Source organism: Lycium barbarum, chromosome 5 (assembly GCF_019175385.1).
Source record: "Lycium barbarum isolate Lr01 chromosome 5, ASM1917538v2, whole genome shotgun sequence".
NCBI classification, from domain to species: domain Eukaryota; kingdom Viridiplantae; phylum Streptophyta; class Magnoliopsida; order Solanales; family Solanaceae; genus Lycium; species Lycium barbarum.
In genome coordinates, this window is record NC_083341.1 from 17,399,669 (window position 1) to 17,471,757 (window position 72,089).

General features: G+C 36.5%; 4 protein-coding genes and 1 long non-coding RNA gene across 8 annotated transcripts; 3 read left to right on the plus strand and 2 right to left on the minus strand.

Annotated features, from left to right (window-relative positions):
- The first annotated feature begins 9,511 nt into the window (after positions 1 to 9,511).
- On the plus strand, positions 9,512 to 16,253 carry LOC132640584 (formin-like protein 3). Of its 4 annotated transcripts, XM_060357223.1 has the most exons (7): positions 9,512 to 10,197; positions 11,257 to 12,049; positions 12,330 to 12,795; positions 12,882 to 13,084; positions 13,748 to 13,983; positions 14,621 to 15,505; positions 15,774 to 16,253. In XM_060357223.1, the coding sequence occupies exons 1-6, from the start codon at positions 10,048 to 10,050 to the stop codon at positions 15,491 to 15,493; spliced, it is 2,721 nt and encodes a 906-aa protein (XP_060213206.1). In that variant the 5' UTR covers positions 9,512 to 10,047; the 3' UTR covers positions 15,494 to 15,505; positions 15,774 to 16,253. The 4 variants fall into 4 exon arrangements, with proteins under 4 accessions (XP_060213206.1, XP_060213205.1, XP_060213207.1 ...); XM_060357222.1 differs by lacking the exon at positions 15,774 to 16,253 and having other exon boundaries at positions 14,621 to 15,691; XM_060357224.1 differs by lacking the exon at positions 15,774 to 16,253 and having other exon boundaries at positions 9,513 to 10,197; positions 11,257 to 12,034; positions 14,621 to 15,691.
- Positions 16,254 to 18,475: 2,222 nt separating this feature from the next.
- On the plus strand, positions 18,476 to 20,493 carry LOC132640587 (STOREKEEPER protein-like). Its single transcript, XM_060357230.1, has one exon. It carries the CDS (start codon positions 18,760 to 18,762, stop codon positions 20,197 to 20,199), a length of 1,440 nt encoding a protein of 479 aa, XP_060213213.1. The 5' UTR covers positions 18,476 to 18,759; the 3' UTR covers positions 20,200 to 20,493.
- A 999-nt stretch (positions 20,494 to 21,492) lies between these two features.
- Positions 21,493 to 24,749, minus strand: LOC132640590 (protein VASCULATURE COMPLEXITY AND CONNECTIVITY-like). Its single transcript, XM_060357232.1, has 3 exons — positions 24,477 to 24,749; positions 23,307 to 23,512; positions 21,493 to 21,947 (listed from the first exon to the last, which is right to left on the minus strand). Exons 1-3 carry the CDS (start codon positions 24,573 to 24,575, stop codon positions 21,770 to 21,772), a joined length of 483 nt encoding a protein of 160 aa, XP_060213215.1. The 5' UTR covers positions 24,576 to 24,749; the 3' UTR covers positions 21,493 to 21,769.
- Positions 24,750 to 38,764: 14,015 nt separating this feature from the next.
- LOC132640591 (uncharacterized) lies at positions 38,765 to 42,897 on the plus strand. Its single transcript, XR_009582294.1, has 2 exons — positions 38,765 to 39,169; positions 40,511 to 42,897. It is a non-coding gene; the product is annotated as an uncharacterized LOC132640591 (long non-coding RNA).
- A 10,339-nt stretch (positions 42,898 to 53,236) lies between these two features.
- Positions 53,237 to 53,782, minus strand: LOC132639257 (pectinesterase inhibitor-like). Its single transcript, XM_060355719.1, has one exon. It carries the CDS (start codon positions 53,780 to 53,782, stop codon positions 53,237 to 53,239), a length of 546 nt encoding a protein of 181 aa, XP_060211702.1.
- Positions 53,783 to 72,089: the final 18,307 nt, after the last annotated feature.

Sequence of the window (72,089 nt, forward strand, 5' to 3'; positions counted from 1 at the left end):
AAGTAGCATTTGTGAGCATCATAATATGTTCAATAATATAATGTCATGCATTGAAGCTTCATTGTTAGCCATAACATTCTTGAGTTGTGTATATTGTTTTGAAAAAAAGAAGAAGAGAAATTGGGGTGGTCTTTGGAAGAGCAACGTGCATGCCGAGAGTTCAGAGTTAAAACCAATACAGACATTATACCTCTGTGATATCTAGGTGTTAGATTGAGTCATTATGTTGTACGACTTGCTTGAGAACAAGCAAAGACTTTAAGTTGGGGGTGTTGATGTGCCGGGGATTTATGGCACATTCGACGCTTTTGGCTATAAGTTTTACTTATTTTTGAGCAAGTCTTGGTCAATTTAATGTATTTTTGTTGTGTTTTAGGTATTTGGCGTTGTAGGAGTCCAAAGATAGAGAATTAAGCAAATTGGATAAAGACGCGAAAAAGGATGGGACGTACATCAAAGTATACCCCGTATTGTTCCCCGCACTTTGAAGGAAAGTTACTGAAGTCTCTGTAAGATTTGAGGGAAGTACGTCTTGGAAAGTACGTCCCGTACTTATAAGGACGGGTCGTACTTATTGCCCGTTCTTTGGCTTGAAGTAGCAGAGAGGCAATGCACCTTTGAGGGAAGGAACGTCCTAAGAATACGTCATGTACTCCAAAAGACGGGACATACATTTGCCCGTACTTCTTCCGCACCTTGCAGTTATTCAGAGGCCGTGCTTTGCAAGAACGGGACGTACTTCAATGTACGTCCCATACTCCTTCCGCGCGGGTGACGTGATTGTTGTCCATATTGAAGAGGGATTTGACTCTTATAAATAGCCAATAGAGTTTTGAATATTTTTGATCACTTTTTATATTTTGAATTCTGAAATTCTGAGATTGGTGTTGAGACAATTTGTTCTTAGTAGCTTACAACAGTATTCGAGACTATTACAATTGTTTTATTTCCAGTTTTATTCGTAAGTTTTTACACCAATTCAATTATGCAATCTTCATCTTTTTATTGTTTTCTTGTTGCCATGAGTAGCTAAACACCTTTACTAAGGTTGTGGACCCAAGGATGGGTGTGCTGTGATTGGGGATCGTGAAAGATATGCGCATAATAGATTGTTAGGGTTTATTTGTTCTTCATTTTCATCACATAGTTCGTGGTTGCAAACATTAGCTAATGCCATAAACTTTAGTTTATTTGGAAAAATAGCTAGGGTTAGGTAAGAACAAATAACAAGAACTCAGGGCTTTAAACCTTGTTTAATAAATTCACTTAGGAATAAGAGGAATTTACTTGGCATAATTAACCGTTCTTCATGCATACTTTATTATCTTTGGAAAAATCATAGAAAGAAATAATCTTTTCTTATTGGAAAATAGTTCAGATTCACATAGAGGTTAAGTGCATCCATACAAATAGTCCATTAGAAGTATATCAAGATCGATACCCATGATCATACACTTTATCTGCCGGGGACACAACCTTAGTTATTTTTACCCATCTATTTATAACTTTAAATTTTCAGTCACTTTAAATTTCCAGTCACATTAAAATAGTCCACAAACCAAATCAACTATAAAACCCTTTTCTAGAATACACCAGGACCGCAGGATTAGTACAATACTTATTTAGTAAACTTTTCACACCATATTCTCTGTGGGATTCGACCCCAACCTCGTTAGCTTACTATATTTGACAACATCCGCGTTATACCATTAATATGTATAATTTGAGCGTATCATACCAAAAAAAGACTTTTTAGCATTGTATCTTTTCTCTTAACATAGTCAATCATTGAGAAAATTTGTAGAGAGGCAAACTAGTTGAGCTTGATCAACCCCAACTCCAAGCGATCTCTTTCAAAGTGCTCCTTGCTTAATGGCTTGATGATGATGTCTGCTACCTGGTCTTCTATTTTGTAGAGTTTCATACAAATCAACCCTTTTTCAACATTATCCCTAAGGAAATGGTGCCTAACATCAATATGCTTGGTCTTTTGTGTTGCACTGAATTTTTTGCCATGTTGAGTGCACTTGTATTGTCACATAACAAGGGTACACAATTAGTTAGCACACCAAAATCCTTAAGCTGTTGCTTGATCCATAACAATTGATCATAGCAAGAGGCAGCAACCATATATTCAGCTTTTGCAATACAAAAGAGCCACAAAATTTTGTTTCTTTGTTCCCCATGAGATCAAGCATGACCCCAGAAATGTGCCATTCCAGATGTGCTCTTTCTATCCACCAAGTATCTAGCATAATCAGCATCAGCATATCCAACCAAGTCAAAATTATCTCCTGAAGGATAGAAGAGGACCAGGTCCGAAGTTCCTTTGAGATGCCTCAGAATTCTTTTTGCAGGCTTCAAATGAGATTCTTTTAGACTTGATTGAAACCTTGCACACACCTCAACACTAAAAACAATGTCAAGTCTGCTAGCAGTCAGGTACAGCAGAGACCCAATGATACCTCTATACATAGTTTCATTAACATGAGAACCAAGTTCATCCATGTCCAGTCGAGTACCAATGGCTATAGGTGTATCAATGGGCTTAGTGTTTTCCATCTCAAATCTCTTCAGCAGCTCCTTGATGTACTTTTGTTGACTGATCATGATGCTTCTTGGGGTTTGCTTTACTTGTAGCCCAAGGAAAAAATTTAACTCACCCATCATGCTCATCTCAAATTCACTGCCCATGAGCTTTGCAAATTCTTCACATAAGTAGTCATTTGTAGCACCAAAAATGATATCATCAACATAGACTTGCACAATTAGCAAATTTCTTCCCCTTTTCTTCAGAAATAAGGTGTTGTCAATTTTCTCTCTTGTAAAGCCATTTTCAAGAAGGAATTTTGACAATCTCTCATACCATGCCCGAGAAGCTTGCTTTAAATCATAGAGAGTCTTGTCAAGCTTGTAAACATGCTCAGGATGCTCATGACTTTCAAAATTAGGAGGTTGCTTGACAAAGACTTCCTCCTTCAGATATCCATTTAGAAAGGGACTTTTAATATCCATTTGGAACAATTTGAATTACGTATGAGATGCAAAAGCAATAAGAATCTTGATTGCTTCCATTCTAGCAACAGGGGCAAAGATCTCATCATAGTTTATCCCTTATTCTTGATTGTATCCTTGAACCACTAGCCTTGTCTTGTTGCTTATTGTGTTTTCAAATTCGTCAATCTTATTGCAAAACACTCACCTGGTTCCAATCATTTTTCTGTCTGAAGGTCTAGGGACTAGGTGCCACGCTTTGTTTCTCTCAAATTGATGAAGCTCTTCTTATATAGCAGTTATCCAGTCAGCATCTTTCAATACTTCACTGATACTTTTGGGTTCAATTTGAGACAAAAAGGATGAGTAGGCAAACATGTTTCTCGCCCTAGATCTGGTTTGAATACCAAAATCTGAGGGAGTAATCACATTTTGAAGTGGATGAGATCCCTTGTGCTTCTAGTTAGATACTTGTACTTTAGGATTCGAGGGACCAGGCTCTTCCGTGTTTGATCCTTCATTAACATCATCAAAGGCCTGACTTCCACTTCTCTGTCCAACCTCAGGAGTGCCTGATACAACATCAGCTACCTGATGTTTAGCTTCAAGTGGGGTAATGAAGGGACCAGGTTTGTGTGTTTCTTTTGGAGATTCTGTTGCATCTTCTCCATTGTTATGCTTGACTTAACTCATCAATTCAGTCTTTCCATTTGAGATTTCTATCTCTTCATCACCCAATTCATTTGATTCATCAAAGATTATATGCACACATTCTTCTATACACTGAGTTCTCCTGTTGTAGACCTTGTATGCCTTGCTATGAGAAGAGTAACCAAGAAAGATTCCTTCATCACTTTTTGCATCGAATTTTTCCAAGGCCTTCTTACCATTGTTGAGAACAAAGCATTTGCATTCGAAAGCTCTCAGGTAAGTCAGCTTAGGTTTTCTCCGGTTAAGTAGTTCATAAGGAGTCTTCTCAAGCAGGGACCCGATCATGCACCTATTAATTAAGTGATGGGCAGTACTGACAGCTTCATCCCAAAAGCTCTTAGGCACATCACTAGATATCAGCATTGTTCTGACCATATCTTTAAATGTTCTGTTTTCCTCTCCACAACCCTATTTTGCTGTAGTGTTTTTTAAGCAGAAAAGTTGTGACTTATACCATTTTCAGCACAAAATTAATCAAATTTGGCATTGTCAAATTCAGTACCATGATCATATTTGATACTCACAATGTGATTTCTTAGTTTCACTTGCATTTTTTTCACAAAAGCAACAAACACATGAAATGTTTCATCCTTGGTTTTTAGAAACAGTGTCCAAGTGAATCTTGAGTAGTCATCAACAATCACAAAAATATGTTTCTTTCCTCCTCTGCTTGGAATTATTATTGGCCCACAACGTTCCATATGAAGAAGATCAAGTAGCCTTGAGGTACTCACTTCTTTCTTTGGTTTGAAAGAGGAGCTGACCTGCTTCCCTCTTATGCAAGCATCACATGCCTTGTGATCTTTGAACTTGGTCTTTGGCAGCCCACGAACCAGTTCCTTTGTAACAAGCTTATTCAGTAGAGAAACTTGCATGTCCTAGTTGTCTGTGCCATAGTTCAACATCATCATCCATGGCACCGAGACATGTTAAATCACCACCATTTAATGAGTCAAAATTTGCCACATAGATATTATTGAACCTTTTTGCTATAAGTACTACTTCACCAAATTTGATATTGGTGACAGTGCAGGAGCAGGACAAGAACTATACTTCATTTCCTTTATCACAGATTTGAGACACACTCAACAAGCTATACTTCAATCCATCTACATATTACACAGTTTCAATTGTATGGGAGAGTGTCTTGACAATTTTACTAACACCAAGAATGTATCATTTCTTGCCATTTCCAAAAGACACACTCCTCCCTCCTTGGAAGGCTTTGACTGAGAGAAAATCCTCCATTCTTCCAGTTATATGTTTCGAGCAACCATTATTCATGTACTATTTTTTGACTGCCTCCTCTCACTCCAGCCTACAAATAGAGTCACTGATTAGATTTAGGAACCCAAACAAGTTTGGGTCCCATAAAATAATAGAACGGGTGAATTAAGCTTCTTTTAGTCCATGCAGGCAAAACAATTTTCTTTTTTAGGGGACCAGGTCCCTCAGCTTTGAATTTCTTTTCAATGAAATTCTTATTTTTCTACAGAGACTGGAACTTGGCTTTGCATGTTTCTTTAAAATGACGAGTCTACCTAGAATGAGTGCACAACTAATTTTCAGTCATAGTGACATAATTGCTATGGGAATTATAGGGGGTTTAGGCTTTTGGAACTCGATGCCTTGCCTACCTCCCCCATCACTTTTGTACATAGAGGCAATTACGTCAGAGGACTATGTCCACTAAAGTGACTTATCAAGCTTAATTTTTACCATTTTTAAATTTTCTTGAAGTTGCTCATTCTTTTCTAACTCAGAGGTGAGACTCAATTTGGTTCTCTTAAGCTCACTTTCAAGCTTAAGCTGAATCTTACTAGCCTCTCCTTTTTTCCTTTAGAAGGTGTGTCCATCCATTTTTTCATTTGATTTTTTAGCAAAGAATTTTCTCTAGTTACTTCCTCAACCTATTCCCTCAAATCTATGATGGACATTACCATGTCATCCCTCTCTTGTTCTAATTCACAAATTCTTCAGTTAGAGCTCTCTTTTCTTCAATGAGACTATGACACACATCAATTAATACATTTGGTAATGACATCAATTTTTTCTGAGAGTAATTTTTCAAGTTTTTTTGAACATCTAGAAAATTTACCTCCTTCTCTTCATTGTCATCATCAACATCAAATTTAGCCATGAGTGCAAAGACTGATTCATATCTCAAAGGTCCATCATCAATAGCCATCAAGAAGTCATCTTCATGCCTCCTTGATCATCTTCATCTTCAGATTCACTTGAGGAATCTCTCTAGGTAGCCAAAGCCCGTTTCATCAAGTTATCGGCAACCTCTCTCCTTTTGAATTTCATGTCGAGGACCTGGTTCCTCTTTGCTGTCTTTTCAGTGTTTATAGTAGTCTTGCTTGTGAAGTGGACATTCTCTGATGAAATTTCTAGGTTTTCCACACTTGTGACAACAGTTATTTTCCTCTAGGATTTTTTACTGTGTTTCCCTTTCTTTGGAAACCACCATTTTTTTTAATCATCTTTTGAAACCTTTTAGTGAGATAAGCCATGTCTGACTCATCGCCGCTAGAGTCACTTTTAGCAGTCGCCTTGACGACTAGGTTCCTCTCTTTCCTTGGCTCCCTTCTTTCTTGATCTTGTTGTTTTTTCAGCTCATAAGTTTTGAGATTTCCAAAGAGCTCATCAATGGTCAGTGTTTGCACATCCTTAGCTTCAGTAATAGCATTGACTTTGCTTTCCCAAAAACTAGGCAAAATACTAAGCAACTTTCGAACACGTTTGTTGGTAGAAATCATTTCACCAAGAGAATGGAGTTCATTGATTATGGAGGTGAATCTAGTATGCATGTCATGAATAGACTCACCATCCTTCATCTTAAAAAGTTCATACTCAGTGGTAAGCATGTCTATTTTGGACTGTTTTACCTAACTTGTTCCCTCATGAGCAGTTTGAACCGCATCTTATATCTCCTTTGCATATTAGCATGACAAGATACGATTGTACTCATCAACTCCAATACCGCACACAAGGATTTTCTTGGCTCTGTAGTTCTTTTCAATAGCTTTTCGGTCAGTCTCATTATACTCCTTACTTGTCTTTGGAATTGTTGTAGCTCCAACCTTATCTTTCTTCATAGGAACAAAAGAACCATCATAGATAATGTCCCACAACTCAGAGTCTTTAGCCATGAGGTAGTCATGTATCTTTGTCTTCCACCATCCATAATATTTTTCATTGAACCTTAGTGGTCTTGTGCTAGATTGTCCTTCCTTTAGGTTTGGTGGAGCAGCCATTAGACAGATCTTTTCTAGGTATTAACCTTTTCGAAAGAATCCGCTCTGATACTAATTGATAGAAACTAAGAGTCCACCAAACAGTATAGAGAACCAGGTTCTCTATCTGTTCCCTTAAGTAAAGACAAAAAGTAAATAACACAAGATATTTACGTGAAAAACTACTTGCTCAAAGGATTAAAAACCACGATCTACCGGAGTAGGATTTCCCAACTTCACTATAACTTCACTATAACTGAGCAACTTCAGATTATAACATATTGCAACCTAGGTATTAAACTCTTAATCTCTCACCCCTTACAATAAATCTATTGTAAGACCTTTACAATAACTCTATTGCAAAGAACAAACCTTGACTAACTCTAGCCAAGGAACCAAATGACAAAGGTTGAGATCTCTCCTACTATGACACTTCTTGAAAGTAATGTAGGATTACAAGTAAATGACAAAAGACAAAGACTCAAAAAACATAAGGAATTAGCAAATATTCAGTATCGGGATCTAGTCCTGGAGTTTGTAGCAACTTTTTTCTTGAGAGAATCTTGAGAGCAGCGGCGGTTAGCATTTGAGAAAATTATAATTTCAGATTTGAAGTGTTAGGTTAAACCTTGTAACATGTTGTTTATATATGAGAGAGCATGTGAGATTTGAGAGGGACATTTCATTGTTTGTTTTGGCCTCTAGCAAGCTACAGCTATGCTGCTGCACTGCTGCCAGTCGGTATAGTGTGCAGCTTTACAGCTGTTAAGTTGACTGTACGACGGGTAGGGGAACAGAGTACATCTGGTTCCTTAAATATGTTTGGCAAATCATCAAAACGCAAAATAGCATAACTTATCACCAACTTATCTATTTCATCTTTGTTTACCCTCAAATCATCTTTGTTTACCCTCAAAAGGTACAGATGGAATTTCTTTAGTGATTTAAAGAATACGCAATGATAACAATCAGAGGCGGATCCAAGATTTGAATTTTATGGGTTCCCACCTATCTCAAATTAAAAAAATAAAAAAAGACAAAATAAAAGCCTACACAATGACTAAGGGGACTTGAACCCTTGAGCAAGAGGAACAAAGTTTAAAGGATTCCTTTTCTGCCACTAGACCAACAACGCACTTTGTTAAAAGGTTCCCTAGTCGTATTTCTTATATATTTACTGCATTTTTCAATACAAATATAGGATCCGCGCAAGTGCGGGAACCCCCATATACTACTTTAAATCCACCCCTGATAACAACTGAAATCAAGTGAATGGAAATCAATAAGATAATTAAATTAGCCAGGATAGCCTGAGCTCGGAGAAATCTCTCAATGAGAATGTTTTCGAAATGACTTCGAGCCTCAAAGACTAACAAGATAACCGATGCTAAAATAAGAAAGAAACTTGTATTTTGCTGATTGCGTAAAGTATGAATTATTAAGCAAAAGGTTAGATGCCTACCAACACTAAGGTTAGGATCTTTTTATAGGTATGAATTTAGGAGCCAAAGGTCGTGAATCCCTCTTATCTCTAATAATGTACATTAAATGGTTAATAGATGGTATTTAATAGAAAAAAGTGTAACGTTTGACTGCATTATCCGGACCGGATAGTAACGTCTGATACTCAAAACTGCTCTTATCTTCGCCGTAGCAATTTATCGAGGCTCTTTGCTTCGGTCGTGCGCAGGATAACTTACTTCGGGTCTTCGTCTTGTCTGAATACATAGCCGATCTAATCTGCCACATATCAACATCTAATCCTGCCATATGTAATATTGATTTTTACCCTATGCACTATTGTTTGTGCCGATGGTCCACAGGAAATAACCTTTTCATCTTTCATGGTAGTAGTAAAATTTACTTAGTAAAATTTACGTACACTTTACCCTTTTCAGATCTCAGTTTGTGAGATTTCACTAGTATGTTGTGGTCGTTGTATCTATTTCATCTTCTTTGTAATTTGTATGGAGAACTATCTGGGGAAGGCAGTTACTACCAAGGCAAAAGAAAGTTGAGGGGAGGGTCAAATTATAAAAATCTAATGGGATACTCTATAAGATACAAAAAAATTCTACCATCGGAGTTATAACTCCTCATCGACCAACCCATAATGAAATTCATAACAAATTAATCATCAATACAACATTATACTTCATTATATCGGTTTTATACTGCAAAAAATAGATAATCTAATATAGGAAAACAAACTAAGCTGGTGACAATCCCTTATAAGTTATGCTCATTGCTCAAATACTTCTCACTTACTTGTTTTGTTTAATAAACTTTAAAATCAGGATATAAAATTATATTGTGACAATAGTTGTTTATTTAAGGGTTTTTTTTCATTTTTGACCCGCCGATTTCTGCTAGCTAAAATATACAAAACCTATACAATGATTATGTATATTTTGTGTATACATTATGTATATTATAAGCATATTTATACTTAATATACACACTATATGCAGGCTATTATTCTTTTGAGCGGTCCAAAAATATAATTATCCCTTTATTTAATATCCAGAAGAATTAGTATTAGTAAATAGGCTTATTGTCTCTCTCTCAAAATTAATGTAGTTCTGTGCACGTTTCATTTGTGTGTCTCCGAAAAACATGAAAACACTCCAATGAACAAAAAATTCCATGCGAAAATCTGACCCAAGAAAAAAAAAAGAAATCAAAAAAAGCACCAAGCTTTTCCAAATATTTCTTGGGAAAACTCCCCTTCTTGAAACCTTTGCAAATTTTCTTGAATTTTTTTCCCTGTAATATTTGTTGCAAAGGCACCAAAAGGGTGGTGGGGTTCCATTTTTATTTATAAACAAACATAATATCCAATTTTATGTGTAAAGATAGAATCTTTATGTAAGTTACTATCAAGAATAGAGGTCAAATTATACATTTTTGTGTATACATTTCAATTCTGGTCGTTTTAGCTTTGAAATATTGAAGAAAAAGCCAAAGGGCTTTGTGGGGTTGTTTATTTTGTGGCATATTATTGTATACATTTGAATTCTTGAATGATTTTGAGAGGCACATGATCAGATGAAATGAAAAAGGCCAAAATATGGGATTTGAAAAAGATTGATTTTTACAATCAATGGGTGTGGGAAGGGTCAGGTCTGTATTTGTTTTTGTTGTTTTTGTTTGTGTTTGGTCAGCTAATAGTTCACAAGGGAATCGAAAGCTTCCCGAAAACTGTTTAGATAATGAAGGTTCTTGGGGTGTTCAACACATAGATGAAGATAAGGTATGAAAAAATAACTTCTCATTTCTCATGTTATACATCGTTTTATAATGTATCGTATTGTATTGTATTGTATTGTGCTATGTTGTTTTGATGAATACAACATTTAATGGATCGTGTCGTTTCCTGTTGTTACATAATGCAGAGCCAAATGCGTTAATATATACATAAGGCTAAAATATATGCATGTACAAAATATGTATGCGTGTAGATGAGTTTTTATGTGAGTTGCTTAATGGTAATTTTTATGTGATCCTTTGTAAACGATTGGTAATTCTTTCTAACAACTCTATCTTTTCATTTGAGAACAATGTCCTAGGCAAGGGCAAAGCTAGGTATGGAATCCCCTTTGTTGGAAAATTATGCAGTGCAACAGAGCAAAAATCAATTTACTGGTAATATATAAGCTGATGAATTCCCTTGATATAAGATGAATTTCTAGTAAAGTGGCAAAAGGGGTTAAAAATTTGCTACTTTTGAATCCCCTTATATAAATTCCTGATTCTGCTACTGGTCCTAGGATAAAGCTATGCAATTTAGAAGAAATCAATGAAAGTACAATTGTGCTAGGAGTCATATGCCATGGTTTTGGAAGTCTGTCTTTGTGCGAAAGCCTAGAGATGTAACTACATAAGTTGGTTGTATCATTTTTTGTAATGCAAGCGAAATAAACAAGATATAGAGTTGTATTTAATAAGAATATCAAAAAGAACAATATCTAAGCTTTGCACCTTGGAACTTAGTGGCAATGCTTCTCATGGTATGAGGAAACTGAACCGATTACTTTAAATGCATTGTATCAAAGCAAGTGTTTTGTTACTCACATTAATATTTTGAAGATTTTCGTGTCACAGAAATTGTAACTAGGCTCAGAAGATCTATTGCTATAACTTTATGTTTACTCAAAACTAGCTGATCATGCAAGTCTATGTTTCGAAGCTAGTGATTCTAATCTTTTATAATTGCAGAGATTTTTGTTTTTAGTAATCAAAGCTCATAGTAAATTCTTGTGCTGCCAAAGTATATTTCTGGCTATATGTTGATGAAGTATTCTGTATGCAGGCTGAGAAAATATGGATTCATTGCGTAGAAGGATCACATAAGAATACAGAAACAGCAAGCGTTCTAGATTTGTCTCTTTATCAGGCAGCAACAGGAACTTATATTTACTTAAAATCAGATATAGCTTTGTTGAGAAAAAGAATCTTACAAAAGGCTATTAGTGATCTGCCTCCTGAAGAGAAGCAAATCCTTCTGGAATGCTTAAGAAGGAAAAGCCTTCCTCTTTCTTGGTTCATCAAGTACCAAAAGCTTTTCTCGCAATGGTTGTCCAGTGTTCCAAGAAGGCACCTAAGAGAAAGAAAGCTTCAAGATAAGCTAATAGATGATGTTGCAGCTCCAATCCTCGCTCCATCTCCAGGCCCCACAGCCGTATCACCAATTTATGCTCCAACGCCTTCTTTTGAAGCGCCCACGGAACCTCCTGCAAAGTCTCCAACACCTCGGGCCCACGTCAAACCTCCTGCAAAGGCACCAACACCTCGGACTCATGTCCCCCCTCATGCAAAGGCTCCAACGCCTCCGACTCGTGCCAACTCTTCTAAACCTTTGCCTGTAATTCCTCCTCCTGCTAAACCAAAAAATACAGGAACTAATGCTTCAGAAGATAACGATAAGAACAGAACATATATTATTGCTGCTGTTTCTGGAGGTGCCGTGGTACTAGGAATCGCACTTTTAGCTCTGTTATTAATACTCTGTCTTAGAAAAAGTAAAAAGAAAGAGACAGTCCCACAGTATGGGAAAAGAGATGAGAAACCTCTTCTTAACCTTTGTTCAGGTAGTCTATCTGCAGGTATTTAATTATGAAGGTCAATTTTTCTAAGGGATTTTTCATTTTTGGCCCGTCAGTCGGCAGAAATTAATTACGGGCGCTAGCCAAAATATACAAAACCTATATACTGATTATGTATATTATTTGTACATTCATGTAATTATATGTATATTTTATGTATATTTATACTCAGTATACAAAACCTGTACATTTGCTGGCTATTATTCTTTTGAGCGGTCCAAAAATGTATTATCCCTATTTATTTCTAATGCTGAATAATTTCTACAATGTATGTGGTCAGATTCTTCTCAGAAGTCTTCAAGCATAGGAAGTTCAACCAAGAAAGATTTCAAGAGTTCTTCTACTGTAAATAGTCTTTCGGGGCCAGCTGATGCTCATAATTCTTCTGAAGCAGAAGCTAGAACAGATGCACCTGTAAATGCATTACCACTTCCTCCAGGAAAATCCACACCTCCGCCACCTGGACCACCTCCTCCTCCTCCTAAACCACCTGCTCCAAAGCCGCCTCCACCTCCAATGGCTGCTCGCCCTCCACCCCCCGGACCACCAAAGCCTGGTAATCCAGCAAAGCCTTTACCGCCCCTTGGAGCACATAAGAGACGAAGTTCTTCTGGTGGTGAGGGAACTGAACCATCTGATGACTCTGATGCTCCAAAGGCAAAATTAAAGCCATTTTTCTGGGACAAGGTTCTTGCTAATCCTGATCACTCGATGGTTTGGCACGACATCAAAGCTGGCTCATTCCAGTAAGCTTTACATCAATCTTTCCTATGCACTTGACAAGATCGATGTCTAACTTCCTCACTTTTTATAATGATGTTACTTACTACAGGTTTAATGAGGAGATGATGGAATCGTTATTCGGATATAACGCAGCAAATCCAGGCAAAACTGAGGGCACGAAAGCTGCATCGTCTTTTGAAGCTACCCCACAGTATATTCAGATAATTGATGCTAAGAAATCACAAAATCTAGCAATTATTCTTAAAGCCTTAAATGTGACGACAGAAGAAGTTTGTGATGCTCTCAAGGAGGGTAAATCTTTCTTTCTCCGCGTCTTCCCCATGAGATCCGTGAGAAAGTTAATCTTGACTCTTTTGAAATAGCTAATGGGAAATGAAAATAGTAAATTTATCACCATGAGGAAGAGAGCGTCTAATCCTACGAGGGCTTTTACTTAAGTGTTAACTCTGTTCATAGCTTTTGCAGTCTTTCAGCTTTTGCATTAAAGTTATTAACTGCCTTTAAAAAGAGATAAAAGAAGAACAAACAACATAGTCTGCACATAGAACTTCTTGTCAGTCCATTAGGAAACTGTATGTTATTTACTTGAGTAATAAAGAAGTTTCATTCTACCAATTTACTTCATGCATGGTCTTGTGAAATGACTACAAGCACATTGAGAGTAATCAAAAAGAATTTTGAAGAACCAAAATCCCAGGGTGAATTTTCAGAAGATCTTTTGTGAATGTCGGCATGTGCTAATTAAATACTCCTAGAAATTAGATGAAGTTGAAAACAAGGTCCCATTTCTAAGTGGAAAATAAAACTTTCTGGTGATTTTATAGAACAAAGATTGATGACTGCTGCGGGATACTAAAACTTCTAGCTAATGTTTGTTCATTTTCATTGTTTTTATGTTAATTTTATCAAGTATGTTTCAGCCACTTAATTGCAAAAGCCTGCTTATCTTATCAGGTAATAAACTGTCTCCTGAACTTATTCAAGCTATATCAAAGATGGCACCAACAACAGATGAAGAACTCAAACTTCGATTATATTGTGGAGAAATTTCTCAGCTCGGTCCTGCTGAAAGGTTTCTAAAATCGCTTGTTGAAATTCCCTTTGCCTTCAAACGGATGGAAGCATTGTTGCTCATGAGTTCTCTTGAGGAAGATGTTTCTTCCATTAAAGAGTCCTTTGAAACTTTAGAGGTGAATCGTGGAATTCCCTGTTATTTTGCTGCAACCATAATTTCTATCGGTTTTCTGCATCTTAATTGGTCCAACTATACCATGCACCATCCCATAAATTCTGGGAGTTAATAAAGAAAAAAAATCAAATAAGCATGATTTGTAGGCTACATATCATGAGACTGATCTCGTATATTCATCAGTAAAAGTTTGTTTCTGCTTTTCCAAGATCATAGTTATAAAAATAAAAAGGAACTGAGTTTTTCTTAGTTAATTAGTGCTGAAAAATATATAAGAGCTTAGGATTTTTCTGATCGAGAGGTGTCGTCTTTTTGTATAATCATGATGAACTAAAATCAAGTCCAGTTAGTTGGACTTGCCAGATTTTTCTTTCTTATATATTTTGAGTGTCTCATAATCTTTAATACAGGCGAAGTTTTTCTTATTGAAAGGGGTCATTTTAATTAGGTGTGAAATTTAGTAGCTTAAAATAAAACAATTGTAGTAACAATTGAAACCAGTATATACAGTGTCAAAGAAATTTGGCTATCATACTCCCTGTCATGGTTAATATAAAAGAGCTTTCAGTAGATTGGTTTCTAGTAGCTGTTTCTTATCACGTGGTAGATGGCTTTTATTCATTGCAACTGACTTGCAGGTGGCATGCAAGGAGCTGAGAAACAGTAGACTCTTCCTGAAACTTCTAGAAGCTGTTCTTAAAACTGGGAATCGCATGAACGATGGCACCTATCGTGGTGGCGCATCAGCATTCAAGCTTGATACGCTGTTGAAACTCTCAGATGTTAAAGGAACTGATGGCAAGACCACACTTCTCCACTTTGTCGTTCAAGAAATTATCCGATCAGAAGGATTAAGAGCAGCACGCAAGTTAAGGGAGAGTGAAAGCTTGTCGGCTCTGACAACAGAAGATCTTGTCGAGGATGCTGCTTCTCAAGACTCGGTGAATTACCATCGTAACCTTGGTCTCCAGGTGGTTTCTGGTCTAAGCAATGAACTTGAGGATGTAAAAAAAGCAGCAGTTATAGACGGTGAGAACTTAAGTGCATCTGTCTCGAAACTCGGTAAGTCACTAGTGAAAACGAAAGCGTTTCTAGACACTGACATGAAAAGTTTGGAGGAAGAGAGGAAGTTCCGTGATACCCTCACGAATTTTATGCAACACGCGGAAGAGGAGATCAAGTGGATATTAGAAGAAGAGAAAAGGATAATGGCTTTGGTGAAGAGTACAGGAGACTACTTCCATGGAACTGCAGGAAAGGACGAAGGCTTGCGTCTCTTCGTCACTGTTCGTGATTTCTTAATTATGTTGGACAAGGAATGTATATTGGTGAGAAAATCAACCAAGTTGCCAGCAAATACCCCTAGAAAAGGAGCACTAACGGCATCACCTTCCCAGGAATCCCATCCGGATTCTTTGCCAGATCATGTTCATCAACGACTATTTCCTGCAATCCAGCAGCGACGGATGGATGATGATTTTAGTTCAGATGACGAAAGCACATCCCAATAGCTAGTGGTTCAGGTATGAGTGTGCAACAGTACTTGTAAACCCCTATCTCATAGTACACAAGCAGAGGTGGAGTCAATATTTGAAGTTTATGGGTTCTGGATTCTCACTTTTTAAGTTACTAAAAAGTTACTGAGCTCTAAATTGATAATCTGTACTTATTCATTAGATTTTAAGACAAATACAGAGTTTGAACCAAAATTACTGGGTTCACTAGCTCCTCCCCCGTGCAAAAGTGACTTCGCGCCATGGCTTCTAACTTTTGCTTTCATACATTAATTAGGGGCAGAACAGGCAGAAGGGTCTACCTCTTACATTCTATAGCTAAAGACTTGCTTTTGAAGAAAACGGATCTGGCATTCGGTCTGGTGCTTGCTTAGATATCGCTAGAAGAAGGAAGAATGGATGAACTAAGATGCCGATTTTTTTTTTGGATGCTCTTCAAGAAACGTCCAGAGTGAAATATATATGACTCTCCGTCTTGTAGTCACCATATTTTTCATAAAGATCCAACCATATTTTGGAACTGTGAGATGGCAAAAGTTACTAAAGTCTTTTCTATATATCAATCAATGAACTAACTATATATGGTCAACCCCAAATGCTAAAGTCTCTTCTATGTTATTATAAAATTTTTCTAGTATAAAGTTGAGAGACTTAAGGAAAATGGACCAGTTTTGTACAGCTTTTGGTTTTTTAGCTTTTATTATTCCAGTTCCTACTTCTTTTTCCTGGCTGATACATGTTCGTGATCGTTGAGTTATCGCTTCTATAATATGGTTTGCAGTCGATGAGTTCTCTTCAGATAATGCAATGGTGTATTCTATGTATATTCCAAGCTACAACCTCCACGGTTGTAAAATGCATGCTTTCATGGGATTTAGCTGTGAATTGTTTGGTCATTTTTTCCCAATATTTGCCAATTCAGTCTTAACGTATGACCTTTTTTTTAAAAAAAAAAAAACTACGCAAAAGATTGAGAGATTGGGGCCTTCAAAATATCTGCATGTGATAACAATTTGGGAAACAACACAAAATTCCCATAAAAGGAAAAATATTTACCCGACCATGGCCCTCATAAATTAATTTCGCTTCTACCCAGTTCGGCCGAAAATATTTATCCGAGCGGATTGAAGCAGTCCTCCATGATACCATCTCAATATATTATATATACCATGATGGTATTATGAAGGACTGAAGAGTGTCTCATCGAAGAACTGAAGCAGTTCTCTATGATATATACCCTGTCGGCCTGTCCCCCTTTTTGCTCCTTTGGTGATTCGGACCCACAACCCTTTTGTAGTTTGGGGGCATCCGAGTAAATAATTTTGGGGACATGAAAGTAAGAGGGTATTTTCGGGTAATTATTTACATGCAGTGGGCATTTGTGTTCTTTTCCTAACAATTTTGTGTTCTCTCTTCAATTTAAAAAGTTCCAAACGGTAGAAAATGTCCTTAACTAGCATATTGCATGGTGCATTCGGACAACCGGGATATGGATGCTATGACATATATGTTATACAAATCCAATTGTTTTTCAAAATAAACTGCCAAAAGATGGTTTTCACAACGAAAAGAAAACCAAAATAATAGGAGACGACATATAATATCACGTCTTGTTTAACCACTTAGAGCAATTTTTCTTTTCCTTTTTTCTTAATCTAAAGATTGCAACTTTATTATCCTCCTGTTATAGAAGTTAAATACAATGCAGTTGAAGAAATTGCAAGGATGAAGAAGCTAATTTGAGCTAAAGAGAAAAGATTTGATTAGCGAGAACTATGTGAGTGGTTGAGGCAATGGGAGGTAAGTATGGACTCCTTCCGTCTCAATATGTTTGAAGGTTGACCAGTCTGGGGAGTCAAACAGTTTTTTCTTGATTTAATTTTAAATCTAAATTCTTCGAGTGTTTTATAATAAAATTTACATATTTGAAAACTACATAAAAAGTAGTATAAGTCTGCATAATTAAAAATTCACAATATATAAAAAGAGTTGGAGAAAATCGTGATAAAAAAAAGAACTGATTGACTCTCCAAACTGGTCAACCTTCAAACAAATTGGGATGGAGGGAGTGGTTGAGGGCTTATGCTTTTTTTTTTTTCTTTTTTCTTTCCGGAGCTTTTAGATTTTGTTTCTTATATTTAAGATATTGGGATCAGTTCAACCTGTTGACTATATGTTAATTGAACACTACCAGTGATTTTAAAATTGACATTTGGCTTAATTATGCAAAATTTAACGGCGAACACATAAAGAGAATATAGAACTCAATCTTATTTTTATATTTTAAGATATTGAGATCAGTTAAACCCGTTTACTATATGCTAATCGAACACTGTCAGTAATTTTAAAATTGACATTTGGTTTAATCATGCAAAATTTAACGGCGAACACATAAAGAGAACATAGAATTCAATCTGCCCGATTTGGGGATTTTGAAAGAATAAATTAAACAAATAAAAAAAAGAAAAAGAAAAAGGCATTTAATTAAAATGTAGGAGGGGACACATGACACGCCCATTTCCCATAAGTGGATCCAATTCTAGAAAGAAAAACAAGAAGGCTGACTTGTGTTTTGTACCTGGAGGCTCAATTTCAGAAAAAAGAGAGGAAAAAACGATAAGATACACATGAAATTTGAAACCCCGACTTAATTTGTAAAAGAGCACCCAATAATTATTGCATCATAGGACTCTTTAAGCTTGGGTGAACACACACATATATATATATATTTGAGTAATTTTGAAGAAATAGAACATAATTATACATGGTCCAGTGAGAGGAGCATGGGTCCACGTGAATTCATACCCCTCTCTGTAAATACGCCCCTATACATGAGAAGCATAGGTTACAAACCGACGAGTTTAAGTTATATATATCGTTAGTTTAAAAAAATTTATCACTCAAAATGAATTTACCTATCATAACAGATAATCTAACCTATTTTCAAGATTACAGATATTATTATTTTAAAGAGGCCACTTACAAGTATTTTATTCAAATAACTTGGTGATATAAAAAGTTTCTAACACTAACCATATATAAAGGAGAGAAAAAAAAAGAAGGAAAGATTAGTGCATGAAGCAAAGTCGGCTACTGAAACTTGACGAAGAAGAAACATATTAGGAGTAGCATAGTATTACTACTAAAACAAGGATTTCCTGGTTCTAAATTCAATAAAACCTCTCCACAAAAGCCTATATATCTCCACGAGAAAGAAGAGAAAAAGAAGAAGAAGAAGGCGAAACAAAAAACAAACCACAAAGATGCCAGTCCGACAAGCCCCCGTCGAGAAGAAACTCACCATTCATCCGAAGCCTCCTCCAAAGCCTCTACTCTCTTCTGACTCTGACTCTGACTCTGACTCTGACTCTGACTCTTCTGATTCCGATTCCGACTTAGACCAACCCTTACCCCCACCTCAACCTTTACTCCAGCCTCAACCTTTACCTCGGGCTCGGGCTCGGGCTCAGGCCTTACCCCAGGCTCAGGCTCAGGCTTTAACTCGGGCTCAATTCTCTTCGGATTCTGATACTTCTGATACTTCTGATTCTGACTCCGACTCTGATCCTGACTTAGACCAACCCTTATCCCGGGCTCAATCCTTAACCCCGGCTCAACCCTTACCCGGGGCTCAATCCATAACCCGAGCCCAACCCTTAACCCGGGCTCAACTCTCTTCTGATTCTGACTCTGACTCCGATTCTGACTTAAACCAACCCTTACCCCGGGCTCAACCCTTACCCGGGGCTCAATCCATACCTCGGACCCAACCCTTAGCCCGGGCTCAACTCTCTTCTAATTCTGACTCTGACTCCGATTCTGACTTAGACCAACCCTTACCCCGGGCTCAACCCTTACCCGGGGCTCAATCCATACCCCGGACCCAACCCTTAGCCCCGGCTCAACTCTCTTCTGATTCTGACTCTGACTCTGATTCCGACTCCGACTCCGACCAAGCCCAACTCACAATCAAGCCCAGTGTCCCATTAAAGAGACCCCAAGAGACACAAACCGAGCCGAGTAATAAGAGGATCAAGATTTGGGAATTACTAAAGAAAAAAAAGCCTCCACACAAGTGGATTGAAGAAGACCAGATAACTTTACTTAATGGTTTGATTGACTTCAAGTCCACGCATGGAAAAGGCCCTTATAATGCTTATGTAGATATGTGGAGTTTCCATCACTACATCCAGAAAAAATTGAAAGCTGATCAACTTAATAAGTGGCAGGTCACTGATAAGGTTAGGAGAGTGAAAAAGAAGTTTTTTGCTAATTTGGACAAGAAAGGTGATCATCAAGATCCTGTTTTCTCTAATCCTCATGATTATTTAGTCTTTGAGCTTTCAAAGAAACTGTGGTCTAATGACTATTTAGTTAATGAATTTACAAAGAAAACATATGGTGAGACTAGTGGAGTTAAAAATACTACTGATAAAGTTGACATCTTTACTAAGAAAGAGGAAGGTGAATTGGATATTCAGTCAAAGTATCCCCTTTTGGCTGCAAATTTTGATATTGGTTATTTGTGTTCAATAAATAAGGATGTTGTGGATATTATGAAGAGGAATATGAGTTTGATTGGTGGTGAAAAGATGAGGGATTTGGAAGAAAAATTGAAGAAACTAAAGGATGAAGAAGATGAATTGAAGCTAAAGAGAGAAGATTTGATTAGAGAGAATTATGAATTGTTTGAGGCAATGTGAGGTTATTAGTAGATGTTGAGGGCTTGTGCTTTTTTCTCTTTTTTGGTGCAAAAATTAAAGGCCCTTATGGCTGTTTTTTTTATTTTATCGAGCTTTTAGATTTTGTTTTCTATTTTAAGAAGATTTGACTAGGATGATTACTAGTTGGTGTTTGAGGCAATGAAATTGATGCTTGTGTTGTCCTCTGCAAAAAGTTAAGAGGCATTTTGGCAGTAATTTTATGAAGCTTTCAGATTTTGTTTCTTAAATTTTAAGATTTGACTAGGAGGATTAAAATTGGTGTTTTGACGCGATGAAGTTGATACTTGTGGTGTCCTATGCAAAAACTTTTAGAGGCACTTTGGAAGTAATTCTAAGCTTTTGGATTTTGTTTCATATACTTTTAGCTACTCAAGATACTTCTTTTCTGTTAATTTAATGTCTATAAAAATTTAATTAAATGAGGAGTCGTTTACTTAAATAAGTTGAGTGCAAGAAAATAAAAGTGGGTGTGGGTCCATCTATGAAAAATATATAGATCAACTTCCAATTATCACATCATGATGAAGAACTATATTTTCAATGGAAATAGAGTGGACAAACACTTGAACACTCAACTCTCTCTACTTTTTCTATGCAAATTCTCGCATTGTTATGACAGTGAAACACCAAACTATACAACAACGTCAAACACTAGGGTGTGCAATGAAATGCCTAACATAACTCCTATGTGCATATGCCTTTCAAACCAAGAATGTAAAACTTATATTGTCCAGTCTCCAGTGTGATGCAGAGCATAACAACTATGGATCAGACCAGAACAAAGAATTAGGGGTGAAATTTCAGACAGCAGCATTCTTCAGTTGGTCTGGTTTATAACAAATTATCCAAATAAAAAAGGAGCTTTGAAATATGTTGCTCGCATTTAGACTTCTGTTGCTCGTTATGTCAGTAGTAAGGTATGCTATGTGTTGGCCATGTTCTTGTTTTTTTTCCTCTTTGCTCTGCGATTTCAGTGTGCCTCCTTGACGCAAATCACGGGTGACAATTGAACATAAATATGAAAATGCTGGTAGGGGTAAGGTCTGCGTCGACTCTACCCTCCCCAAGCCCCACTTGTGGGATTACACTGGGTATGTTGTCATCGTCGTTGTTGTTGCTGCTATTGGTTTAAAACATTTCAAAAACTTTCGTCAGTGTTAATTTTGATTTTATTTTTGGGGGGTCGTAAGTTATGCCAGATTTTTACTAGCTGAAACATAATATCCAAGACGAAGAAGTAAATATACAAAAAAGTCAAGACGATTCAACATCTACGATATATGCCTGAAAGATAATTTTAACCTTATATATGAACCTCTTCCGATACTCTATCTCAGCCCATGGTTCTCAAACATGTTGCTCCCATTTGGACTTCTGTGTTCAGCATGAGAGACCTGCTGTGTGTTACAATTAGCTGTTCAACATAAATGTGCAAATGCCATTGGTCTAAAACATCTCAAAAACATTCATCAGCCCAAAATTGTTTATCTTTATGACTAATTTATACAATTATGATTCTTTCAAAAAAAAAAAAAAAAAAAAACGTAAGTTAAGCCAGGTTTTGACTGGCTGTGACATAATATCCAACAGAAAAGAGGGCATGTACAAAACTCAGAACTCCACCAATGGAGAGGTAATTATGATGTAAGTAAACACACGAAGTTGTTGACTTGTGGTTTGCATTTGTCCCAATCACCAGCGTCCCCAATCCTACTGCAAATATTATCCTGAAAAATAAAAAAACATATTAGCAAATGATTTTTTTTTCAATTTTTTATAGACTCACCCAACGGGTTTGGAACTCTTGAAAATTGCATAACACTCACCCCCATTTTGTGAGACAAAAAAACAAAGGAAATCTTAAAAAAAAAAAAAAATCAAAAGAAAAAATGGTGAATTCAGAATTTAAGTGATTGGTAGTATATAGTTGAACCAACCCCAACAAGAGTTGGGATAGCGCGATAACTATTCATTCATTCTTAACTAGAGCTCTCGAGTTCGAGTTCGAGGCCTGTTGAGCAAGGAGTTACATTTGTTAAGAAAAACAAACCAAAAAAATAATAATGAAAAGTGACACCAACTATACAATGCTTTCATACTTGGTATAAAATATATATTCTTACAAAATTCAGCTATAACAGTCAAAGGTATTGCTCGAGGCGGATTCAGGATTTAAATTCTATGAGTTCAATTCTAAGATTCTTAGCATTAAATCCATTATATTTTTAAAGTTGGGGGTTCATATATACTATTTATTATAATTTTAGTAATTTTTTACACATAAATTTATGCTCCGCGTCGCAAGTTAGTGGTTCAATTGAACCCCCGTCTAACATGCTAGATACGCCTCTAGGTATTGCGTGCACTCACTATCTTCGACATGGATTCACTGTTGGAAGAGTGCCCCTTTTTTTTTTTTTAATTACATAGGGATAGGGGAAGGTGAAATGGGGAGGAGATTACAATGTGAAGATTCGAACCCTCACCAACAAGTTAAAAATTAAGTTAACCAACCAACTGAGCTACTAGATCCTTACGGAAGAGTGCCTAACATTCCCGTTGGCCGTAAATAATATTTCAGTTTTTGCGATTTGAAAAATATATATTTTTCAAAAAGAAGCTATTGAAACATATTTGAAAATCGAAAAATATTTTAACTGAAATAATGGTTTACTCACAATTCGCTTTTTTCTAAGTTGAATCCATTTCTAACACAGCTTGATATCCAAGAACTCCTTTTCAATTTCGACTCTAAATATTTTTTTCTCACTTCAACCAAATATTGTTCTGATCCTTATTTTAAATACTTGTCGTCGCAATTTATGCGGTATCGTTCGAATTTCAAGAATCAAACTAAGTTTTTTACCTCTATTTTTCATATGCTTTTTAAATATTTTTAATTTTCAATCATTGTGTAGTTTCGAATTATGAATTTTATTTTGAAAAGCATAAAGATCCCATATCCGAACTCATAGTCAAAATTAAAGAGTTTAACTTTTGGAATTCGAACGTTGCCGCATGAATTGAAATAGAGGGAGTATGTTTTTTCCTGATGGACTAAATGAAGAAGTAGAGAGAATATATACCATGTGAAAACAAGACAAGCAATTGATAATTGCTTGATAGGTGTAGCTTTGCGAATATCGTCAGTACTACAAACACTGCAGCCTCCAAGAAGATTGGCAAGAACATGGGCTACTCCAAGCAGAGTTGCTGCAGCTAAGCCAAAAACAAATGCCTCATGGCTTGGCTTGCTACATGACTCCAACATCCATAGAGTTAAGTGCTTTTCCTGTTCCAATTCGCAAAACCAAACAATCAAGTAACATATAAATTGAGACAGAAGGAGTATGAAAAAGAATAGTTACTGTATATGCATTAACAATATAACCTTTTTTTTACTATATCGATGAATTTTTAATCGTTACTTTTATCAGATTAATGAAAGAGAGTTTTGGATAACTTGTAAAGTTGTTGTCATGTGATCAGGAGGCTACGGGTTCGAGCTGTGGAAACAACCTCTTGCCGAAATGCAGGATAAGACTGTGTACAATAGACTCTTGTGGTCTGACACTTCCTCGGATCCCACGCATAACGAAAGCTTAATGCACTGAGCTGCCCTTTATATTTTTATCAGATTAACAATTAATATTTATTAGAAAATTTAAATAAGCTACCTACTTGGTTGATATTGTTTACATTGTCAATACATAAAAGTAACTCATAAAGATAACACTTCACATTATATAATCTGTGTGTAATCAGTGTATTCATATATACTTATTATGCTTTTAATATAGGCTTATTAAATATTATATACTCCCTCCATCTTAATTTACTTGAAAGTGTTATTATTTGAGGAGTCAAACTTTTTTCTTTGACTATAATCTTCTCAAACTTTTTTTAAAATATTTTGAATCACTAGCTACATTGGCTTATACTGTAGTATTTTTCGTGTAATTTTTAAACGTATAGATGCTATTTTAAGATATTTGAAGGTACTTCGAACCTTTTCACATAAATTGGGACAGAAGGAGTCATATACACTTGTGGCTAAAGCTCTAAACCTCCCAAAATATTATTACGCTACTATATTCCATTACCTCTAATATCTTTTGAGGGAAAAAAAAGAAGAAGCGAAGATCCTTATAATCGATCTTGACCAAATACCATTAGAAGTTGTTTGAAGCTAGACTTGAAATAGAACAAAAGATTCATATAGGCTTTGTTAATAATTTGATCATAAGTAGATGTACCTGATCTTGAGCTGCTTCTGCTTTATATCCAAGAATTCCAGCCACGATATCCAAGGCCACAATTAGCAAACCACCCAAAATTTTAACTAATTTGCCCATATTTTCATGAGGAAGAAAGAATTATTGACACTTATATATACCCCTCTCTCTCTCTCTAGTCTCCTCAATATAATATAAGTATATGCGTGTTTACAGGTAATACACTAAACCACAAATATTATGCTTAAATGAGATGGCATTTGAATAATGGCATAAAAAGATCTATGCCCGAATATTTAAGCATTTGCAACTTTAAAGGAGATAGAGATGGATGAAATAAAGGATATAGGCTTCTTTTTTCAGTACAAAAGTTTAGCTTTATTTTGGTTTTCTTTTTGCCTTACTTTTTATCATTTTTTTGGATTCTCTTTAATAGGGAAGCAAAAGAGCATAAAACCAAGTGAAGAAAATATAGCTTAGGCGTCTATAACTGAGGATAAAAAGGTCAATTACTCCTCTTATATATAAATTTTAGTGTTAGATTTAAGTAATATGTACCTTAAGTATAAATAATATTTATACCATCGGATTATTTTTAATTGCTGTAACACGTAACTTTCTTATTTTAATTGGACTTACTTGTAAATATCTTTTGAAATCTAATAGCGTTAGAAATTGTTTGCACTGATCATGTATAAAATTTAAACAAATTTAAACTCTATTTTATTTTATGTGATATTTTTTCCTTTATAGTCTTAGTTTAAAAAAGAAGGCACATGTCTATATCAATATTTAAAAGTAAATTAACTTTAGAAGTAGGTAGTGATTGTTTTTATCCGACACCTTGATTGGTGTTTGCAATTAATAAGATCAAATATTCTGTGTTACTTAATCTCGTACAATATTTTTACAGCATTATCCGCTACCAAGATTTTCGTGCACCTTTTACTGTGCTCATGAATATATAGTTTATCCTCGTTTTTTTTTTTTTTTTTTTTTGGATAAAAGTCTTTCTTTCAAATATATTAAGTACTACTCGCTCCGTTTCAAAATAAGTGTCATTCAGCAAAAATTACGCTCATTAAGAAATCAATAAACATAATGTGTTAAGTTGAATTATATGTTGAAATTCATATATTAGCCTTCAATTTTCTGTGAGAGAGAAAAAAATATAATATGAAATTTTTAAAAATATCTATATTTGTTAGATATATTTTGAGAATTGAACAATATTAAAGAGGACTGCAAGGACATTGGTAGAAACAGTTATTTTGTGACGGAGGGAGTGTATAGTAAGCATTGCTCATGCTAGTTATTTGCTTGCCTTCTCTAGGAATTAATTTCAAGATTCACTTCATTCTTGACTTTGTTTCTAGAATCTGATTGAATATTATTTCAACAAGATGACAATCTTAATCATTTTTTTTTTTTTAAAGTTAAAGCCAAATTCACCGCTGGCTATATTGGATTGTGGTGCTAGGGGGTTTGGTAATGAGCATGGGGGTTTGGTAATGAGTACTGACCTTTCCCTATTTTTTATTTCAAAATCCAAAAGGTGATACACTTAAAGGAAGGGGATTATATGTAACCTTGCCTCCTCAAATTCTAATTGGGTGATGAACAATTCCATCACTACGCATCGACCTATGAAGCTCACAAAAGGCAATACTATATGTCATACCATTTACATATGACCCTAGTGCAAAATTAATAACTATACACAAAAATTCATTGTATATTTATGAATTATTAATCTAAAATCCAGTAACTGAATAGAATTCAGAACTCGTAAGCTTCAAATACTGACTCTACCTCTACCATGTTTTCCATAAAAAAATAGCTAGCATATACTAATTAGTGTACATCATGAGGAAAGTTTAGATATGTATTTTGTCCAGTTCTAGTTCCACCAAACTTGTTCAAATATGCTGGTATAGATGATTGGGGATTTTGCTTCTACTACTGTCCCTATGGATATTAACATCTCCTTGAACTAGTCTATTTAGAAAGTAGCCTTATGGTTCATGTCCATCTTATATAGTCCTATAACCATATTTTGTAATGATTAGAAATCACAATACATTTTAGCTATTGGACAATCTGACAGTGTACTCTATCCCTAGCCAAATCATCTGCTACAGAATTTCCTTCCCAACACTAATGTTGAACTTTATAGTGATGGGTAAGGATAACTCTCCTATCCTTTTTTATTATTAAAAGGAGCCACTATCTAATAACCGAAAGGTGAATACATGAATGACAGGAATATAAACTCTATCAGCCTGGTATCTTAAAGGTGAATTGATGACTAATTCTATACAATTGAGCTCAGCAAAAACAGAACTAAAGGGAAGTCTGCACTTGATCCTACACCTAGATCAGTGATGGGGTTAGGAGTCCATTTTACACATATAGACAAAAAAGATAGAATCATGAATCTACGACTCAACATTAAGGAACTGCCTCCTCTTAACTTAACAACAATTACTTGCACTATACTTTTTTTAGAAAAAATATAATCCATCCACCCGAGCTTTCACCCCCGAGGTGGTGGGAGGTTTCGCATGACCTCTACCATGTATATTATTAAGCATAACCTTACACTAGGGGGGGGGGGGGGGGGTGCAGCATAAAAATTGACCTCGTTAGTAAAATACATAGGAAAAAAGGATCATCCAAACACTGAAAGCACACAAGAAAGGTCCGCTGACCACTAAAGGATTCTAACACTAGAATCCTGAAATGTCAAGTAACCTTAGCCAATCTTAGGGGATCTTAATCTGAAGTTGGCTATACCAGCTTTATCCATTCTATAAACTCCTCTCACTGTTCGAGGGACTCCTTAGATAACCATCACTTCATGAGGTTCTGTCTGAGATTGAAGCCAATAGGGACTCCATATATTTGATGAAGTGGCCCTTTGAGAATCAAAAAAAGAAAGGGCAAATTACACATTTGCCCGGTCCCCCAAAAATAATTACATTCGCTGGCCAGATATACAAAATATATATATATATATATATATATATATATATATATATATATATATATATATATTATAAAAAATGTATATTATGCTAATATTACAAAAAAAATATACATTTACTGGCTATTATTTTGGTGGTCTACTATGTATGTCAATTCTCAAATAAATGCTCAATAGTTTTCATATATATAAGTGGATAAACAACAAGAGCATCTGGATGGACTGATAACCCCAAATCTTCTGATAACCTTGTATGTAGGGATCCTTCTATTCAACATTTTATGCATTAAGAAGGATATCCTAAAAGGCATCATCTTTTGCCAAATCCCTCGTGATAGAAGAACTACCCTGCACTGTTCCAAGCAGTCTAACAAGAAAAAAAAAAATTCATTATTTTAGGGAGTATAGAAAGCTTCATCAGTATTATTCTCATTTCCAAATGGTACCTCTTTTGTATAAGAAATAAGGTTCATTGGAACGCTATAAATAAGCTTGTGAGTGTCAGATTCATTATCAAAGATAAAGTTCTTAACAGGAATTTTACAATTTCTATCTATATTCAATTTAACCCAATTCTTATCAGGCTTTGCCCATATGACAGAATACTTCTTAACCGACCATGAATTTTTGCCACAGGTGTTAAAATTAGTGATACAAACATAAATTTAAAGTTTCTCTTTCTCATATTCCTAATTTCATCTTAAAAGTTTAACAACCGTCAATTAAATAGATCAAAATTGTGTGTCAGCCAATACATTTCGCCGTAAAAGAGTTCATTTACCCTCCCTGCAATTTCATAAATTACAAAATTGTTCGACAGGGTAATGAAGCTAATTGCTATTGAAAAAGAAATTTCCCCATAGGAAGAACCACGAGCTATAAAATGGAGGAAGCATTGTAACGTTGAGATCAAGGAAATTAAAAGGCATGTTGTTTCTGCTTTTGCAAAATTACCAAGGAAGTGAACAAAAAGTGAAGAAGAAAAGTACAAAAAGAAAGGATTAATTATTTACAAAATTACAAGACAATAGACTCAAGACTAAAATGGTGCCCCTGATAAAACAGGCATGACAATCGCGTATGACATTTTCCTGCATAAAGAAAAAAAGATCTTAGCTGAATAAAACAAAAATTGTTGTAAAACAAGCTCAAAGTAGCAATATAAAATATTAAAACATGAGAATAATATAGAATAAAATAATGTAAAGATGACTTTCTTCTTTTCTTTCAAGTGTCTAGTACATCACATATCATACCTCTATTTATACTACTCCATAGAGAGGGGGTTACAAGATTGTCTTGAATATGACATTAACCCCCTGAGAAGGTGGGAAGAATATGTGGTTGTGGGAGATGAATTAGGGAGTAGTGGAGGTGTGGTATAACTACACATAATGGTGCACATATGTCACGACCCAGCCCCGTAGGCCGTGACTAGTGCCCGAGGTGGACATTCATACATATTTTCTAGCCAAAATCTACTTACGCTTAGCATGTTAGGGACTTCAACACGTACCAGACAATATATCATTTAAATCTTTACTTATAGAATCGCATATATAAACCGACTGGGTTATAATAGAATAGGGAAATGCCAGACGTAAACCATATTAGCATATCCGGACAAAACGACCCATGACCCACATACATGTCTACAAGCCTCTAACAAAGACAACAGAATCATATGACGGGACAGGGCCCCGCCGTACCCCTGAATAGTCACACATACATAAGTATATACAAGAGACGGAACTGTACCAAAAGTATGGCTCCGGATCAAGGGAGCACTTCAAACAGCAGAACGGATATCCTAGGCTGACGGACCACCGTAACGAACGTCTGTACCTGCGGGCATGAAACGCAGCCCCCGAAGAAAGGGGGTCAGTACGGAATATGTACTGAGTATGTAAGGCATGAAATACAGAAAACAGAAACATAACTGGAACAATGGTACAAAAAGTAAGTACATTAGCCAGAATACCAAGGTACTTATTTCCCGAACGTAGATCACACTTACCGATGTCATATGTCAGAAAAGTACAGAAAATGAGTAAATCATCCAGAGTATCAAAATACTTACTTTCCAAACACAGATCATGTGTGCCGACATCTTTTGTCATCGTATACATATACATATAACAGATCCCGGCCCTCTAGTAAGGGATGCGGTGAATGAAGTCATCATATATGCCGACATCGTAAATCATATATGCATATAACAGATCCTGGCCCTTTAGTGAGGGACGCGGTGAACAGAATCATCAATGCAAGTCAAAATCATATATCATATATGCACATAACAGATCTCGGCCCTCTATTGCGGGACGCGGTGGACAGAATCATCATATGTCATCCTGGCCGCCATCCCCATATCGTCATATCATCATATACAAATGTACATATAACAGAACCCGGCCCGCAAGGGAGAGGGACGCGGTGAACAATGCAGAGGGAGACGCACGATAACAGAACCTGGCCCGGGGCGCAGTGAAATACATACTGAGGCTTGCACGAGCAGAGTAGTGCGAACCATATGCACACAAATCCAGACTCGATAGATACATACACTTACCGACATCTGAAGGCTCAGAAACAAATTTCGGGTCAATCTGATTTAGTATAAGAAAGTTATGAGCGTTTGAAGTATAGAACCTTCTACGAACATTTCGGAAGCCATTTTTGGAAAATCAAAGCAACAATCACGTTAGGTACCTTCCGAATATCGTTATGGATCAACTCAGATAGAGCTTTTGGAACCATATGTACGTATCAAAATGTATTAAAGACTCGATGGAATAATCAAACGTGCTATCATTTGAAAATCAAAACTTTAGTCATATTAATTATCTTTCGAATGCCATTCGGAAACATACAGAACTCTTACGAACGTTTCAAAGAAAATCCGAGATCTTTTTCGAAAGTTAGGGACATTAAAACTTACCGAACTCTTTTAGGAACAAAACTCTTTATGCTCATCTCGTTATTCAACCATACAATAGGTTCAACTATATCGAACGTACTCATGTCAGAAGTGAATAAGAATCATAGAAAGACTCAGAAACATATCAAGTAGATTTTCGGACAACATAAATACGCATCAAGATCATATGAAACAGCTTATGGAAATCAAGGATATTAGTCATCCTAGTGGCTCTAAGAATAGGAATTTCTTTGCAATCATACATATATGTCATTTGTTCGTTCCATAAAGATCATGCCAAAAGAAAGAAAGGGTAAGCCTTACATACCTTGCCCGCTTCCTACGCTAATCCGAACTTAAGTCTTTGGCTTCGCAAGATCTACAACAATATTAACATATACCAAACATTAGCCATAAACACTTAGGAGTCCAATTCTAAGCCGACACTTAATCTACCGAAATTTCGGCAGCATTTTCCCTGTAAATACAACAACCCCGAGAATTCAACTCGGCCAAACATACAACAATAAATCCGAGAATTCAACTCGGCCAATTTATCAACAACAATACCAACAGTCATTCTAACAATATCAACAATCAATTCAAAACGCATTCCGACGTTAGCAACATTCTTTCTACAACTTCAACGACGTTTCATTTATGTTCAATTCATAATTGCTCACACACTTAAGTACTAATTCAAAACCTTTCAAACCATATTCAAGGACACTTTAAACAATCCGCACAACATTCTAACAATCCAACCAAACTCTATTCCACCCGAAACTCTACAAATGCAACAAAAGCTACAACAACACATTTCCTTCTTTCAAATTCATAAGCTACAACAACAATTCATACTTTAGTAACTTCATTCTCATAACTACATAAAATCATATTAAAATCACATTAATTCCTACAACAACCCACAACCAATTTCAATGCCGACTTGAACCATTAAACCTTCATTTGCATCATAAAGTCCACAACAACACAACTAACATACTAAGTAAAATTAATCTATCTCTTCTCCGCCATACAACAACCACACGGCCACACACAACACACATTATTTCCATGATTTTCATTCATTTATATATACTACAACATACATAAACCTTCCATAACATATAAAAGAGAATTAATTCTTACCTTTTTCCTTAATTTCCCACTTGACTAGAATTTTAGACTTGCAACAAAGAGTAGTTTTCTTGCTCCAACAATTATACCACGTTAAAGAGGACCTTTGAATTAGTAGGAATACTAGGAGAATATATTTTTTTGGATCAAAGTTGAAGGCTTCAAAAAAAAATTCTCTTCTTTTTCTCTTGGCCGAATGGCCTTTGTTTCTCTCTCTCAAGTTCTTTTCTTGAATGTTCTTGAAGGGAAATGACAAATAAATGGTGGATTATCCCTTTTTATTTGGCTTGGATTAAATTCCCAAGTGGGTCTTGGCCCATCCCTTGGCCGGCCACACTTGGGCTTATTTTCCCTTTTTTTTTTTTCAAGCCCAATTATTTCATGACTAATTTTTGTAATTCATGAAACTATTTTCCAAATTTCCAATTTTGCCCTTAGCCTTCCTCAATATTTCCGCATCAATATTTTCATGAACAACTTATGTATTAAACAAGATCAAAATATAGCCTTGTCTTTAACTTGTCGCAATTATCTCAAAATATCCGAAGGTGCAAAATACGGGATATAACAACATAATAGTGAATTAACTCCTAGAAGTTATGGACATCCACATTATCATATTTACAACACTCCCCTTGGATGTCCGATAATGTGCCTCGTTACGCATTATTTGCTGTCTCGTTAAAAACCTTGTCAGGAAAACCCAATGGGACAAGACCTTGACCAAGGAAAAAAGAGTGCAGCGCGTATTTTCTCCCCCTGATGAAAAGATCACTTTAGTTCTCGGAGACGACGCATTCCAATCTTGTATATCAGCTTCTCAAATGTCGAGGTTGGTAATGCTTTAGTGAACAGATCCGCCAAATTATCAATCGAGTGAATTTGTTGAACATTTATCTCACCTTTCTTTTCAAGATCATGAGTAAAAAAGAACTTTGGTGAAATGAGTTTTGTTCTGTCTCCTTTAATGTATCCTCCCTTCAGTTGAACAATACATGCAGCATTATCTTCGTACAATATAGTTGGAATATCCCTTTTCAAAAGAAAACCATACATTTCTTGAATATGTTGAGTTATTGATCTCAACCAAACACACTCCCGACTAGCTTCATGAATGGCTATTATCTCCGCATGATTTGAAGAAGTGGCAGCTATTGTTTGTTTCATTGAACGCCATGATATAGTTGTACCTCCATATGTAAATAAATAGCCTGTTTGAGATCGGGCTTTATGTGGGTCAGACAAATATCCTGCATCTGCATAACCGATCATATCTGACTTAGATTCATAAGAATAAAATAATCGCAGATCAATTGTTCCCTGAAGATATCTGAATATATGCTTAACACCATTCCAATATCTTTTTGTTGGGGAGGAGCTGAATCTTGCCAATAAACTCACTGCAAAACATATATCTGGTCGGGTATTATTGGCTAGATACATCAATGCCCCAATTGCACTTAGATATGGAGTTTCATCACCAATAAGCTCTTCATCATTTTCCTTAGGGCGAAATGGATACAACCATCGAGGTACTTAACGGGTGTGATTTATCCATGTAAAAACGCTTTCAAACCTTTTCAGTGTATGTTGATTGATGGACAAATATTCCATTTGTCAAATGCTCAATTTGTAGGCCAAGACAAAATTTTGTCTTACCTAGATCTTTCATTTCAAATTCTTTCTTCAAACACTCTATAGCTTTTGAAAGCTCTTTAGGAGTGCCAATGATATTCAAGTCATCAACATACACAGCTATTATGACAAATTCAGACCCACACCTTCTTATAAAAACACAAGGACAAATAGGATCATTTTTATATCCTTCCTTTAGCAAATATTCACTGAGACGATTGTACCACATCCGCCCTGATTGTTTCAATCCATATAAAGATTTTTGAAGTTTTATTGAACAGGTTTCATGCGAACTTTTGTATGCTTCAGGCACTTTGAATCCTTCAGGGATTTTCATAAAAATATCGTGGTCCAATGAGCCATATAAATAGGTTGTGACAACATCCATCAGTCGTATATTAAGCTTTTCACGAACTGCCAGATTTATTAGATACTTGAAGGTAATTGCATCCACCACAGGAGAATATGTCTCCACATAATCAATGCAAGGCCTGTACGAAAATCCTTGTGTCACAAGTCGTGCTTTATATCGTACGACTTCACCTTTCTGATTTCGTTTTCGCACAAACACCCATTTGTACCCCACTGGCTTGACATCTTCAGGTGTTCGGACTATTGGTCCGAAAACTTCATGTTTTTCAAGTGAAGTCAATTTTGCTTGAATTGTGTCCTTCCATTTTGGCCAATCATTTCTGTCTACATTCATCAACAGATTTTGGCCCAAGATCCTCATCTTGTTGCATTATCTCAACAGCAACATTATATGCAAAAGTATTGTCGACCACAATATCATTTCGGTTCCACCTTTTCCCCGTCGAGACATAACGTATCGATATCTCTTCACTCTCTTTATTTTGAAGTATCTGGACCTCCTCTGTGAGCTTATCATTTATTATGTCTCAGGGCCCTTCTTGAGAAATTTCCCTCACATGATGATCATCTTGATCATTTATTTCTTTTCTTTTTCGAGGATTTTTATCCTTAGAATCGATTGGTCTACCACGTTTCAGACGTGACCTGGACTCATTTGCATTAACCGTTTGTCCTACCGAGACATCAACTCGAACTGGAGTATTTGCAGCTAGAATATGAGATTTAGTAACTCTTAGAAGATTAGTAAATGCATCTGGCAGTTGATTTGCGACATTTTGCAAATAAATCATCTTTTGAACCTCTTGCTCACATTGATTTGTTCGAGGATCTAAATGAGATAGTGATAATGCATTCCAATCTATCTCCTTTTCCAACTGCTTATGTTCTCCCCCTAATGTTGGGTATATTGATTCATCAAAATGACAATAACCAAATCTTGGTGTAAATAAATATCCAGTCATCGGTTCTAAATATTTTAAAATTGAAGGAGATTCATACCCAATATATATCCCCAACCTTCTTTGGGGACCCGTCTTTGTGCGTTGTGGTGGAGCAATTGGAACATATACCGCACATCCAAAAATTCGAAGATGGGAAATATTTGGCTCCTGACCAAAAGCCAATTGTAATGGGGAGAATTCATGATAACTGGTTGGCCTTATGCGCACAAGTGCTGTTGCATGCAAAATAGCATGTCCCCATACCGAAATAGAAAGTTTTGTCCTCATTAGCAATGGTCTAGCTATCAATTGTAGGCGTTTAATCATTGATTCTGCTAGACCATTTTGAGTATGAACATAAGCAACCGAATGTTCAACTGTTATTCCCGTGGCCGTACAATAATCATTAAAGGCCTGAGATGTAAACTCACCAGCATTATCAAGACGAATTTTCTTTATTGCATTATCTGGAAATTGTGCTCTTAACCTTATTATTTGAGCCAACAATCTTGCAAAAGCCATATTGCGAGTTGATAATAAGCACACATGTGACCATCTTGTAGATGCATCAATCAAGACCATATAATATTTAAATGGTCCACATGGAGGGTGAATTGGCCCACATATGTCACCCTGTATACGTTCCAGAAATGCAGGGGATTCAATCCCAACCTTAGTTGTTGATGGTTTAATAATCAATTTTCCTTGAGAACAAGCAGCACAAGAGAATTCCTTAAATTGAAGAATCTTTTGGTTCTTCAAAGTATGCCCATGTGAATTCTTAATTATTTTGCGCATCATATTAGAACCGGGATGGCCCAACCGGTCATGCCAAATGATAAAATCATTAGAACCATTAAACCTTTTATTTACTACAACATGTGTTTCAACCGCACTAATACTTGTATGGTACAACCCGGAAGAAAGTGCGGGTAATTTTTCATGCACAAACTTTTCCCCAGCTTTCATTGTAATAATATAAAGGTACTCAACCTTTCCTTCATTGGCAGTCTCAATATGATAGTCATTTTGGCGAATAACCTTGAAACTTAATAAGTTTCTTCGAGACTTGCTGCAATATAGTGCATTATTAATGGCCAATATTGTTCCTCCAGGTAGTAATAAGGTTGCTTTTCCAGAGCCCTAAATTAATTTTGTACCACCAGATATTGTATTAACACGAGCCTTTTTCATAACCAAATGAGAGAAATATTTCTTTTCTGTTAATATAGTGTGAGTGATAAGTTGGTATTTTACCAACTTATCTCTTCTTTAATCTTATATTTTTGCTATATTTGCTTGAGAAAATAGTGTATTTAATATCATTTACATCTATTTTACAGGTTTTATTTGATTTAGAAGTGATCGGAAGAAACCAAGTGAAAATTAAGGCAAAAAGAGGCCAAATGGGACAGTTTTGCAAAACTGTCCAAACTGGACAGTTTTGCAAAAACGGGCCAGATCTGCAATTCCGAAATTCAGTGGGTATTTGTCATTCTTTGAACTTGAAAGAATTAGGTTACTATAAGATGATAACTTGGGAGAAAATATCATCATCTTTGGCTCAACACAAGTCCTTGGAGGCTAGGGTTTCACACCAACACATTGGAGGAGAAGATTGGAAGCACTTTAATGAGATATTCTTAATCCTTTCTTCAATTTCTTGTTTGGTATTGAATATTTATGTGTGTAGTATTTCATTTCAATACTTGAACCTTGTTTATGGAAGTATATATTGTTTAAGTTTGGATTGAATCTCTTGTTTTGCTTTTGTGTTGAATGATTTTATTCCTAATGAAGTGAGTTATTGTTTCTTTAATTAATCTCATTTTGAATGATTCTTAAGGGATTAGCTAACCCTAAGACTTGCCCATTTATTTCGGTTTAAACTTGGAAGAGGCAAACTCGGGAGTGGGAAAGATTAATTAACAAGAATTTGGGGCGTTAACCCTCATCTAATGGAAATCGACCTAGGGATAGGCGACACCACTTGTAGCCATATTCGGGTGTTCTTAATGCTCCTAATTGCTTTAGGGATATTCAATTAGGTAGTCTAGTTAGTCTTCGGAAGAAACTAATTTAGAGTCATTATCCGAGGCTAAGTAATATAAACTCACCATTATTTGTAAATCATGAAGTCCATTGGATCGTTACTTGAGCGTAGTTTCCCTTGTATCCATGCTTGTGGCCATTGATCATTTTACTTGCTTTCTAGGTTAGTTTACATTTTTGCATTAGCTATAATTTTCTCCAAAAACCAAAATATTATCTATCGTTTGGCTTTAGCGTAGTTGGTGAAAATTCCTACTTTTCCTAATCGCCTACATATTGTTCTCTGTGGGATTCGACCCCGACTCATAGTTGGGTAAAATATATTTGCATACGACCGTGCCCATTCTAATTAATAGGGTGGATTTGGACGTTATCAAAATGGCGCCGTTGCCGGGGAACAATTTGGCGTATTTGGGTTAATTTGGGATTTAAGCTAACTTGCTTTGGTCTAAACTTTCTTTGCTTTATAAAAAAAAAAAAAACTGTCCAGTTTTTGCAAAACTGTCCAGTTTCTGAAAAACTGTCCAGTTTTTGCAAAACTGTCCAGTTTCTGAAAAACTGTCCAGATTTTGCTTCTGCAAAACTGTCCAGTTTCTGAAAAAACTGTCCAGTTTTTGCTTCTGCAAAACTGTCCAGTTTTTGCTTTTGCTAAAAAAAAAAAATGGCATCATATAATGAAAATTGGTTGGATGGTAGTTGTTTATACTTTGATGACCCATGTCCATATTGTGGAGGACCTCACTTTTGGCAAGATTGTGAAAATGTTCCCGGGAGAGAGATGTGTGCACCGTCTAAATCCTATGATGGGAATATTTGTAATATATGTGGTGGTCAAAATGGACATTGGAGTGATTGTCCTAATTATTTTCCTTCCCCTCCCCCAAGTTGTTCTAATGAAAATACTAGTTGTGCTTTTGAGTTTGATAGGAACAATGATATGACAAACGAAGGGCAAAGTACCGGATATGAAGGTGTCATGGAATTGCTCCAAGCATACTTTGACCGGGAAAGGGAGGAGGAGCGAGAACTCATCGGGCAATCCATTTTAGAAATGAACAAATCACTTGAGGATGAAAATTTTTCAATTTCCATGGATGTGTCTATTCCTCAAAATGAAGTAGTTGAAGAAGAGATTTCAAATTTACAAGATGAGCCCGAAAATTCTTGTGACCCTAACAAGAGTTGTGAAATTGAAGAAGTGGTTCAACTTGAAGAAAATGAGCCAAGTCATAAAGAAGAAATCTCCAATACTCGAAAAGAGGAAATTGAGGAAATGTTGAGTGGCATTATGGGGAGAAATGAAAAATATGGAAAAATTGTGGCCAAATGGTGGGAAGTAGTTCAATATGGAGATGATGAAACTATCCAAAACATAGATTTCACCACGTTAGGATTTTTACAAGCTTTGGACGATTCTCACCATGAATACAAACTTGACAAAGTGGATATTGTGAGCCAAGATTGGCTAATGAATCAAGCTCAACAACTTGAAGTCTATGGGGATCACCGTGAAGGCTTTTCACGGATGATGAAAGAATATCTAAAAATGCATGTTGAGCAAAGTCAAGAAGTGGAGCTACTTGAAATTACTATCCGGAAATTGGAGGCCGAATTGAATGCAAAGATTGAGGCATGTGATGCCCAATATCAAAAGGCCATGGATTATGGTTTTGAGTTGGTTTCCAATGATGAAGAGGTCAAGATTAATTTTCATGAGCTAATGGTGAATTGTCAACCGACTAACCCAAAAATAATGAATGATGCCGAAGTTGAAGAAATGCTACTAGAGTTGCATAAAAAAGTTCATGAAATCGTTTTGGAAGACTCTAGTTCATTTGTGGGTGAGGATGTCAAAAATGGAGCGAATTCGAAAATGGAGCGCCTAATTAGACCGCATTCCAACCATTTTTCAACATTATGCTTGGTTAGTGAAATGAAAGTTGAACTAACTGAGCCTATGGAGAATTTTGGAGGTGTAGACGAAGACGTTTTCATTTTGGAGTTTGCCATGCCAAAACGACAAAACGACATCCCTCACTTAAAGGCCAAAAAGTGCAAAATGCGATACCGGATAGTTGGTCTCTTTGTTTTTCTACCACCGCCCTATGAGCGTCATCGTAAACTTGATTCAAAGTTGGGGCGAAAATTCATATTCTCCAAGTGGAGAGAAAAGTGGTAAGGTTAACTCATGTCGTGCCGCGACTTTAAATTAAGCGCTTGGTGGGAGGCAACCCATCGTTTTAACTTTCTTTTAACTCATTTTGGATTTTTTTTTTATAGAATAGTTTACCATATTATCTTTTATCGTTCTACCAAATTTCATAATTTTTGCAATTAATTTAGTGTTAAAGTGGCTTGACAGTGCAAAATATGCACACAGAAATTGCTTGCTTACAGTTGGCTATAAGAAGCTAGCACCTTATTTTTTGGTTTAGATAGGGTGTCTTAGTATTTGGTCCAGATAAATGTCTATGTAAGCCTAAGGTAAATGTTTACTATGTTTCTACTAAAGCCTTAGAATATTTAAGACCACTCCCAGACCCTTGTTACCACAAGATACTGCCCTGAGCTTAAAAACTAAAGTCCCTTGCCAGTTTATTTTCGCACTCCCAGTTCCCCCAACCCCTCGCCCACTGCACACGCCGCTTCTCACACCATCGGCTACCAGGTACGCTTCTATCTCCTCTTCTTCTCTCTTTCCCTTGCTTTCTCTTGGCAATTTTTTTTTTCTTTTCTCTTTCTGCTTTTCTTCTCATGTGGTTGGTTTGGTGTTGAGTTGAAAGCTCAAATTCTGAAAATTTTGGTGTTGGTTGTTTGATTGAGATGAAGATAGGATAGAACTATAATTCCCATTAAATTGGGAGGGTAATTCTATTGTCTAATTGTTACAAAAAGCTTGGTTAAGGTGATGCCCGCAAGGTGTTCGACAAAGTGACTGAGAGACGATTTCATTCGGCGGTGAAGTCTGAGTAACCGAGCGCGATTAGGAGTAAGTTTTGGGTAGTTAGGCAGGTCTTGGACTGCTTGGTCAGATTACTTGAGTTGAAACTTGTCTACACCCGAGTTGAGCAATCCGTTAGTGTCGAATGAGTACAATCATGTCCTTGGACTGCATATGCGACTGTCTCGGGTATTTTAATGGGTGTACGTGAGCTGCCAAGAGGTTTAGTACATTGTGTAATTGCAATATTATCCCCTAAAGAATTCTGCGTGTCCAAGTGTTTAAAAAAAAATGATTTGCTGGCTGAATAGGCTGAGGGATAGTCCAACTGTTTTTCAACAATTGTGCTGCTTAGTTTATTTTGTGAGCTTAAACCTTGCTTGGCTTGTTGCAATATTTTCTATGGTTAGTGTTTATGGATTAAACTTGCTGGGTTGAGACTTTAATATTTTTGAAACTCCTTTGGTGTATAATGATGGAAGTTGTTTACAATGTTAAATGGGGTATGATAGTGAACTTTAGGTACAAAGAAAATGACTTGGTGCATTCACTACTTTGTGTTGCTGTTATTCTTCATCGGATTATCATTTGTTTTTACAACATTTTTGACCCAGAATTAGTTGCCATTGATTTGAGTGAATATTCAACCATGAGTTTTGTTTCAATCAATTTGGGAGCTAGCTCGTGTGCGTAAACGCTTTCATGGTGTCATTATGTTTGGAACTTGGTCTAAAATGAGCTGATGAAAAGGGTGCTCATTATCTTGCTTTGAATGGACTACGTAACTCCATCTTTTTGTGCTTTGGTATGTCGCAATGAAACTTACTAAATGAGCTTTATTGATGATTGATTTTGTTGGGAGAATACCCTGATATGGGGAGTCTTCTATGTAGTTTAAACATGCTTAATATGGTTTCTTTGTGACTCTTTTGTGGGAGAACTTAAATGGTCTAAATGTTGTTCAGATAGTTCAAGTTTTAGGGGCACTGTATCTGATATTTGCTGAAGTGTGTTTGTGCTTAACTGACAAGGGAACCCCAACATCTCTTTTGTTATTTTTTTATTCAGTTGCAAGTTCTCAGGTACTTGTTAAAAAAAAAAAAAAAAAAAGACTTCTAGTTCATCAGAAGCATTTCTAGGAGGAACAAATCAAGTCATGGAGGAAGAGATTTTTGATGTAGCATAGCTGCTAGCTCAGTGACACCATTTTTTCAGGGAGTTCCTCCTAACTTTTGCTTTAATTATATAGTAACATTGAGGACAATGCAATATTTTAAGTTGGGGAGACTTTATTTTGATAGATATTTTTGTGATGGGGTGTGATATGTCATGATGGATGATAATTTGGTAGATTGATTTTATTTTGGTAATTTTTTTTTTATGACATTTATATTAGTATGATTTTTTTTTACTAGCTTCTTTAGTTTTTTTTCGTAGTTTAGTTGTAGGAATGGTGTTGGGATGTGATTTTTGCTCCTTGGCCAATTTTGGCTTGCTTGATACCAACTTAGTTAAACCTTAGCATATGAATTCTTGATTTAAAAAAAATAAAAATAAAAAATTGAAGTAATGATTCTTGTTGTGAATTTTAGACTCAATTTTTGGCTCTTACTTTCACTAATTAGTCTCTTTAGGCTAGAAGTGATTTTCTTTGAGTTCATTTGTTTCAATTGGGTTTTGGATAGATATTCTACTTGGATTATCATGTGCCATGTGTGGTGAGTTTTTTGTGAGTTCTTTTACATTACTTGTGGTCTAGAACTTGCCCGGAATGTGTTTCAAGGCGAAATTCTAGGTTACACTTGGTTTGACAAATGATGTTAGGCCTTCTTTGGATCGTTTTTGCCTTAAATTTCCTACCCTTGCATATTTTCCCTAGTCAACCCCTTTTGAGCCTTTAACCTTTTCTTTGGCAATCATATTACAAGCTTTAACCTTTTGTTCTTCATTGATCCATCTTTTGGTACCCTACCTCCTTAAGTGCGTTGAAAGTGCAAACGTAGGCTAAAAGTCTAAGTTTGGGGGTGATAGTTGGAAAAAGTTGTGATATGGGAGTTACTTTAAGGTGAAAGAAAAAAAATGAAGTAAAAAAAATAAAAAAAAATTTGGAAACTTCCTTGTTATTTTGAAAAAGAAAAAAAAAAGGAAGGAATAATGAAGAGTTGTGAATAAAGGGAAGACTAGTTGGTGAAATGGAAAATGAAGAAAAGGGTGGAAAAATTTCAAAGGAAGTGTGCTTTGATTGTTGAAAATTGTAGTGCTTAGGGAGGTTTTTGAGTCACTATTTCCAAATTATGTTCCTACCTTAACCAAAAGCCTACATTACAACCCTTTAAGTCCTAATTGATTTTGAACCAAGTGTGTCTATATTAGTGGAGAAATACATGAAGGGCAAGCTTATGGTACTACTTGTGCAATTGAACATCTTTGTGAGAGAAGAGAGTTAATTCTTTCTATTTAATATCCCATTTATGTTTTGAATTACATTTTCTAAGTGTGGGATTCTCTCTTGAGTGTGAGGGCACATGAGAATTTAAGTTGTGAAATTGTTCCATTTTCCAATTGAGAGGAATGAACAAAAGAAAGTTGTTTTGTGATAAGGAGACAAATTTTGAAGCTTTAGTGCCATGACTTGATTGCTACTTTGATCAACTTGGTGTTTGAGCACTTGAAAAGAAAATGAAGTTTTTAAGAAGAAGTTGATGATTCATGTGTTTTGAATTAATTGTTGGTACCAATCAAAGTCATGTTTTTGTGCTTAAAGTAGACTTTTTAACTTGGTATGATGTTGGTGCACTATTGAGTCAATTCCTTAGAAAGAAATTTTATGTTTTGAATTGCTTGAGGACAAGCAATAGTTTAAGTTTGGGGGTTTGATAAGTTGGTATTTTACCAACTTATCTCTTCTTTAATCTTATATTTTTGCTATATTTGCTTGAGAAAATAGTGTATTTAATATCATTTACATCTATTTTACAGGTTTTATTTGATTTAGAAGTGATCGGAAGAAACCAAGTGAAAATTAAGTCAAAAAGAGGCCAAATGGGACAGTTTTGCAAAACTGTCCAAACTGGACAGTTTTGCAAAAACGGGCCAGATCTGCAATTCCGAAATTCAGTGGGTATTTGTCATTCTTTGAACTTGAAAGAATTAGGTTACTATAAGATGATAACTTGGGAGAAAATATCATCATCTTTGGCTCAACACAAGTCCTTGGAGGCTAGGGTTTCACACCAACACATTGGAGGAGAAGATTGGAAGCACTTTAATGAGATATTCTTAATCCTTTCTTCAATTTCTTGTTTGGTATTGAATATTTATGTGTGTAGTATTTCATTTCAATACTTGAACCTTGTTTATGGAAGTATATATTGTTTAAGTTTGGATTGAATCTCTTGTTTTGCTTTTGTGTTGAATGATTTTATTCCTAATGAAGTGAGTTATTGTTTCTTTAATTAATCTCATTTTGAATGATTCTTAAGGGATTAGCTAACCCTAAGACTTGCCCATTTATTTCGGTTTAAACTTGGAAGAGGCAAACTCGGGAGTGGGAAAGATTAATTAACAAGAATTTGGGGCGTTAACCCTCATCTAATGGAAATCGACCTAGGGATAGGCGACACCACTTGTAGCCATATTCGGGTGTTCTTAATGCTCCTAATTGCTTTAGGGATATTCAATTAGGTAGTCTAGTTAGTCTTCGGAAGAAACTAATTTAGAGTCATTATCCGAGGCTAAGTAATATAAACTCACCATTATTTGTAAATCATGAAGTCCATTGGATCGTTACTTGAGCGTAGTTTCCCTTGTATCCATGCTTGTGGCCATTGATCATTTTACTTGCTTTCTAGGTTAGTTTACATTTTTGCATTAGCTATAATTTTCTCCAAAAACCAAAATATTATCTATCGTTTGGCTTTAGCGTAGTTGGTGAAAATTCCTACTTTTCCTAATCGCCTACATATTGTTCTCTGTGGGATTCGACCCCGACTCATAGTTGGGTAAAATATATTTGCATACGACCGTGCCCATTCTAATTAATAGGGTGGATTTGGACGTTATCAGTGAGTTGTAGCGCTATCCAAAAGGCACATATCTCCATTACTCATCTTGGATCCAATTGAAGACTGGGGAATTTTATTTATCATATGAAAGAGTAAACTCAACTTGGAACGACGATAGTGGAGTTAGAGACTTGTGCTGATAACGTGTTGTAAAACAAGCTCAAAGTAGCAATATAAAATATTAAAACAAGAGAACAATATAGAATAAAACAATGTAAAGATGATTTTCTTCTTTTCTTTCAAGTGTCTAGTACATCACATATCATATCTCTATTTATACTACTCCATAGAGCGGAGGTTACAAGATTGTCTTGAATATGACATTAACCCCTTGAGAAAGTGAGAAGAATATGTTGTTGTGGGAGATGAATTAGGGAGTAGTGGAGGTGTGGTATAACTACACATAATGGTGCACATAATAGTGAATTAACTCCTAGAAGTTATGGACATCCACATTATCATATTTACAACAAAAATACATATAATTAAACAATGTTTAATTGTGTAATTAAAAGATTATTATCACTATATCAGATTATTAAATTTGGATTATGGTTATTTATTTGTATTTCGTTTTCACATAGTTTTGCTAATCCAATTAGCTTAAGTTCGTGAATGGACAAGTCAAACATATGCAATCAACAATAATAAACGCTTGTCTTATGCAATCGAAAGTTGATAAATATATTACAGATTCGCCTTCTGGTACCCTTTATAAAACTTTTAAAAAATTTATGAAATCACAATTTTGGTTTCCAATTTTCTCCAATCACCAATAATTCAGCTGAAACTAAATACAAAAGGCTATTATATAAGTTAATATTCTTTCCGTTACATTTTATGAGATAAACATGACATGGAGTTTAATTAATAAAATAAGGATTTCTGAAACTTGTGTTCCAATTTATATGACATAGTTCGAATAACTTCTTTATTTTGACCTTGTATTCGGACATACAATTTTTAAGATTTTTGAAAACTAATTTACATATTTAGAAACTACATTAAGTCACAAAAATTAACAATTTAAAATATTTAAAGGACATACAGATAAAATACAGTCAAATTCTTTTCTTATTTTGACTCTCGAAATTAGAACTATGTATAAATTGGGACGGAAAGAGTATATTGTAGTATTTGTGTGACTAAAATATTTCTGAAACATGTGATATTAAACATGTCATAATATTTTTATTCCTCTGTCTCATTTTATGCGGCAACGATACTACTTGAAAAGTCAAGAAAAAAGTTGAAATGTTTTTTGTCTGAATTCACTCTATAAATCGCGTCATATAAGGTATGATAGAACGAGTATGTTAACTGTAAAAGCTTGTCTAAGGATAAATGAAAATTCAAGTGAAAATTTTAATATCCAGACGATCATTTTTTTAGCTAATTAGTCTCCCGAACCGTCCCGATTTAAGTGTCTTACTTTTTTTTTTTTTTTTGATTTGTTTTAAAAAAAATGTCTCTTTCGAAAATTAGTAAATTAACAAATCAAACATCATACATAACAACTTTATAATCATAAAATTCATTAGACATTTTAGTACCACAAGATTGAAAAGTCTCTCAATATTTGTTAAACCCGTCAAACTAAGACCCTCAAATTGAAACGGAAAAAGTAATTAAAAAAAAAAATAAGATCACCTGAGAACGAAGTGAACAAGAAATATTAAAGTAGAACAACATAAAACCAGAGAGAGAGAGAAAAAAGATGGAGAAATTTCTTACCAGTAACCATCGCCAAACCTTTTCGATGATCGACCAGATTTAACGCTGTCTTTTGAGGCTCTTTTATTGTAGGATTTTCCAACAGTCTTTTCATTGTAACTGTAAAGATCAATGTCGGAAATAGTTTTGTCTTCGGAGATGACGTGGAGCATCGGTTTCCAATTCTCCCTTTTCTTTAATTTCCTTCTCTGAGAAATGACGTGGCTACCGCCAGAGCGATTTAGCTCAGGCGGTAGCCCCTGCACCGTCGTCTTGACGGTGGTGCCGCCACAACACGTCCTCAGTTCCGATAAAAACTTCATATTACAGGGTGTGTATATACAGACACAGTTGTGAATTCTGAAAACTAGTGCAAGTTGCAACTATTGATGGTATTATATATATTAGGCCAAATCCATCGCCAGACTACTGTGGTGGTTCACTTCTGCACCGCCCTTGTTTCATTTAGACACTTTAGGTGAATCATTCCTACTCCACTTAGACACTTTTTGCACCATTATCTGGAGAAAAGGACAAAAATGGTCCCTTAACTATGATAGTAGGTTCAAAATAGTCCCTTAACTATGCACTTAACGGTTTTAGTCCTTTAAGTTTGTTACAAGTTAACAAAAATGGTCCCTTAACTATGAGAGTAGGTTCAAAATAGTCCCTTAACTATGCACTTAACGGTTTTGGTCCTTTAAGTTTGCCATAAATTGACAAAATGGTCCCTTAACTATGAGGGTTGGTTAAAAATAGTCCCTTAAGTATGCACTTAACGGTTTGATAATGTCAAAAAATGGTGTCTCGAAACACAAGGACCGACAGACTCTATCGATTAAAACTGAGGGAATCCATCGACTAAATAAAATACACTAGACTTTAGAAATAAATTAGAAATAGCAGAAACTAAAAAAGTTGTCACTACCAAAAACAAGCGAAAAAAACGATGGACGGAAACCGATGGATAAAATCGAGGGACACTTTTTTTTTTTTAATTTTTATTGTTTTTTACGAAAACCAACAGAAGTCCATCGGTTATTTTTTAGGAAAAATGCGCGGAAACTATTTAAAAAAAAAGAATCACTACACTGGAAGTATTTAGTTTTCTCTAATTTTCAGTAAAAACGAATCTAGTGTATTTTACTTAGCGAATGAACTCCGTCGATGTTAATCGACAGAATCCGTCGGTCTTTGTGCTCTGAGACACTATTTTTTTACATTATCAAGTCTGTAGGTTTTTCCTCAGTTTTTTCCTATAACCGACTAACGTCCGTCGGTTTTGTCCCGAGTTATTTGACCGATCTAGAGTTCTCACTAATTTTTCCCTTTTTTTCATAGTTCTCGTCAAATCTAACAAATAGAGTTCGATGAATATTTTGTCGAGACTAAAACTGTCAACTTATGGCAAACTTAAAGGACCAAAACCGTTAAGTGCATAGTTAAGGGACTATTTTGAACCTACTCTCATAGTTAAGGGACCGTTTTTGTTAACTTGTAACAAACTTAAAGGACTAAAACCGTTAAGTGCATAGTTAAGGGACTATTTTGAACCTACTATCATAGTTAAGGGACCATTTTTGTCCTTTTCTCCCATTATCTGAACAAAACCAACACCAAAGGGGGCGCCACCTCATTGCACATCCAACCAGCCCAAAAGCCCCAATTTTTAATGATCAAAACTCCACAAATTTACAAATTAGTGAATTTACAATTAAAATGAGTTGACACAATTTAATGGAGTTGACACAATTTAAATGAGCTGGTACAATTTAATTGGCCACTTAATCCACGTAGGAGACGACTGGTGTTGGTTTTGCTCCGATAACGGTGCAAAAAGTGTCTAAACGGAATAAGAATGGCCCACCTGAGGTGTCTAAATGGAACAAGAATCACTTTAGGAGCTCAAGTGAAAGAAGTGGACGACCACAGGTATTTATCGATGGATTTGCCCTGTATATTAATATATTATATTTCTACTATTTAGAAGAGTGAGTTGTTACTCACTCTTCGTCCGTCGTGGGCCCCTCCATAAATAAAAAAAATTTGGGCCACACCCCATAAATAAATAAAAAAATTTCCCCCCCCCCCCCCCCCCTCCATATTAAAAAAAAATATTGGGCCCCCTCCCCCCAATATTAAACAGGCCCACAAAAATAAAAAATAAAAAATTGTAAAAAAAATAAAAATTTTGGGCCCCCCCATAAATAAAAAAATAAATAAATTGTGGGCCCCATATAAAACACCATGCGTATCCGTAGCAAACACTAATATAATAAAGTTTTAAATACGGAGCACAAACTATAATGTTATATTAATCGTGTTTTGAGCATAGTATCCCATATTGACAAAATCAAGCAATATATATATAAAAGAAAAAAAAGTTAATCCCATATTAAAAAAATAAACAATGTCAAATAAAAGACTTTGTATTCTTAGCAAACACTAATATAATAAAGTTTTAGATACGGAGCACAAATTACAATGTTATATCAATCGTGTTTTGAACATATATATATATATATATATATATATATATATATATATTATGCATAAAAATAGTGCAAACTAATAATGTTCAAAAGGGTGGGCCCCATACTAAACAACACCAAGCAATATAAAAAATAAAAATAAAAAAAAAGAAGAAACTATATAAAGCATGGGTTTAGACCCATGCTTCATCGTCTATTGTCCCTTCAAAAAAAAAAAAAGGTGAGCCCCATGCTAAATAACACCGAGCAATAAAAAAAAAAAAAAAAGTGGAACTCACCACATCCAAACTCACGGGAAAAAAAAAGTGGACCCCATATTAATAGAATCAAGCAATATTAAAAAAAAAAAAAGGTGAATCCAATAAAAAAAAAACTATATAAAGCATGGGTTTAGACCCATGCTTCATCGTCCGTTGTCCCTTCAAAAAAAAAAGGGTGGGCCCCATACTAAATAACATCAAGCAATAAAAAAAAGGAAGAAAAAAAAGTGGAACTCACCACATCCAAACTCACGGGGAAAAAAAGTGGACCCCATATTAATAGAATCAAGCAATATTAAAAAAAAAGGTGAATCCCATATTAATAAAACAAGCAATGTTAAAAAACAAATGCTTAGAAAATCAAACAATTAAATCAATAATGATGGACTCAATGTCACATGCGTATCAACCCATTAGTGGGAGCAAATGAAATTATTGTACAGCAATATACTTAAAATACTTACATATTAAAATAAGATAGAATTTAATTACTTTTTCATTTTTTTCTTACTCTAATAAATGTGAAAAGAGATTAATGTCATAAAATAAAAAATAATATTAAATGGAGATCAAATAATTAATAAGGTAAATTAGTGAAATTCTAATTCTAATTGACGTTTCCTTAAAAAACATGTAAAAAACAACATGACAAGTAAAATGAGTTAAACAAAAAATATTTACTAAAAATTAAAAAATAGAAATTCTTCATTTAAATAGAAAATTAAATTTCTACTTCGTTTCATCTTAAACATATAAAATTAATATAATAATTTGAATTAGAATTATCCAAATCAAATTTTGATAAAAAAAATTATATGTATTACTTTACTATTACTACTATATAGAAGAGTCAGTTTATAGAGGCAAGATCGTCGTCCGTGTTCGGTCTTATTTTTTTATTTAAGAGTAAAAAAAAAATCCTTTGTGGTCCCACCCACTTTTTTATTTAAGGCAAAAAAAAATGACGTTTTATACTTTATATTACCAACTCTTCTAAAAAGTAGATAGAAATACTTTATTATATTTCTATTTTTCTACTATATAGAAGCATCAGTTTACCCATGCTTCGTCGACAGTCACTCTTAAAAAAAAAAAAAAAAAAACTGGACCCCACCCTTCCCAAACTCATGAAAAATAAGTGGACCCCACCCTCTTCAAACTCATGAAAAAAAATGGACCCCATATTAAAAAAAAAAAAAGGCAACGTCAAAAAAAAAAAAAACGTGCATCCCATATATTAAAAAGTCAAACAATATTCATATAATTCCCAAAGTATCCCCATCAAGTCAATAATAGTGGATTCATTGCCACATGCATATTAACCCATTAGTGAGAGCAAATAAAATTATTGCACAGCAAAAAACATGGACCTCATATTATTACTTTTCTTCAAAATATTTAATTGTTGTATTTTCTATTCCGCCATGTCATTTATTTATTATGTTTACTAAAATAAATATACTTAAAATATATATATTTAAAAAATAACATACAATTTAATTACTTTTTTTATTTTTATTCTTACTCTAATAAATGTGAAAAGAGATTAATATCGAATGAAGATCAAATAACGAATAAGATAAATTAGTCAAATTATAATTCTAATTCGCGTTTCCTTAAAAACCATGCAAAAGACAACATGACAAGTAAAATGAGTTAAACCGAGAATATTTACCAAAAATTAAAAAATAGCATTTCTTCATTTAAATAGAAAATTAATTTCTACTTTGTTTCGTTTCAAACATGTAAAATTAATTTAATAATTTGAATTAGAATTATTCAAATTAAAATTTGATAAAAAATAATAAGTATTTTACACTTTTAAATTAATCGAATTAAAATTGAAAGTATCAACTGATGCTTAAATATTGCTATTATTTTATCTCAAAGAGAAGAAAATAGTTTTCTTTTAAACAAATCTTCCCTTTTAAAAAGTATTAATAAATTTCCGTAGCAAACACGAATAAAATAAAGTTTTAGATACGGAGCACAAACTACCATGTTATATTAATCGTATTTTGAACATAGTATGTATATATATATATATATATTATCATTATCTAAACACAACTACATATACATAGATACACTATAATTCGAAATGTTGAGCCCGTGCGCAGCACGGACATAGGCCATCTGGTTACTATCTTATAAGAGGGGATAAGCAAGCAGCACGTCAACCTGTTTGCTTGGCAATTCAGGAGGGCGCTTTTGTAAATTTATCCAAATGAAGCATTGTGATTGGCCAATAACTACTGTAGCTACCATACAAACTTTTGAGTGCCTTGACCAATTTGACCCTTTGATTATCTCATCACTCACATCACATTCTTACCCACACAGTAGCTTACACATGTCCAACTTTGTACTCCCTCACACGAATCTTACTTTCCAGTCCATCTGTATTTTTCAGTCATAAATTGATATAATATGCATTTCTCTCAAGTTACCTCTACTGTCATTTTTTAAAAGAAAATGTTTTAATATCCAAACATGCTAATCTGAAAGAAAGACAAAAATAATTAAACAAATTAAATACATTAAGATCACTTTTGGTTGTTTAGATGGTCATTTGTTTACTAAGTAATAATAATAACTACATATTTTTCTTCCAGGCTGATATCTCAAATAAATTCTATTTTATGGAGTATAAAATTTAACGTGGAAACTTTATATTATGAATATTGATTTTACTAAACATAATTGATTCATCCCGTAAGATTTAAGGGATAACATGTTCATAAAATGCGTACTTTTTGCTAAGAACCATTAACTGTTTATTAGCATTTTTTTTCCACTTTGAAGTACTTCAAGGAAATCTAATTGGTAAATTTATTTCATGCTGATTCCAATTCATCAGGGATATTAGTATTGTATTAGTTTCTCAAAATATTGTTGTTTCGGATATCGTTTAATATGAGCAAATTCATAATTTCTTGTTCATCCATCTTTTATAAGTTTGATCCAAATATATAAAAAGTAGTTCGACTCACATGTTGGGCCCGTGCTGTGCACGGGCAACTTATGTCTAGTATATATATATATATATATACACGGAGAAATGGATAAGGAATTGATGAGGTTGCTTTTGGATTTGGATTTGAATTTGGTTCCATTTAATATTTTGGTAAAGGATAATGATGAGTTTTTGGTATTCAATAGTTGCTTGATTTCGATCTTTCCACAATAAGTTTCCTTATGTAACGAAATTTTTACGGTTAAAAGATAGTAAATTATATGCGGATGAAAGTATTTGAGATAAAAGCTGACCCATAAATAACGTAACGGTGACTAAAAACTACAAAAAATCATATTAAGAGAAACTAGTAAATTAGTCCTCGCACGATCATAAAAGCATAAATCAATTTATTGAAAAATCAAGATATTAATAATTATTGAAAACTAAAGTTTTCATATTAAGAGAAGTTATTTTAGTATAACTTTCCAGTTTCCCTCCTTAAGTTAATCTTTTTGTTAAATTCTTAAGACTTGTTAGTAGAGGGACAAAACACACCCCTTTATTGATTATAGTTAAAGTCCTTGGTTAAATGTAAGGGAATATCAAAAATAAAATAAAAATGTCTAATTGTTTAAGGACCACAATCTCTCTCTCTCTCTCTATATGTTTAGGAAAAGACATCTGCAAATGATTTTGCTCGTTATCTGTTTCTTGTGCGCAAAGAGTAATTACTATCATATTATCTACTTCCTCCGTTTCAAATTATCTCTCATAATTTTCTAAAGATAGTTATATCAAATTATTTGTTGTTTTAAAACTACAAGATAAATTGACTAGTATTATTTTCCTATTTCACCCTTAATAGTTATTGTTTTAGAAGACAACCAACACTTCAATTATGGATTGATATTACGATTTTTCAATATTTCAAGAACATTTGAGTGCAAAGATATAAATGTTCATTCTATAAACATAATTAAAAAAAAAAAGTAAAAGAAAGGATAAGTCTGGAGAATTGAAACACTGGAGCCATTAAGATGGCCTCAAATATTGTTAGAGTGGGTTAGGGTCCTACATTGGTTGGGGAATGTATTGTTAGTTTGTTTATATGGACTTAGGCCATAAATATCCCCTCATGAGCTAGTTTTTGAGGTTGAGTTAGACTCAAGATCCATTTCTTTACATAGTATCAGAGTCATGTCCATCCTCATGTCCATCCTGATTCATTGTTTCCGATATTGGGCCTGCCGTCTTATATTGTTCAGCTTCAGACGTCCAGTTCTGGGGAGGGGGGGGGGGGGGGGGGTTGGAGTCCCATATCGTTGTGGGATGGGTTCTAGGTCTTCTTATATGGTGTTGGTCAATCCTCCACTCATAAGCTAAGTCCATCCCTATTTGGGCTCTCGGCTCTAGTTGGGTTTGAGCGTGAAGGGTGGTGTTAGAGTGGATTAGAGTCCCACATCAATTAGGGAATAAGCTGGTGGTCTGCTTATATGAACTTAAATAATTCTCCCTCATGAGCTAGCTTTTCGGGTTGAGTACCTGAGATTCATTTTTCTTTAAAAGTATGAAACCTCTCCTTACACTTAAGGGATGACTTTTGGTTTTCTTATTATAAAAGGTATGTGCTCACAATAATGGAAAGACAATTTGAACTTCCTCGCAATCGAATCTCTTATCGTAACCGTTTCCTTTTAGTTTTTTCATTTATTTGAATCTCTAACCTTTGGAATGTCCATTTTTTCAGTTTCCAATAATTATTACACACATCCTTCTTTCATTTTGAATTTATTTGTTAAAATTATGAGTGGACGCTGAACTAAATTCATCAATATTCTGGTTTCATCTTTGACAAACAGCACTCATCTACATCTTTCAAATCAGGCAAACTTAATCTTTTCATGTTACTTTTTATTTGAGCATGGCTAATTTTATAATTTTTTCTTTTATTCATCCCAATCATTTTTTCATAAACGATAGTTAGATAGGATCTTACTTCCCTATTTTAATCAAGGGAAAAGGGTTAAATTTACCCCTCTACTTTCATGTATTGTCGATATTTACCCTCCACTATACTATTTGGCCAAATTTACCTCTATCATATTGTACTATCTGGCCAAATCTACCCCTATTGTTAAACCATCCAGCCAAATTTACCTCTACCATAGTTATTTGCTAGTTTAACAACATTTTTCAATGAAAAATGGACATTTCACTAAGAAATTGACATCAATAGCAACAATTGGCCCAGTAACTAACAAATGGACATCAATAGCAACAATGTACACGATTTTTCATCAATCTATTTACGCCACAGGACCCAAATGGGCTAACCATGTAGCAGTAAGCACAGCTACAGCACCCAATTGTTGCACTAACACACTATGCTGTCGAAGTTGGTCCGGTTCCTTGGGCCGCGACCTTATAAAACCGGCGTCACAATTAGCACTTTCCGCCAACGCCCCATTTCCACCATCCACGGTCTTTTGAAAGTCTCCAGACTGTAAAATTTTCCCAGTTTGGTTGAACAAATTCGCGCAATTTAAATAGTGGAAGGCACACGATTGCAATCTCGTTACCATAGCCCCTTTGGCATTATGTTGAAGCTGATTAACCAAATCCAATGTCTGCCTCGCGCTTTTCTCTGAAAAGTCTATCGCGATTTGGCATAGACCAACAAGATCCGTGTTACTTGAACGCGGATCGGAATTATAAGCTTGTAGACATAAAGAAGGATTAGGTGACTTTGAACAAATCAAAGAGATTGGATATTTGCTCCTTGCGTGCGCATTATACATGCCTTGTATAACTAGAAATGTCAACAATAAAACTTTGTTAAAAGAAAATGCCATTTCTATGGCTTTTTTGTATCCGCTTGAACACTCTATCACAGTATTTATAATTCATTTCGTTTATGGATTCTATTATGGTATGATCATTAGTAGAATATGGAGGACAAAGATAAAAAGGAAAAGTTTTAACCAGATATTTATGAGCTCGAATACTATAGGAAGTTTTTGAAGATTTTGTGATTGAATTTCCAATTTTGCATTGATTGCGTTAGGATTCTTATTATTCACTCGCTTAAATACCAATGGGTTTTCTATTTTCGCTACTACTTCATTAAAGATTAATTAGGAAAACAGATGATGTTTTTAAACTAGAGTTTTGTTACGAATAATCATGCAAATTGAGAAATATCAAAGTGTTCATTTTTTGTTAAGGGGAATCGTGTACCCCCTACACGATTTGCTAAAAAAAACTTTGCAAATTGTGTAGGGGTAAAGGATTTGCCTTGTATAATTTAAAAAAAAAAAAGAAAAAGAAAAAAATAGGAGATGGAAACAGACGGGATCCGTTACAATTTTGGGTAAATCGTGTAGCAAAGGACCCCTTTTGGAATTTTTGGTTGAAAAAGGTGTCATTTAGGCGCCAGACTCTAAAGATTAATGTTGCTAAGCTTTTCTTAAAAAATTCACATGATACCTTAAGTTCGTTTATTCTTTTATTTTCTTTCTATTTCATAATTTTCGAGTTTTTTCCTTAATTAGTTTATTGCTCGATTTTTACCTTATTAGATGGGAACCTTCAACAGTAACAAGAAGTATAACTATAGAAAAAAAATTCTTAACTTTTTCATTGGTGGAAAAAGTAACAATTTTAACTTGTCTAGTGCTATAGAAAAACTTGAATAATAGTTAATGCTAGGGGTGTACATGGAACAGGTTGGTTTGGGTTTTTCAAAGACCAAACCAAACCAATTGTGTCGGGTTTTTAAATTTATAAACCAAACCAAACTAAAAAAGTCAGGTTTTTCAACCTCGGATTTTTTGGTTTTCTCGGGTTTTTTGATTTTCTAGGGTTTTCTCGAGTTTTTTCGGAAAAGTCATCATACAAAATCTATAACTTTTACTTCAAATATTTCTTTATTCCTAGTAAGATACAGCTATATATTAAGGTGTATCTTAAGAAAATAACATAAAATGTGATATGAGTGATGACATTTGTAGACAATAAAATTCGCGTCGAGAAAATAATAATCAAGACAGGAAAATATCGCAACAATCTTTGTATTTGATTTCAGAATATGAGTGTTACAATCTCTATGTTTCCTCTGATTAGCCTTTTCTATAGTAAATTCAAGGGCTTTTGAGCTTGATCTTGAACTTAATGGATTTGATCTTGACTTGTACTTGAATCCAAGAGCTTTTGAGCTTGATCTTGAATCTAGTGGTCTTGATCTTGAACTTGTACTTGGATTCAAGGGCTTGAAGCTTGATCTTGAATCTTCGTCTGGATCTCTAGAACTTCTAGAGAAATACTGGAGTGCTTGAATGCTTTTAGCTTGAAGAGAAATCTGCAGCGTTTGATCCAAGAGCTTTCTCTAGCTTCTTGTTAGAATTTCTGTCCCTTTTTCTGAATTATGAGACCCCTATTTATAGTTGTAGGATGGAGGAGTTGTGATAAGGACAGACTTCTTTCGACAAATCAGATTTAAGCTGACATGTCGATATTTGATTGGCCGGAACATGTCACTTGTACATGTGGCGCATCTTCATTGGCCTTTGATTTGACTAGGCATACTGCATCATTTTGACACATGGCATGATCCTATTGGCTCTCTCGCTTGACTTGGCGTGCCACGTCATTTGAAATGTGGCACCAATTTTGGCCTCTAGGAAGATGACATCTTGGGCTTAGCAAAGTGGGCTCATTATTTATAACCCAAATTAATGGACTAGCCCATAAAAATTGGATTATTAATCAAATCCATATTTATTGGACTTAAATAATTAACCCAATTATATTAGCCCATAATATTTATTTGGACTAATATATTTTGAATTTACCATAATCCAAATTTCTTATGGATTTAATTTCAATAAAATTTCGTTATCTACAACATTTTAATAAAATATTCAACAAAAAAGATAATGAAATTGCATAAAATAAATATTGCTAACTGATAAGCCATAGTGAAAATGATCATAATCTAAAAATAATAGCTCATGCTAAAATAAGTACGGCTAATGGTATAATTACATGACAAAGATTTTTTTTTTTATGTATTTTCACTATCTAAACCAATCAAAATTAACGAATAGATATCCAACATTATTTTCATTGTTAGTATTAGAATTGAATTTCTTTTGTTAGCATTAGTATTGATTTGGTTTTGGTTTGGACTTTATTTGAGTTACTAACATTTATGGGTTATAAAACTTATTGGATCATTCAAAATTCTAAGTGTAAGCTTGAAATAATATGTTAAAAGACCGAAAACTATGAAAAGTTTTAAAAAATATTTATAAATTACATTACAAATAAATATTTTTATGTATAAAATATTTTTAAAAAGTGTATACATGTAGTATCGGGTTGGTTGATTTTTTTTTTCAATACCAAACCAAGTCAAACCAAACCCCTAGTCCGATTGTTTTCTCGATTTGACTCAAATTATCGATTTAGTGCAATTTGTCGGCTTTCTTTGTACACCCTTAGTTGATGCAATAGAACTTCGTCCTTACCGAATTTGAAAAGGACGACTTTTGCTCGGCGCTGTTATAGAATGGATGAAAGTCAATGGAGTGAAACTTTTAGCGCAAACTAGGCTGAGGCAGATCTAGGATTTAAATTTTAGGGGTTCAATATCTTAAATTTTTAGCACTAAACCATCCAAACCAAACCAATTTTGGTTGATTTTGTTTTTTCCAATACCAAACCAAGTAAAACCAAACCCCTTGTCTGATTATTTTCTCGATTTGGCTCGAATTATCGATTTAGTGCGATTTGTCGATTTTCTTTGTACACCCTTAGTTGATGCAATAGAACTTCGTCCTTACCGAATTTGAAAACCACGACTTTTGCTCGGCGCTGCTATAGAATGGATGAAAGTCAATGGAGTGAAACTTTTAGCTCAAACTAGGTAGAGGCGGATCTAGGATTTAAATTTTAGGGGTTCAATATCTTAAATTTTTAGCCCTAAACCATTATATTTCTAAAGTTATGGGTTCATATCTAATATTTTTTGTAATTTTAATAAATTATTACACATAAATTTATACCCCGCATCGAAATTTTGGGGTTCAATTGAACCCCAAGTTACAGTGCTCCATTTGTCTCTGAAACTAGGCATAGTACACAAATGCCTTTGAGAATAAGCTTATATTAAAATTACCTCCAAAAATAATTAAGTTATTTCAGCTTTTAAATAAAAAAAATTATTTCCTAATTTCTTACTTTCGTTCCCAATTCTATTTTTGTGGGCCACTTTTTAGTTCTCACAAACTAGGGTCTCCCTCTCTGCCTCCCTCGACCAGAAGAAAACAAGTTTGTTTTAGGGGAAAATACATAAAAACCCCCTCAACGTATACTCGGATTAATTATAACGCACTCAACCTTTGCGGGCGACCTATTACCCCCCTGACCTTATTTTTTCTGTATTTTTGTACTTTTTTCAGCTGACATGGCACAATCAAAATTTAATGCCCAGTTGCACAGTGGATAGTGTTGCACACTCTCCGCCACATTGGCGCCACGTCACTGCCACTTTTCCTTTTTTTTCATTTGATTTTTCTTTTATTAATTATATTTACACTAATTAACCTCTAATTAACCATTAAAACCTCCATTAATTTTGTCTTCTTCATCACTAAACCCTTCTTCTTCTTCTCCATTTCAAGAAATCCATCAACCCATTTTCTTCCTCCATTAACACACACACATTCAACTCATTTTCTTCCTCCATTAACACACAAACACACACATTCAACCTATTTTCTTCAAAATTAACAATACACATTCAACTCATTTTCTTCCTCCATTAAAACACACACATTCAACTCATTTTCTTCCTCCATTAACACACAAACACACACATTCAACCTATTTTCTTCAAAATTAACAATACACATTCAACCCATTTTCTTCCTCCATTAAAACACACACATTCAATTTCTTTCATCAATCATAAATATTTTTTCAAGAAATCAACCAACCCATATTCTTCCTCCATTAACACACACACACACATTCTACTCATTTTCTTCCTCCATTAACACACACACATTCAACCCATTTTCTTCAAAATAAACAATGAAGAAATTGCACGAACTGCCCTTCAAATGGACTGGTTGCTCAAAAATATTTATTGCACGAATTTCCCTTCATTGTTTACAAAATAAACAATGAAGAAATTGCTAATAGAGGAAGAAAATGGGTTATATGTGTATGTGTTAATAGAGGAAGAAAATGGGTTGAATATGTGTTGTTAATTTTGAAAAAAAAATGGGTTATATGTGTATGTGTTAATGGAGGAAGAATATGGGTTGGTTGATTTCTTGAAAATAAGCTTTTTATGATTGATGATGAAACTGAATATGTGTGTGTTAACGGAGGAAAATGGGTCGATTGATTTCTTGAAATGGAGAAGAAGAAGAAGACATGGCAGTGAGGTGGCAGTGACGTGGCGCCAATGTGGCGGAGAGTGTGTAACACTCTCCACTGTGCAACTGAGCATCAAATTTTGATTGTGCCATGTCAGCCGAAAAAAGTACAAAAATACAGAAAAAATAAGGTCAGAGGGGTAAAGGTCACCTGCAAAGGTTGGGTGCGTCATAATTAATCCGAGTATACGTTGGGGGGGGGGGGGGGTTTATGTATTTTCCTTTGTTTTAGCAATAGCGTCTAGAATTTGCTTCCACTTGTAATTTGTGTAGACTTTTATGCATGAAGGCAGCATATATATGAACAAACGAAACAAAAGAAATCAAAAACAATTTAGAGCATTTTCTTTATCAATTAAACTGATAATCAAATTGTTAAACACCCTAAATCGATTAACCGAAAGCCGATAACGAATATGTTATTGGTTTGATTATCAATTTAGCGTGGTTACAAACCAAAAATCAATAAACCGAATCAATAATACACAAAATCGGACAGAACTAACCGATAACAACCACTAACAGATGTTTATTCTTGGACTACGCTGTTGTCTGCCTGTACTAAGTTAGGGTAAGTTGGTATGCTTGTCAGGTGTTTGATGAAATGCCACAGAGGAATTTAGCTGTTTAGAATGCAATGATTGCTGGGTGTAGTCATTTAGAATGAACTTGACGCATTACAGTAAAGTAACAGCCATAGCTAAAAGTGTATACGGTAAAAATCGGATCAATGTATGACCGGTAAGTCCGGAACCGGAGGTAAGTCCAAGTGAACACCAAGCCGGGTACAGCTGACCCGAGTGGGATAAAAGTGTGTCTGTTAGTCTGGATACGCCGCCCCAAAACCAGTGTGTCCGTTGGTCCGTGTATGCTGATCTAAAATCAACGTGTCCGTTGGTCCGGTTAACCAGTTGCGATATTGCCACGCGTCCGGAGACCGTGTTGTCATTTTGTACTGACAACCGTACGGGTGTCAGACCGTACGGTCTTACCTTATCCTTTTTAAGGTTTCTTTATTCTAACAGGCTTTGTATAGTAAAGAGGGCCCGTGAGGCAAACCTATAAATAGAGGACATTGTCCCACTTTTGGTGGTTAGTTTTTTTTAGATCTCAACATTGTAATAAAAAAATATATAAAAGCTCTCTCTCGCTCTGATTTTAGTCTGAATCAGTAGTGTTCTTTATATTTACTTGTCCATTCAACATAATATATTGCTATATATATATATATTTAGCTTAACCACCAATATCAATATACTTATTCACGGCATTAGTACACATACGTATATATATATCTATATATATATATCTATATATATATATATATATATATATATATATATATATATATATATATATATATATATATTATAACAAACGAATCCATACACATTTCATATCCACCAAAATAGATTAAAATTCATCCACATATCCTATACCTCACTTATAAATTCAATTGTTACCGAAATTCGGGGTAAACAGTTTGGCGCCCACCGTGGGGCTAGGATAATAGTGGTTTTTTAATCTTTTCTTCTTCCTTCTTTCACTCGTTGATTGAGGAATCTGCTAGTTTTCACAAAAAACAGACAAAATGGCAAACAACGGACAGTCTGGTCATGTCAACAACAACGACATTGTGGCTGAAAACGAGAACAACAGTGGGTTACGAAACCCACCTGTGGATCCAGCCGACCCCAATGTTGTGGACTCGAGAGAGGGCCTCAATCGGCAGAATACTGTCAACCTGGAGAACGCCGCCCTTCCGGCCACCGATCCCCTGAATACTCATAACTCAATTACTTCGTCCAGGGCTCAAGGTCGGAAAACACCGGATACTTCTGATGAGATTAAATTACGTTTAATATTTGAAATGTTGCTGGAACAAAGGACTACCATAGCCGAACAGGGGATTGCAATAGCTCAGCTACAGAGCAAAAACGACAAGCCTGGTAAGGTCAAAATGAGTCACTGAACCAAGGAGGGATGAAACACAAATAGTCGAGAGTAACGGACCCGGATCCAGATCCAGATCGTCCACTGAAGTTCTGAAGATGCCCGAAACCTTGGCAAAGCGGGTAGATTCAATAGAGAAGAGGGTGGAAACGTATAACTCTCGGGTGGATCAGATACCGGGGGCTCCGCCTATTCTGAAAGGGCCGGATTCAAAGAGGTACATTCAAAGACATTTCCCTTCAAGTGCGGCTCTGAAGTTGATCCCGAAGAGGTTCAAAATGCTGGATATCTAGAAATACGACGGCACAGCGGACCCACAGGAGCACGTGACTTCGTATACCTGTGCCATAAAAGGCAATGACATCGAAGAGGATGAAATTGAGTCCGTGTTGTTGAAAAAAGTTTGGGGAAACCCTATCGAAAGGAGCATTGACCTGGTACGACCATCTGCCCGAGCATTTAATCACCTTTTTTGAAATGCTCGCGGATGCGTTCATAAAAGCCAATGCTGGAGCCAAAAAGGTGCAGGCCCGGAAGGCGGACATCTTCTGTGTAGCTCAAAGGGATGATGAGTTATTACGAGAATTTGTGAACCGCTTCCAAAGGGAACGGATGGAGCTCCCTCCGGTTCCGGAAGAATGAGCTGCACAAGCTTTCACCAAAGGGCTTAATCCTCGGAGCTCGACTGCCTCGTTCAAACTAAAAGAAAACTTGTTGGAATATGAGGCTGTGACCTGGGCAGATGTTCATAACAGATACGAATCAAAGATTCGGGTAGAGGATGACCAACTCGAACTTCCCCCGGGAACCATAAATATCATCAAAAGCTCTGAAAGATCAAGGAAAAATTACGAGCCGGAGACGCGACCATCGAGGGAAAGGTATCGGCCATACTCTTATTCAGAAAAGCCGAGCTTTAGGTCGGAAAAATCAAGGGTTGGTCCCAGTCACTTCTCGGGTAGGAGCGATAAAAGGGTCGAACACTCGTCAAACAATCGAGGCCTCTCATTTAGGAGCGACGTCAGAAGCTCGGCTAGCAACAAAGACTTGCTGAGAATATCGGAGTACAACTTCAACATCAATACCTCGGACCTTGTCTCGGCTATCGGCCGTATTACGGAGGCCAGATGGCAGAGGCCATTGAGGTCAGACCCAGGTCAACGGCACCCGAGCATGATATATAAGTCTCATGAGACTCATGGGCACAGAACCGAAGACTGTCGACAGTTAAGGGAAGATATGGCTCGTTTATTGAAGAATGGCCACCTTCGAGAATTTCTGAGTGAACGAGCCAAAAACCACTACAAAGAAATGGAGAATCAAAAGCATGCTGAGCCAGTGGAACCTCAACATGTAATCAATATGATAATTGGGGGAACGGATGCTCCACGAGCGCCGGTGATGAAGCGAACAAAGGTTTCCATTGTATGAGAAAAGCGTGGCCGGGACTATATACCCGAGGGTTCCATCTCCTTCAGTAATGAGGATGCGGAAGGCATCATTCAATTGCACAATGATGCATTGGTAATTTCTATTCTTATTTTCAAATCACAAGTTAAACGTATTTTGATTGACCCAGGTAGCTCGGCAAACATCATCCGGTGGAGAGCGGTAGAACAGCTAAGGCTACTCGACCAGATTGTACCGGTAGCCCGAGTACTCAGTGGGTTCAATATGGCAAGTGAAACCACGAAGAGGGATATTTCTCTGTCGGTCAACATCGACGGCACCATAATACAGACGGTATTCTATGTCATCGAGGGAGATGTGAAGTTTAATGCTTTGCTCGGCAGACTGTGGATTCATAGCATAAGAGCAATATCGTCAACACTACATCAGTTGCTGAAGTTCCTCACCCCTGAGGGGATAAAAACTATTCGAGGTGAACAGCCCGCTGTAAGGGAGATGTTCGCGGTCGAGGAAGTACCACTTTTTTCAAAAAAGCCGGATCAAAGAGATGATGAATTAATCGGGGGAAAGGACACTAAATAAGAATTAAAGGAAACGGGTTCAAAAGCAGAACAGAAGGGATCGAACCCGGTTGGTGAAGAGGACAATTTCGGTGTCTCAGATCGTTTGTATTACTGGATGATTCGGATGCAACCAAGTCTACCGTGGAGGAACTGGAGCAAATCATTTTGTTCGTACATCTACCGGATAGAAAGGTATACCTGGGCACGGGGTTAACCTCGGAGCTCAGGGACAAGTTAATTAACTTTCTTCAAGCTAATGTCGATTGTTTTGCGTGGTCCTATATAGACATGACAGGTGTACCACCAAAAGTCATAACTCATAAGCTAAGCCTCGATAGAAAGTTTCCCCCGGTGAAGCAAAAAAGGAGGCCAATGGCCGAGTCAAAACATGCCTTCGTAAAAGATGAGGTAACAAAGCTTTTAAAAATAGGCTCTATCCGGGAGGTAAAATACCCGGACTGGCTTGCTAATATAGTTGTGGAGCCTAAGAAAGGTAATAAGTTTAGAATGTGTGTTGATTATAAAGATCTGAACAAAGCATGCCCGAAGGATTCGTTCCCGATACCCCATATCGATCGAATGATCGACTCAACGGCCGGGCATGAGATGTTAAGTTTTCTCGATGCTTACTCCGGGTACAATCAGATCCGAATGCACCCGGAGGATCAAGAGAAAACTTTTTTTATTACCCGATATGGGACATACTATTATAATGTCATGCCATTCGGATTAAAAAATGTCGAAGCAACTTACCAACACCTAGTTAATGGAATGTTCGAAGAACAGATAGGGAAAACAATGGAAGTTTATATTGATGGCATGATAGTCAAGTCCCTGGAAACAAAGGACCATTTAAAACATTTGCAGGAAACCTTTGATGTACTTCGCAAATACAACATGAAGCTTAACCCGGAGAAATGTGCCTTCAGTGTCCGATCAGGCAAATTTTTGGGTTTCATAGTGTCCAACCGAGGAATTGAAATTAACCCGGAGAGATCAAAGCCATCGAGGATATTGAGGTGGTGAACAATGTCAAGGGAGTGCAAAGGCTCACCGGAAGGATAGCAGCACTGAGCCGTTTCATTTCGAGGTCTTCGGATAAAAGTCACCGTTTCTTCTCATTACTGAGGAAGAAGAATAACTTCGTCTAGACACTGAAATGCCAAAGGGCTTTGCAGGAATTAAAAAGATACTTATCGAGCCCGCCTCTACTGAACACGCCGAAGGCAGACGAGCAGCTGTTTCTATACCTTGCCGTACCCGAGGTAGCGGTAAGCGGTGTTTTGGTCCGGGAAGAAGCAGTACGCAATTTCCAATATATTATGTAAGTAGGACTTTAGGGGATGCGGAGACTCATTGTCCACACCTCGAAAAGTTGGCCTTGGCATTGGTAAGTGCATCCAGAAAGTTGAAACCATACTTTCAATGCCATCCGATATGTGTAATAACTACTTACCCGTTGAAAAATTTCATGCATAAACCAGAATTATCGGGTAGGCTGACCAAATGGGCCGTAGAGATTAGCGGATATGATATTGAATATAAACCTAGGACGACAATTAAGTCTCAAATCTTGGACGATTTTGTTGCAGATTTTACCCTCGCTATGGTTCCCGAGGTCGAGAAGGAACTTTTGCTAACCTCGGGAAACGCTTTGGGTATCTGGTCTCTACACACGGATGGGGCCTCGAACCAAAAAGGTTCCGAGTTGAGCATTGTCCTTAAAACTCCCGCCGGTGATGCCATTAGACAGTCGATTAGAACTGTTAAATTAACTAACAATGAAGCCGAGTATGAGGATATGATTGCAGGTTTGGAATTGGCTCGGAGTTTGGGGGCCGAAATAATCGAAGCAAAATGCGACTCTCTCTTGGTTGTTAACTAAGTAAATGGTGTCTTCGAGGTCAAGGATGAACGTATGTACAGATATTTGGAGAAAACCCAGTTGATACTACACCGGTTTAAAGAGTGGACCATGCAGCATGTACCCAGGGAACAGAATAACGAAGCCGACGCATTGACCAATTTGGGCTTTTCAGTCGAAGTAGAGGAAATCAACCCCGGTACCATAGTGCAGTTGATGAATTCGGCGGTAGAAAACGGGCGTGCCGAGATAAACGCAATGGATCTAACTTGGGATTGGCGCAACAAATACATCGACTACTTGCAATATGGAAAGCTCCCAAGTGACCCAAAAGAATCACGGTCACTTAGGACCAAGGCAACACGGTTCTGCTTAATAGACGGTCAACTGTACCGATGGTCCTTCTTCGGACCCCTAGCCAAGTGTTTGGGTCCCGGAGAAACCAATTATGTGATGAGAGAAGTCCACGAGGGTACCTGCGGTAATCACTCTGGGGTCGAAGCCTTGGTTCGAAAAATTATCAGAGCCAGTTATTACTGGAACCGGATGGAGGATGATGCGAAGACTTTTGTTCGGAAATGTGACGGGTGCCAAAGGCATGCCCTGATGATCCATCAACCCGGGGAGTTAGTACATCCGGTGATATCACTTTGGCCTTTCATGAAGTGGGGAATGTACATCTTTGGTCCTTTGCCGTGGACACCAGGTAAGTCCCATTTCATTTTATTTATCACTGACTATTTCTCAAAATGGGTTGAAGCGCAGGCCTTCGAAAAGATTAGAGAAAAGGAGGTTATTGACTTCATATGAGACCATATAATCTGTCGTTTCGGCAACCCGACCAAAATAACTTGTGATAATGGCCCTCAGTTCGTTGGCAGCAAGGTCAATATTTTCCTCGAAGGGTTAAAGATCAAGAAAATTGTATCAACTCTGTATCACCCGAGTGCAAACGGACAGGCGGAATCCACGAACAAAACAGTAATTCAAAATCTAAGAAAAATACTTGAAACGTCGAAACATCACTGGAGGGAAGTGCTACCGGAGGTATTATGAGCTTACAGAACTACGTCAAAATCAAGCACGGGAGAAACGCCTTTCTCGTTGGTCTGCGGGGCCGAAGGTCTGATCCCAGTCGAAGTTGGCGAACCGAGCCTCCAATTCCAATTTGCTACCGACGGGTCACACGAGGAGGTTATGACCATAAAACACGACCTAGCGGACGAACTATGCGAAAATGCGTTGGTCCGGATAGCAACTCAGAAACAGAGAATAGAGAGGTACTATAATCAGAGGGCCAATTTTCGGCATTTTCAAGTTGGGGACTTGGTGCTTCGGAAAGTTACTTTGAACACCAAGATCCCAATGACGGGAAGTTGGGTCCAAACTGGGAAGGGCAGTATAAGATAATAGGAATAATGGACAAAAGATCGTACCAGCTGGAATCCATGGATGGACAACGGTTGCGCAATAACTGGAATGTGGCTCATTTGAAGAGATACTACTGCTAAGGTATGAATACCCACCCTTGTGATCATCTTTATTTAAACTGCCTTCCTTTTTGCAGAAGTAGAACACCGAACAGAGTTAGGACTGAAAACATGTGTTGCACTCTTTTCCTTAGTTCGGTTTTGTCCCAAAGTGGATTTTCCGATAAGGTTTTTAATGAGGCAACAAGTACAACGTGTTACTTTATGAAAACGAGGCAAAGTGCCTGGGAACAAAGGGTCTACCCACCGAGTAGGAACTTAATAGTGCTTACCCGATCCTGCAGCTCGGATAAACACTAGGGGACTATCATGCCCACATCAAGGTTTATCCCGGAAAGGCAGAATGAGTTCAACTCACTAAGGCGGATGCAGACACTGTAAAATGCTACCCCGGATAGGTCCTCGAAATTTTGTTTCTCATTTTTGTCTAATCCCGGACCTTCTGTATTAGACTTCGGTGTAAGGACCAAACGATCAAAAACGAATCGTGTCCACTTAGCAAATCTTTATTATTTTGCTACGGGAAATCTTTATTATTTTGCTACGGCAAATCTTTATTATGTACTTGCAAATACTTGCAATAAAGAAAAAGTTATGATTAATTCGTCTCGTCTCGGACATGTCTTTTTATTAAATACCCTCTACTAGGGACTGCCATCGAAATTCGGCAAAGGCAACAAGGTCACGTTGAACCGAGCTAAAATCTTTTAACACCCTCGAATGGGGACTGCCATCTCAAAATTTGACAAGACAGGGATTCAGGTATCCGAACCTAATTTATTATAATTAAACGGTCAGAAAAGGTTCGAACAATATAAAAACCTCGGCCCAAAATGCCCGACGTGATTCACAGACATCTGAATTCACGAAGCATAAATAAGCCCCGCGGACAAATCACTTGATCAAATCCTTGGACAAAAATGTACCGAACGAAGAAAAAAGCCAACACTTAGGCACAACCCGGAAAAAGAAATGACTCCGAACCTTTGATTATTCCTAACGGGATAAGCGATTATGGAAAATGTCATAACAAGCATTCGGATAAAAGAATAAAGAAACAATCAAAGGGGAAATGATCATTTCATCTATGAAAGGTTTTTTACATTTGAACTTTCAACAAGTCAAAAAGCAAAAAACAAAATGAAGGCTCGTACAGGCCTTAATATACTCGGTATGAGCAGAACCGGAGTTATCGGAAACCGTCTGCTCAGAATCTTCAGACTCAGCATCGAGGGCTTTCTTGGCCCTCTCTTCCATTCCTTTGGCCTCGAGTATCCGGGCCTGGAGGCATTTCACATATAGCCCCTTTTCAACCTCTTCGGGGGTAATCCTCCGGGATTTTCACCGCTCGTATTCGACCAAAATCGTTGAACGGGCCTCGACAGTCTCCATGTCTTTAAGGGACTTTTCTAAGTCGGCCTCGGATTGTTTCAATTTGGCCTCTAGTGCGGACCCCTCTTCGAGAAGAACTATTTGAATTTGATTAGCCGACTCACCCTCGGCCTAAAGCACGTCATTAGCCTCTGCAGCCTCCTCGAGCTTGCTCTTGAGCTCGTCACTAATCCGAGCTCGTTTCTCGGCTTTCTGTTCGACCACCCTCAGCTTCTCCTTGTCATTAGCACTCTCGGATTCAAGCTGTTGATTCCTTTCGGCCATCCTCACAGCATCGGCCTTGACCGAGTCAAGTTCACTTCGAAGTTGGGTAAAATTAGCCTCGAGTTCACTGAACCTCGAAATAACATGGGCATTGTCTTGATTAAGACCGGTATTATCCGCTTCAAGGAGCCGGTTCTTTTCAACTATATCAGCCAACTCGGCCTTTAAGCGAAGGTTTTCGGCCTTTGCCACTTCGAACTCGGATTGAAGGTTGGGAAGGGCAGCTGCCCGGCTCAGTTGGTCTTCCTTCTCCCGCGGGAGGAGTTTGAACTTCTCCGTCTCCCGGCTCTAAGCGTCCAGTTGGGCCTTTAAGTCATCAACCTCGTGTTAGGCCCGGATAAAGCCTTCATTGACGAGCACAACACTCTGCAAAAAGAGGAGAAACAGGTCAAGTTAGGAAATTGATTAGCAGGAATAAAGAACACCATTAATATTACGGAGAAGTGGGTATAATGCTTACCCGGTTTCCTGCATACGTGCCCTCGTTTATAAGGCACTGCCAAGGAACCCCGACCATCTTTTCTTTGTCCGAATCTGAAAGAAGAGGTCTTAGATAACTTGCAACCCCAACAGGACGGGATAAAAAACTGCAGTCCTCGGGGACGGTGATCACGGCCGACCTCATCCTCCTCGGTTCTACACTGGGGGCTGGGAAAATACCTACAAGGCTGTTTCTCGCACCCGATTCAGTGGACCGGCTTGCCGCCCTCGTGGCCCGAGGAATTTAAAGATGGCCAAACCAGGCAGCATCCCCGATTGCAGGAGGGGTATCCGAGAACGTGTCATCCAAGTTGTCGAACCTCGACGCCGGAGCAGGGGACACCGAAACGGCTCCAGTAGCCCCGGTAGAAGCAGGTGCCTCGGATGTAGTAGCTTGGTCACCACCGAACGGTGGGCTGGCAACCATTGTAGCCTCGTTGACCGGGGCTGGAGCTGATTCAGGCCTTTGATCAGCCCCGGTATCGGAAGACGGGCCAGATCTTCTAGGCCTCTGCACTAAGGTTGCTACTTCGGCCGAACCGTCACCTGAAATATCGATAAATTCAATAGAACTCAGTGGAATCGAAAAATGAACATCTTCCCAACCTGTGTGCGGGGTGGGGACGGGAGTTCCTTCCTCGGCTGTAGATGAGGGCGGAGTGATATTCTCTTTCTCTGGAATAGAGGCAGCAAAACGGCTATCACCAACACTTTGAATAAGAATATCGGACTCTGATTCATCCCTCAGGGTCCGAACATCGCTCCTCAATCTCTTCCTTTGTTTCTGCCCTTTGGCCGAGGGTTTTCTCTGCCTCTTTCCGGCTATGGCAATGAGCCAGGATGGCCCTTCCATATCGAACTGAGAAGCCGGTGCAGCGATCTCAGCCGCCGATTGGGGTCTCGGCTCCATCGAGCCCTTGGACATGCCTGAATACCGAAGGAGTTAGAAAAAGAAAAGGGGATAATGCAGTAGATACCGAATCAAGAAGAAGATTACCGTGATGGGCAACCCATCGACCACGCAATAGGTCCCCCCATGCCCGTTTTTCATGAGGGTATTGGCCAAGGATTGCTCTAACCTACTCCGTAAGGTTCCGGACAGCTGACGGTATCCATGCCTTGGCTAAAAAAAACACATATGTAAGGGAGAAAATTTTGGCAAAGCGCGGAGGAAGGATAATTGTAGAAGGGAGAACTGAAACTTACGTCTATCGTTCCATTTCTCAAGAAAGGGCATATGATCGGCCGGAATAATGTCCGCAGTCCTTACCCGAACATAACGTTCCAGCCATCCTCGATCCCTATCCTCGTCGAGTTTGGAAAAGATCGGGTTCCGACCTCGCTTGGCGATCTTTATCACGCCCCCTCAGAAGATTCTCGGAGAATACAATCGGATGAAGTGCTACAACGTGAATTCCCTTTTTACATTATTGGCCAGTAAGAGGAGGCAGGCCACAGTCCTCCAGATAATCGGCCCGATTTGGGCCAAGGTTACGTTATACATCCGGTACATCTCTAAAATAACCGGATCAATTGGAAGGTCGAATTTTAGCGTGAACGGATACGTGTAAACGTATAAGAAGCCTTCTCTGTGATCAGTAATAGACTCGTCGGGCCCGGGAGCGAAAATCCATATTCTTCCCGGACCTGAGGTAGAAGATCCTCCGTAATAGACGAAGGGTATCGCCTTACGTCGTAACCCCTATCCACGACTGTAGATGGCTTCTCGACATCAAATTCATGGTTGTAGTTGGGCCTGGATGGTACTATGTCCAGAGCAGTCGGTTCCACAAATTTGTTTCCTTCGGGTTATGAAACGGGCTCGGCTACCGGAGAAGAAACCGACGGTATGTCCTGGGAAGAAGGTTCGGTGTTGGCAGACATTTTAAAGATAGAGTGGAAATTTGAAAATTTGAAGTGGCTGATAAAAGGTTTCACGACAAGAACAAAAACAATGATAGAAGGAATGTTGGAAGTGGAGGCCCAATTCGATCCTTGATGCAAGAAACTTTGAAGATTTAGTGAGCAAATGAAGAACAGGGTCTTTTACGATCAAATAAGCAAAGAAGTTGAGCAAGAGAAGTGGAGAGAAATGGAAGTGAAAGTGGAAAAATGAAGTTGCCTTGGGCCTTATATAGGCATCCCACTGAAACGGTTACAGAGAACAACCAATCGAGCGACAACACGTGTCCCACTATTAATGAGACGTGATATGAAGCGACGTGGCTAAGGCGGTTCCCAGGGTTGACCACTCGGGGCGAGACACGTGGGAGAAGTCAGAAAGATGTGACATAAATGTTCCCGCCAAATTTGAAGATAAGAACGAGCTTGTGGAGTCACCGGTTTTGAGACTTTTCCACTTCCCGTTACTCTGATAAAACTGCTATCCGGAAAGTGTAGGGACTATTTGTATACGGTAAAAATCGGATCAATGTATGACCGGTAAGTCCGGAACCGAAGGTAAGTCCAAGTGAACACCAACCCGGGTACAGCTGATCCGAGAAGGATAAAAGTGTGTCCGTTAGTCAGAGTACGCCGACCCAAAACCAGCGTGTCCGTTGGTCCGTGTATGCTGATCCAAAATCAACGTGTCCGTTGGTCTGGTTAACCGGTTGCGATATTGCCACGCGTCCGGAGACTGTTTTGTCATTTTGTACTGACAACCATACGGGTGTCAGACCGTACGGTTTTACCTTATCTTTTTTAGGGTTTCTTTATTCTAACAGGCTTTGTATTGTAAAGAGGGCCCATGAGGCAAACCTATAAATAGAGGACATTGTCACACTTTTGGTGGTTAGTTTTTTTTAGATCTCAACATTGTAATAGAAAAAAATATAAAAGTTCTCTCTCTCTCTGATTTTAGTCCGAATCAGTAGTGTTCTTTATCTTTGCCCATCCATTCAACATAATATATTGCTTTATATATATATATATATATATATATATATAGCTTAACCACCAATATCAATATACTTATTCACGACATTAGTACACATACGTATATATATATTATAACAAACGAATCCATACACATTTCATATCCACCAAAATAGATTAAAATTCATCCACATATCCTATACCTCATTTATAAATTCAATTGTTACCGAAATTCAGGGTAACCAAAAAGCTCCAACATAAAACAACTCATCAAACTCAATTGCCTTCTTTCAAACTTTACTCGTTCCCCCCAATGCTTAAATGCTCTTCACCTCTTCTATAATATCTGTTAGAAATCTTACGGAAAATACTCGATCACGAACACTTTAACGAATTCACATAGCTTGAGGCATGTCAATTAAGACACTGTCCTTAAGGATATTTCACCCTGTATTAGTGTATTCCCAAAATTCATTAAACTCTTCTAATACAAAACTAGGAGATAGAATATAATAAAGATTAGCAAAACAGAAAACCCCACACACTATAATATTAAAAGAAATATCTATGACTCTTGATATGGCTTTTTTCTTCACAATTAAAGTACACAAAGGAGTATCTATATATGTAGGAAAATTAGTGACCAAATACTTAACATCAACGTTCATATAGTAAATTGCAATAACAACCATTGATGGCTATTTAAAGACCAAATAGAAATGGTCAAAAACGTTTTGGCAACCGCCACTTTCCCCATTAAGAAAATCATTAAGGCTAATAAAAATAGTATCAATCCTTTAGTTTCAAATGTTAACGTTAGTACCATATTAAATCATAATTAATAGTATATTATCTTTTTGAGATAAATAAAATATTATTTTTTAACAATTCCCCACATATCTTAAAAGATTATCAAGGAATAAAATGAAATTGGGAGTTTTGTTGTGTTTTTCACATATGAGTACAATGCGTCAAATCTGATGTCCCGTAGACTTTGAACCAGATCTAGATAAAATAAGTTTAAACTTATAGAACAATTGGTGAAGTTTAGAACTTCTATGAACCAAGAATTCTTTTGTAAGTTATGGTCTTATTCTATCACATTATACTCGCACAATCTTTGTCGTTATCGCGGTTTTGCGTTAAGAGGCCATGCGCGTGTCCTGATATTCATGAGTGCCTTAGCGTCACAATTTCATAGGAGCGGCACCACTCCACACTCATATAGGTCCACTCATCAAGTGTATTCTGCAGAGCAATACACTACCTATAAAGGATATGAATTGGATTAAGAGTTTAATTCAACCTCACTCTGCCTTGCAGTATTGCATATATTCACACACCATAGGAAGGGACATAATTTAATCATGCACATTTGATCAACTAATGACTTGTTATTACCCATATGAACCTAATTCATG

Bases quoted from the DNA above. Each gene is read 5' to 3' on its own strand.
- LOC132640584 (XM_060357223.1), top strand. From the start codon at position 10,048: ATGGGTGTGGGAAGGGTCAGGTCTGTATTTGTTTTTGTTGTTTTTGTT. The intron at 12,796-12,881 runs GTAAGCTTTACA...TACTTACTACAG, and splicing joins ATCAAAGCTGGCTCATTCCA to GTTTAATGAGGAGATGATGG. The intron at 13,984-14,620 runs GTGAATCGTGGA...ACTGACTTGCAG, and splicing joins AGTCCTTTGAAACTTTAGAG to GTGGCATGCAAGGAGCTGAG.
- LOC132640587 (XM_060357230.1), top strand. From the start codon at position 18,760: ATGCCAGTCCGACAAGCCCCCGTCGAGAAGAAACTCACCATTCATCCG.
- LOC132640590 (XM_060357232.1), bottom strand. From the start codon at position 24,575: ATGGGCAAATTAGTTAAAATTTTGGGTGGTTTGCTAATTGTGGCCTTG. The intron at 23,513-24,476 runs GTACATCTACTT...GAATTGGAACAG, and splicing joins CAGAAGCAGCTCAAGATCAG to GAAAAGCACTTAACTCTATG. The intron at 21,948-23,306 runs GTATATATTCTC...TTTATTTTTCAG, and splicing joins GCTTGTCTTGTTTTCACATG to GATAATATTTGCAGTAGGAT.
- LOC132639257 (XM_060355719.1), bottom strand. From the start codon at position 53,782: ATGGCATTTTCTTTTAACAAAGTTTTATTGTTGACATTTCTAGTTATA.